Raw genomic sequence first — 72,089 nt, 5'->3', positions numbered from 1 at the left:
CACGCTAGTGCCTAGCACTTGTGATGGTGTTGTACTTATGCGAAGGCACACACGCTAGTGCCTAGTACTTGTGATGGTTCTATGTTGTGCGAAGGGCTGCGATGGGCGATGCTAGGGCACATGGCTTTCTAGCATATGCGCAAGCACCTAGCACGCCTAGCATGCTAAGCTTGCGATGAACTAGCCTAGCTTAGCACTCACATGGCTAGGCCAATGTGATGTTAAGGCTATGCTCGTACTTGTTGCTTGGGATTTTGCGACGCTCGGTTTCGACGCCCTAAGCTCGATATCCGACGTCTGTGTTCGTAAAACTTCGACGTCTCATCGAATCCTTCGGATAAATTCGTCGTCTCGGATCGGTTGTTCGATTGGGTTCAACCCGAAGGGTTAAGTTAAGATTAAGCTGTAATATTAATTGTACCTTAATATTACTGATCGGAATCGGCCTCCACCTAGGCATTCCGATCACACTTAACCTTACTGAAGAATTAGCTCTGTAATAATTCTGAACCCTCTATCAAAATAATACACTTGTTGGAAGGACACCATTCATTTCAGTTTACACTTGTCATGCTCTAAGCATGTAAGTTGAGCGACGACTCCATACCATAGCATACATGATGATTTTAATCGCAGAATTATTCCCAATATGTTCCATTGAAGTGACCTTTTAGCTCATCTAGTTTCACTGAGTCTTGCTAAACTGTTTGCTATGTAATACGGTTGAAAGTCTCTACTGGAGTCTCTCTTGTTTGACTTAGTATTTTCCAAGCTTATACTTGGTTCTAACATTTACTTAGTTTTATACATATGGGTAGAAAGCCTTATCAAGTCCTTCATGTTTAACACGGTAAATTCCTCTACTCGTTTAAACATTTCATTAAGTCTATCCAATAGATTTTAATTCCCACTATGTACTAAGTATCGCCTTTTGCTTGGTCCATTGTCGAAAATCCTTTCAAACCTAAGCATTTAGTATTTGATAGTCATTTCACAATATAGTTCACAAACTTCTTGTTGGACCATACAAGATTGACGCTTTCTCCAACTAAACTTCTTATTTATAAGAATTTATATGATTCTCCATTAGCCAAACCTTTTATTGACTTTATGAGAATACATGTTCCAATTCCTACATGCAATGCTTCAATTAATTCCACAATGGATTTCTTGAGCTTGCTTTAAAATCCAGCATTATTTAGAATTACAAAACCCTTACACTATTTCCATAGTCTCTTCCAAAATCCAATTTTAGGAAGGCGGTTTCGTATTTTGTCATATATCATATGCGCAATTTTGCTAGAATAATCACGAAAAGACTTTAGCGATCCGATTGGTGAATAGATTTTTAATAAAATCAATGCCGTGAATTAATTGTATCCTTTTCAACCAATCTAGCTTTGTATGCTTATGCATTTCACATTTGTCAGTTTTCTCCTTGAAAACTTATTTGCGATTGATGGGTTTGTCACCCTTCATGCAAATGAATCATGTTCCAAACATGATTTACAAACATGGAGTCTATTTCAGATTTTATGGCCTCTAACCATTATTCGGAATTTGGATTTGTCGTAGCGAATTTACAAGACACTAGTCCCTCACCATCCAATGGTGAATAGTATGCTTGTAAGTCTTAGGTTTATTTCTAACTTAGTATAAATTTATAGGATTCAATCCAAGCCTTTGGTGAATTCTAAACCTATACGGGGTAATAGGTTGAGCATTTACATTGTCTGTTTGATTTTGACCAATCTTATCAACTACTTCTAAAGCATTTTGATTATCAGCTTTATCAGGTTGACACTGTTGCTCGTCCTCTCGAACTTCATCGAGTTCGATTTTCCTCCCACTTGTCATTGTAGAAAGGTGTTACTTTCCAAAAAGACACCATTTAGAGCAACTAATACTATTTTCTCAATTAGGTTGTGGAGGTAATGCCCGTAGTCTCACTTGAATACTTACAAAGATACATGTATATTGTCTTTGGGTAAAAGTTCGTTGTGAAACAAACAGGTGGCTCCTTCTCGAGCTATCTTAGCCCTTATTGATCCACTTAGCTCCCACTCAGTCAATGAACTCCCACTGAGCTAAGGGCCCTACACATATACTTGAAAAGACGTTAGAAACTATTTCTATCCATAATTTAATATGGTGTCCTTTCCTAGCTTCGACACTTTTGTTTAGTGTAACATTTAATCATTTATGCAAATCTTTAAGAACATCATAGGAAGGGATGTGATCCATCATCATTCGAGTCATTTCCAAATGGAATCAAGGTCTCCATCAAGAAACAATATGTTCTTTGTGGAGCTCATTGTGAAATTTCAATTTCATAAGTTTGATGTGATCACACTTGGCTCAAGCAAATATCACTCGATCTAATCTAGCTAGACGTTGTGATATCTTGCCAAGTCGATTCTATACTTCACTGAACATTTGAGCTACTCAAAGGTCCAGTTTGCTCACATTTGATGAATGTAGCCACATTCTTTCAAATTCTTGTAAGACGTTGAAGTAATGGAATCCTCTTTAGATTTTGGAGTCAATTGTCTATGCCAAACACAATAGCTCCTTTCTTTGTTGATTTCAACAAGAAAACTTGCTTGTCTTAGAACGATTCCGAATCGATTAACTATCAAGAGTCTATCTAATAGAGCCTTGAGTATGTTCTTGTCGATGTGACATTGCTAAAGATATTTGGAACACAAATCATGTTCATGACTTGAACTTTTGAGTTTTCATGTCAGGGAACTGTTTGTTTATAATCAAGCATTCTTGACTCATGGGTTAGGTAACCATGTTATTCAAATAAAACCCGCAACTATTGCTCTTTTATTGAATGTGAGTCTTTCCGTGTGTAAACGGATCGTTTGCTGATTATGGAACATAATAACAATTATTTGTTCCAGCCTTGGTTTAAAAGGACTTTAAACAAAACAAGTGACCTTACAACTGATGTAGCATTACTTGCTTCATTCAAAGCTTGTAGGTCAATAACTTAGCTTGTCTTCAATGGTTTGAAATAAAACGATTCCAAGATCCTAAAAATCAGAAAGTGATTAAGCATGCTTTGGCTTGTCTTAACACTTAATATTTTAGGGTAAGAAATCCAATTGCTAATAGCTCTAAGCTACTTTCCATTTGATAATATAAAACGTCGCATCCAACGCATTCTTGACATTTTATCTCTTTTGCCACGACATCTAAGGACTCCTTACTGATATCATTGAGCTTAACCAAGACCAACTCGTATACCTAGTATGCCTTACGTTCCTAGGGAAGTAGTGATGCCTCGCTTTGGCGTAGCCCATCACGTACCCGCATTAGTTCGGTAAGTGCTGTTATTGGAACAACAAATTTTAGCTCAATATTTTAAGGGACCTAGGGTTTCTATGTTGGTTGACTTAAGTGAACTTAACTAATCATCGCAACATTTGAAATCCTAGACATGCATCTAACATTCAAATGTATATATAAACACAATAATATATATAAAGCATAAAATAGATGCATTTGGCAACTAGCATGACCCCTTGAATTCTTCAAATCTTCAAGGGTCTTCATCTTGGCTTGTCTTCATCGAAACGCCGTCTTGAGACATCTTTGCCAAATTAAAATTACTAGCTACTACGACTAAGATTAGTCTAAAAATTAAGGTACAAAAATACTCAACGGTACGCAGACCGTATTTAGATTTACAAAAATACGTAACGGAACGCAGTCCGTATTTTCTATCCTAGTCGAGTCCCACTAGTTGCCATTTTCACGAAACCTGTGAAACAATATATTTTCCGTTCATCCATTCACTATATGTGAATGGCCCAAGCATTTTACGACGAAAAACAAGTAATAATGCACTACACGCGAAAACTAGTAACTAACTTAGGTGGTTAATACGATTAACACGCCTAATTAAAACTAATCAAAGTTGATTTGTTCACGAAAAGTTCATAAGCTCCCACTAAATTCCGCATCCAACTTAATTAATCTAATTAATTAAGCCGTTAAATCCAAATTTTGACAAAATTAAATTTTTTGTAAGAGTCGGAAAAATCGAGGTCTAACCTCGTTTAAATTTTTAAATGAAATTAAAACGGTAAAATTTTGCAAAAGACGATAGCCCAAAAACTTAAGCAAAAAACGTCCCACTCAAACCTTGTGGGTTGCGCACCATGGCTTTTAGGCAACCCATGTGATGTGTCTGCTGTGCTGGGTGCTAGCAAGCCTCGCCCAGCGAAGCGTGCTACGCCAGCCAGCACTAGCTGCTCGCTACATATGATGCGCATGCTAGCTTGCTAGCTGGTGCATGGCAGCGCATGGCAGGCTATTTGGGGTTTGCTGTCTCGCTGCCTAGCAGCACGTACAAGCAACTCTAGCAGCCCAGCCACGCACCTAGCCCTACAGCAGCATGCAACAACACCCTTCGCCACACATTGAACAGCAGCACCTCGAGGCTTAAGCACCCCTTGTGTGCACCTAAGGCAGCCCAGCTAGCCTTGGTGACGCTTGGGTGTTTTTGCCTCGATTTGCGTGCCTATTCTCGGGATTTTAATCCCAATTTACGTGTGACATAAAATAAATTCTAAATTTATTTTAGAATGAATATAGGGCAACTTAATTAAATTCAATTTTAATGGTGCACAAGCCTAAATCATCCAAAATTACCCTTTTGAAATAATTTAAGTCTTTCTTTGATGCTTTAAAATTGAAGGGCTACACCCTAAATTAATTTGACCCAAATGTAAATTATTGATGAGTTTTGGCACAAAATAGGGAATTGGAAAATAAAACCAATCATCCAATGAAAAATTTTCCAACTGTTAACTTGTGTAAAATAATAAAATTACATCTTCCAATATGAAGATTAATCAAAATTTAATCTCAAGTACTTGAACTTTAAGGACTTTAATCAACCAAAATGAACAAATCCAAAATTAGTTCAACCATGGAATTTAAAATCAAAGTTCCAACCATTTAAACACTTAAAGATTGGATCTTTAATATACAAAGAACTTTAAATTTCACATTCACAATAAACATTAACACTTTAATGCAATTAATTTGCATGATTGTGAAATAACAAGTTTATGTGAAAAATTGAACATACCAACTTAAGCACACATTATGACTTCATAACCATGGTTAAAAACGTTTATAATTGCAGTAGATTAGGGATGCAACCATACATTTAATCTACCCTTAACATGCATAAATAAATCAAGGAAAAAAGATTTAAAATATTTCGTCAAAAACGAAAAACGCCTCGAAAAACATATTACAGGGTGGATTTTGGCTTCTGGAAATCGATTCCATCCAAAAATCACTATTTTTAGTCACTATTTTTGAGTCAAAATATGGGTTTGACAACCAAATCGAGAAAAATACGAGTTTTAAAATTAATTAAAACGAGCTTCTAATCTAATTAGAAAGCACAACCAGAAATTTAAATCCATTTTAAATCACCTTAATTAATTACAAATTGCAATAATTAAAAAAAGCGGGCTCTGATACCACTGTTAGGTTTCATAGAGTCCAACGCTACGCGGAAGAGAAACCCACCTAAGACCCGCCCCAATAATTAAAGTAATAAAGCATGCATAAACATAATTAAACAATAATTAAGAAAAGGGAAAAGAAGTAATACCCTTGAAGCGTGCTTCGCTCGCAAATCGAACTCTTACTTCGAAAGCTTGAGCGTCACAATCGTGACCGCCTCCAACGACTCGTAACCATGAACCCGACCCGAACGGTCCAAGTCCCGAAGGTTAGTCGGGACCCGACCAAAAAAAACTGGAGTTTTACGAACTTAGAGGTTTTCTCACCTTATGGGAGATGCCCATTGAGTTCTACTCAAGTGTTCTTCCCAAACACCAATACCATGGTATTTATAGGGAAATGAACCCTTGAACTCCCACTCTTGATCAATGTGGGAGATTGGAAATTTTTCCCATTTTATTTTTAATTAAAACAAAATAAAATTGCAATGCAATCAATGAGTTACAAGTGGCACATGGGGAGGAGAGGGTAGGTGAGGACCATTCCAAGAGGGGGGGGGACCATGGCCTTGGTGCCCAAAGCAATGCCCACAACCCTTAGTCCCTACTTAGCTCAAACCTATCCTTCCATGTGGCTGCTAGGGGCAGTTGGCTGCCAGCAAGCCTTGGCTGCCAAGGTAGCCTTGCTAGCGCTTGGCGCCTAGGCTGTGCTAGTAAGCCAACCAACACTCGCATGTGCACAGCCAGCACGCTACGCACAACATGCGAGCTGTTGATGTGGCATGGCATGTGCTGGGTGCTGTCTAGAAAGGCTCCTAGCCCACGCCACTACTATCCTCGCAAGAAGGCTAGCTCTCGCACACACAGCGCGCATTGCTAGCAAGGCCCAGCCCTGGGATGCTGCGTGCTTGCGAGAGGCTAGCTGCTAGAGCAAGCTACTGCCCAGCATCACGCACAGCCTTGCATGCTAAGCACGCTTCTATGCGATGCTCGGTGCGTGGCTACGATGGCTAGGCAAGCAATGTCAGCCCATGCCTTACGCCAGCGCCTAGCATGCAAGCAAGGCCTAGCCTTGCGATGCTTGGGCACATGGCGTGCTAGCACACACGCAAGGCTACGATGCTTGCGGTGGCTAGCTAGCATGCATGAGCCTAGCACGCCTAGCATGCTAGGCGTGCAATGGGTCTTGCCTAGCCTAGCACTCATATGGCTAGGCCAATGCGTGGCTATGGCTAAGTTCGTACTTGTAACTCGATTGATTTCGCGTCTCATCGAATTCTAAATTCGACTCGACTTACGACACTCGATCTCGACGCTCTAAGCTCGATAGCCGACGTCTTTGTTTGTAAAACTCCGACGACTCATCAAATCCTTCAGATTGATTCGTCGTCTCGGATCGGTTGTTGGAATAGGTTCGACCCGAAGGGTTCAATTAAGATTAAGCTGTAATATTAATTTAAAATTAATATTACTGATCGGAAGCGGCCTCCACCTACACATTCCGATCACTTGACCTTACTGAAGAATTAGCTTCCTGATAATTCTGAACCCTCTATTAGAATAATAGACTTGTTGGAAGGACACCATTCCTTTTAGAAACGCTGTCTTCGAGACATTACCACCAATTATGTAACTACTAGAAAGACTAGGACTAATTTAAATAATTTAAGTACAAAAATACTTAACGGCACGCATTCCGTATTTAGATTTACAAAAATACAAAACGGAACGTAGTCCATATTTACTATCCTAGTCGGGCCCCACTAGTTGCCATTTTATAAAACCTGCATTAGAATATCTATTCCATTCATCCATTCACTAATGTGAATGGCCCATGCATTTTATAAAAAATTCAAATAATAATTCAAAACGAGCGCAAAATAGTTACTAACTTATGTGGTTAATCCAATTAACGCGCCTAATTAAAACTAGTCGAAGTTGTTATCCGATTATATGAATTAACACAATAATATTAGCTCAAAATGATTACCGAAGCTCCCACTAAATTCCACGTCCAACTTAATTAAATTAATCCAATTAAAATTAATTATGCCGGTTAACCCAAAATTTTCCCAAAAATCTTACAAGTGCCGGGAAAAACTTAGGCCTAGCCTCTCTTTAATTAAAACGAAAAATCGCAAAATCGCAAAAATAATACCCTTTACGGCCAAGTACCTAGCATCCAAGCCACGGGCTGCCATGTGTGGGTGCTACCCTGCACAGCCACTGCTGTGCCAAGCAACGTGCTAGCGGCTAACAACATTGCTCGCGCGTTATGGTGGCCCTAGCAGCGTGCTTGCAACGCACGCAAGTGGTTGCCTCAAAGGCCATGTGTAGGGTTTCGTAGCGTCCAACGCTATGCGGAAGAGAAACCCGCCCAAGACCCACTCACTTGTGTAAAATTAAATTAGCCTTTCATCCAATGAAAAAATTCCCAACAATAACTTGTGCAAAATTGAAAAATTACATCTTCCAATATGAAGATTAATCAAAATTCAATCACAAGTTTTGAACTTTAAGGATTTTAATCAACACAAAAATGATTAAAACCAAAAATTAGTTCAACATGGAATTTAGCAATCAAAGTTCCAACCAAATGAACAATTAAAGATTGGGTTTCGTAGCGTCCAACGCTACGCGGAAGAGAAACCCGCCCAAGACCCGCTCACTAATTAAAGTAACTAAATATTTAATCACATAATTAACAACATAAAGAGTGAAAGAGAAAAGACATTCTTACCCTCGACGCGTGCTTCGCTCGATACATGAGCTCTTACTTCGAAGCTCGAGCCCCACAAGCGTGAAGGCCTCCAACGGCTCGTACCCTTGAACCGACCCGAACGATCTACGTCTCGAGGGTTAGTCGAGACTTGACCAAATAAAACTAGAGTATTACGAACTTCAAGGTTTTCTCACCATAAGGGAGATGCCTCATTAAGTTCAACTCAACTGAATTCCCAAATGCCCAACCATTGGGTATTTATAGGGAAAATCAACTTGATTTCCTATTCTCCCACAAATGTGGAAGAATTTTCATTTCCATCATAAAATAACACGCAATCAATAATCAACAAGTGGCACAAGGAGATTAGGTGAGAAGGTGAGGACCACCAAGGGAGGGGACCATCCCTCCTTTATCCCCAAAGCTATGACCAATTATTGGTCCCCTCTAATATTCAAGGTCAGCCACGCATAGCTGGCAGTCAGCCTGCCTTGGCTGCTAAGGCTACTCAGCTGGCACTAGGCACATTTGCTAGGCTGGCTAGCTAGCCCGCATGTGCATGCACGCTGCCAGTAAGCCACGCATGCAATGCGGGCTGCTGCTGTAGTGTAGCCCATGCTAGGCTCTACCTGGCAGCTGCTGCTTATGCTAGGTGCTGCCCTGCACAAAAGCATGCTAAGCCTTGGAACATAGCATGCTACAATTCCCAGCACGTGAGCATGCACTAACATAGCGCATATCATGCTTGCAACGCTAAGCGATGCTGTGATGCGTGGCTGTGTGGGAGAGGCTGCGATGCGTGAGGCTACTACGCTAGCACACATCGCTTAAGCACAACACTCATTGTGCACTGCTGCTGTGCTTGAGCTAGCGATGATGTGGCTAGGTGCATGGCTTAGCGCACTAGCACGCTAGCATGCGCTAGCTGCTAGTAAGCTTACCGCCTTGTGCACCAGCCTTGCTCGCATGCTTGCGATATGCCTAGTGATGCGCAAGGCATCATGAGCTATCCTAGCACTCGCATTTCTAGGCAAATGCGAGGTTATGGTTTAGCCCATACTTGTCGCTTGTTGATTTTTCTTGTCTCGTCGAATTCTAAATTCGACTCGACTCCCGACGCTTAGTTTCGACGCTCTAAGCTCGACATCCGACGTCTTTGTTCGTAATACTCTAATGACTCATCAATCCCTTTGGATTGACTCGTCGGTTTGGATCGGCAGTTCGATTGGGTTCGACCCGAAGGGTTCAGTCAAGATAAAGCTGTAATATTAATTTACATTAATATTACTAATTGGAAGCGGCCTCCACCCAGGAATTTCGATCACTTTACCTCACTGAAGAATAACTTCCTGATAATTCTGAACCCTCTATCAGAATAATATACTTTTTGGAAGGACACCATTCGTTTCAATCTCCCACTTGTCCTTCCAGACAAGTGTGCAAATAGTGTATAGCCTATTTCCTATGTCGCTTAATGTCTCTTCATGAACTATAAGGTAAGATTTTTCGTCATCCTAATTACGTTCAGAAGTGTTTCTCAATTTCCGAGTTTTGACTGTTAATAAGCAAAGGATTTCTAAAATCCATCTGAGCACGGCCATGCATTTTCACAGTCTCGCTCTTCGAGAGGCCTTGTAAACAACGAAGACATATTCCCTATTGTTAATAAGGGGACATTCCCAGTCTTGTAATGTAAGCTTCCCTTACAAAGAGGGCCTAGTCGCCCGAGTGTTACCGTTATAATCCCTAGTTATAGAAGACGTTTGACAACATCAAAACGAATAATACTCAAACAAGAAAACTTCACAATACTCATGGTCGAGGAAAGACGTTCCAATTGTTATAATGAGAAATGTACTTATGACGATTTTAAATCTCGTAAAGTACTCTCATAGGTCGATCCGGTGTAGTTCCAAACTAGCACCTGTGCAAATGATTTATGACTATTATGTCCTTGCAGCACAAGAAATGATGCTGTAAATCATACTACACACTAATCCCTGGTGGTCATTAATCGTCCATATGTTAAATGACCTCGATTAGGGATAGTTTTTGATTTGAATATTCAATGTTCACTTAACAGGTGTTTCTTTATCCAAGACGTGGTCTTAATATCCTGTTTTGAACATTTACAGAAGTCGAATGGACTCATTATTTGATTCTAAACCGCAATCAAATAGTTTGTGGGATTTATTAGTAAAATTTCATTCAACTATGAAACCTTTCAATGTTTCATCTTATGATAATTGGTTATTCCCCAAATGTTTTAAGAGTAACTCTCTTCTCAAAATATTTATAGAAATCATACTCATATTTAATATGCTTGATTCCTTTCATGCAATCTGGTTAATGCTGTCGTTCACTTATTGCATAGATTTAGCTACTATTACTTTGCAAATCTTAGCATCTTCATTATCGAACAATTTCATAATTACATGATAAAATTTTGAGAGTGTTATGGATCATATGTGATTAGGATTTATTGTCTAAGTGATGGCTCCCACTCATTTTCATGACTTGAGATCTTTCAACTTGACAACCTACAATCAAGGTTCGACAACGAACTTTCCATTGAACACTATCATATTATTGCCTTCCAGGCAACAATATTCTCAACATATATTTCACTAAGCATTCTGATGGTGCATTGCTCGGATTACATTCTGCACGACTCATAATGATTTGGGAGACCCTAATCACTTGTGATTATGGAAATTTACCTTAAATTTCCGCACATTATACATGGATGCGCGTCCATGTTACCATTCTCAAGCCACGACGCATTCTAGCTGGTGCTTATTCCTTATATCATAACATACATGATGGTTTTAATTGCAGAATTATTCCTAATATGTTCCATTCATGTGACCTTTTAGCTCATCCAATTTCACTGAGTCTTGCTAAACTTTTTGCTATGTGATACGGTAGAAAGTCTCTACTAGAGTCTTTCTTGTTTGACTTAGTATTAGCCTAGCTTATACTTGGTTCAAACGTTTACTTAGTTATATGGGTCGAAAACCTTATCAAGTCCTTCATGTTTAACACAGTAAATTCCTCTACTTATTTAAACATTTTATTAAGTCTATACAATAGATCTTAATTCCCAATATGTACTAAGTATCGCTTTTTGGTTGGTCCATTGTCGAAAATCCTTTCAAATCTAAGCATTTAGCATTTGATAGTCATTTCACAACAGGGTTCGTAAAATTCTTGTTGGACCATTCAAGATTGACTCTTGCTCCCACTAAACTTTTTGTCCATAAGAATTTCTATGATTCTCCATAAGCCAAACCTTTTATTGACTTTATGAGAATACATGTTCCAATTCCTACATGCAATGCTTCACTTAATCCCACAATAGATTTCTTGAGCTTGCTTTCAAATCTAGCATTATTTAGATTCTCAAAACTCTAGATTATTTCCATAGTCTCTTTCTAAAATCCCATTTTAGGAAGGCAGTTTCGTTATCTATTTTGCCACGAAAAGACTTACGCGTTCCGATTGGTGAATAGGTTTTTATTAAAATCAACAACGTGAATTAATTTTATCCTTTTCAACAAATCAAGCTTTGTATGCACTATGCATTTCACATTTGTCAGTTTTCTTCTTGAAAACTTATTTGCGATTGATGGGTCTTTCACCCTTCATGCAAATGAATCATGTTCCAAACATGATTTCCAAACATGGAGTCTATTTCGGATTTTATAGCCTCTAACCATTATTCGGAATTTGGATTTGTCGTAGCTAATATACAAGACACTATTCCCTCACCATCCAGTGGTAAATAGTATGCTTGTAAGTCTTAGATTTATTTCTAACTTAATAGAAATTTGTAGGATTCAATCCAAGCCTTTGGTGAATTCTATACCTATATGGGTAATTGCATCAAACACTAAGTTTCAAGGTGCTTTTAAAGCACTTTGATTATATTGATCTTACTCTACCACTTCTAAAGTTTTGTGAGTATTGAATTCTCATTTAAGGCCCTAGTAAAGTCCTTTGAGTAATCTTGATCAATCATTCTCATGAAGCCCTTCTAAAGTCTTCGAAGATTCATCAGTTCTAGATTGTTGCTAATCTCGATGGTCACCGAGTTCATTTTCCTCCCACTTGTTTTGGAAATGTGTTACTTTCCAGAAAGACACCATTTAGAGCCACAAATACTATGTTCTAAATTAGGTTGTGGAGGTAATGCCTGTAGTCCCACTTGAATACTTACAATGAGACATGTATATTGTCTTTGGGTAAATGTTTGTTGTTAAACAAACAGTTAGCTCCTTCTCGATCTACCTTAGCCCTCATTGAGCCACTTAGCTCCCACTAAGTACTCCAACTAAGCTAAGAGCCCTAGATATATACTTGAAAAGACGCTAGAAACTATTTCAATGCATAACTGAATATGGTGTCCTTTCTTAGTTTGGACACTTTTGTTTAGTGTAACATTAGTCATTGGTGCAAATCATTCAGAACTTAATAGGACGGGATGTGATCCATCATCATTTGAGTCATTTCCAAATGGCATCGAGGTCTCCGTCAAGATACACTATGTTATTTGTGGAGCTCATTATGAAATTTCAATTTCATAAGTTTGATATGATCACACTTGGCTCAAGCAAACATCGCTTGATCTAATCTAGATGTTTTGATATCTTGCCAAGTCGATTCTATACTTCACTAAACATTTGAGCTACTCAAGGTCCCGTTTGTTCACATTTGATGAATGTAGCCACATTCTTTCAAATTCTTTTGAAATTTTTAAGTAATGGAATCCTCTTTAGCTTTTGGAGTCAATTGTCTGTGCCAAACACAATAGCTCCTTTCTTTGTCAATTTCAACAAGTAAGACTTGCTTGTCTTAGAACGATTCCGAATCGATCAACTATCAACAGTCTATCTAATAGAGGCTTGAGTATGTTCTTGTCGATGTGACATAGCTAAAGATGTTTGGAACACAAATCATGTTCATGACTTGAACTTTTTAGTTTTCATGTCTCGGAAATAATGTTTGTCTATAATCAAGCATTCTTGACTCATGGGTTAGACAACCATGCCATTCAAATAAAACCCGCATCTATTGGTCTTCTATTGAATTTGAGTCTTTCCATGTGTAAACGGATCGTTTGCTGATTATGGAACACAATAACCATTATTCATTCTAACCTTGGCTCAAAAGGACTTTAAACAAAACAAGTGACCTTACAACTTATGTAGCACTATTTACTTCATTCTAAGCTTGTAAGTCAAAACTTAGCTTGTCTTCAACGGTTTGAGGTCACTTTCAAAGTGGAACACTCAAGCAGTATCCAATACTTGTGAAGATATTGAATTGCTAAGTTAACAATAATAACATGAATTCATGGGTAGAAAAGGAATCTTATTCCTTTCCTTTGTTCCTTGTTTCCTATATTTCTTATCATACGCCATCTCATAACTTTAAGAACCATTTCTTTAAGCACTTTGAATTTTACGCTTTGTTAGGCATGATTAAGCATCTAATGCCACGTGAAACAAAGTTACATCTTTTCCTTCCATTCGTACTTGAATAGCCACATTAATGAGTCCTACTCATTTGTGTATGAAGTGAAAAGATATGTTGGTTGTCAACTATTGACAATTTGAGTTTTTCAACTCAATATTTCCTGTTCATCAAAACTCCCTAGTATTTTGAATACATTATAACCAACCGTCCTTTCGGACTTAAGTCATAAAAGTCAATTATGAGAGATTGTATTTTAGAAATGCCTTTCCATTCTTTGAGAACCATTCTCAAAAGATTTCTTTTACTAATCATTGAAAACAATATAATTTGATTTAGAATTCTACAAATATAAGTGTAAAGTATAACCATTTACCAAGTTCATTACATAATAAGTTTGAAAGTCAAATCATACATGCAAACTTTCAATCTTATTACGCGTCTTATCCACGCATTGAAATTTGTCCCTTTAAGGCGAGAATAAAACGATTACAAGATCTTAAAAATCAGAAAGTGATTAAGCATGCTTTGGCTTGTCTTAACACTTAATATTTTAGGGTAAGCAATCCAATTGCTAATAGCTCCAAGCTACTCTTGGTTCGATAAAACGTCGCATCTAATGCTTCCTTGACATTTTATCTCCATTGCCACGACATCTAAGGACTCCTTACTGATATCGTTGATCTTAACCAAGACAACTTTTATACCTAGTATACCTGACGTTCCTAGGGAAGTAGTGATGCCTCGCTTTGGCGTAGCCCATCACATACGCGCATTAGTTCGGTAAGTGTTGTTCTTGGAATGACATATTTTAGCTCAATATTTTAGGGACCTAGAGTTTCTATGTTGGTTGATTTAAGTGAACTCAATTAATCATCGCAACATTTGAAATCCTAAACATGCACCTAACATATCATTCACATATATAAGAACAATTATATATATAGAAAACATGAAATAAGATGCATTTGACAACTAGCATGACCCCTTGAAATCTTCAAATCTTCAAAACTCTTCATCTTGGCTCGTCTTCATAGAAACGCCGTCTTCAGACATCTCTGCCAAAATATAATTACTAGCTACTACGACTAAGATTAATCTAAATATTAATGTACAAAAATACGCAACGGTACACAAATCGTATTTAGATTTACAAAAATACATAACGGATCGCAGTCCGTATTTACTATCCTGTTCGGGCCCCACTAGTTTCCATTTTCACGAAACTTGTGAAACAATATATCTTCCATTCATCATTCACTATATGTGAATCGCCCATGCATTTTACAACGAAAACACAAGTAACCATGCACAACACGCGTAAACTAGTAACTAACTTAGGTGGTTAATCTGATAAACGCGCCTAATTAAAACTAGTCAAAGTTGTTAAACATTTTATTTGATTAAGACACAATTAGTTCATGTAATTAATGAAGCTCCCACAAAATTCTGCTTTCAACTTAATTAATCCAATTAATTGTGCCGGTTAACCTAAATTTTGTCACAATTTAATTTTTTTTTGCAAGTGCCGGAAAAACCGAGGCCTAGCCTCGTTAAAATAATTAAATAAAATTAAAACATAAAAATTTTGCAAAACATGCATCCCACACATCGAAAAATCAGCCTACTCTAAAACAAGGGCCTAGCATCCTAGCCATGGACTAGGCTTGCTATGCACCAAGGCTATGGCTGGGGCTGCTTGGGCGCTGGCAGCATGCCTAGCAAGGCACTGCTGCGCCTGCTAGCACAAGCATGCATCACAACATGCTGTGCATGCTAGCATGCGTGCTGGCAGGTGTGGTTGGGCCTACTTGGGGCTCACTGCCTTGCTGCCCAGCAGCATTGCGAGCATCCTAGCAGCGACGCACCACAAGCCACAAGCATATCCCTTGCGCACTCCTAGCCCTACCACACAGTCGCAACGCTTCGAGTTGGGAGCACCACCATGCGCACCAAGGCAGCCACATGTGGGTTTCGTGAGCAGCCCGGCTAGCCTTGGCGGCGTTTGGGTGATTTTACCTCGATTTGCGTGCTATTTTTTAGGGAATTTAATCCCGATATATGTGTGACATAAAATTAATTCAAAATTTATCTTAGAATCAATTTAAAGCAAAACAAAAATAAAGCAAGTCCAACTTAATTAAATTCAATTTTAGTAGTGCACAAGCCTAAATTATTCAAGAACCATTCTTTAAATCAATTTAGGTCTATTTCGATGCTACCAAATTGAAGGGCTACACTCATAATTAATTTAACCAAACATAAATTAATAATGAGATTTGATAAAAATTAAGGAGGTTGGAAAAATAAACCCTTTCATCCAATGAAAAAACTCCTAACAATAACTTGTGTAAAATTGAAAAATTACATCTTCCAATATGAAGATTAATCAAAATTGAATCACAAGTTTTGAACTTTAAGGATTTTAATCAACACAAAAATGATTAAATCCAAAAATTAGTTCAACATGGAATTTAGCAATCAAAGTTCCAACCAAATGAACAATTAAAGATAGGGTTTCGGAGCGTCCAACGCTACGCAGAAGAGAAACCCGCCCAAGACCCGCTCAATAATTAAAGTAACTAAATATTTAATCACATAATTAAAAACATAAAGAGTGAAGGAGAAAAGACATTCTTACCCTCGACGCGTGCTTCGCTCGATACATGAGCTCTTACATCGAAGCTAGAGCCCCACAAGTGTGAAGGCCTCCAATGGCTCGTACCCTCGAACCGACCCGAACAATTTACATCCCGAGGGTTAGTCGAGACTTGACCAAATAAAACTAGACTATTACAAACTTAGAGGTTTTCTCACGTTAAGGGAGATTCCTCATTGAGTTCAACTCAAGTGAATTCCCAAATGCCCAACCATTGGGTATTTATAGGGAAAATCAACTAGATTTCCGATTCACCCACAAATGTGGGAGAATTTGCATTTCCATCATAAAATGACATGCAATCAATAATCAACAAGTGGAAGAAGGAGGTTAGGTGAGAAGGTGAGGACCACCAAGGGAGGGGACCATCCCTCCTTTCTCCCTAAGGCTATGACCAAGTACTAGTCCCCTCCAATATTCAAGGTCAGCCACGATGGCTTCCAAGGCAGCCTAGCTGGCGCCTGGCACCTTGGCTGGGCTAGCTAGCTAGCCTGCATGCACATGCACGCAGCCAACAAGCCACACATGCAATACGGGCTGCTGCTGCAGTGTAGCCCATGCTAGGCGCTGCCTGGCAGCTGCTGCTTATGCTAGGCGCTGCCCAGCACACAAGCATGCCAAGCCTCGGCACATAACATGCTATGATGCCCAGCACGTGAGCATGCACTAAGCGATGCCCAGCACACATAGCGCATATCACGCTTGCAACGCTGGGATGCGTGGCTGTGTGCAAGAGGCTTCGATGCGTGAGGCTACTACGCTAGCACACATCGCCATAGCACAACACGCATAGCGCACTGCTGCTGTTCTTGAGCCAGCAATGATGCGGCTAGGTGCATGGCTTAGCACACTAGCACGCTAGCATGCTCTAGCTGCTAGTATGCTTACGGCCTTGTGCACCAGCCTTGTAAGCATGCTTGCGATATGCCTAGTGATGCGCAAGGCATCGTGAGCTATCCTAGCACTCGCATTGCTAGGAAAATGTGAGGTTATGGTTTAGCTCATAGTTGTCGCTTGTTGATTTTTTGTCGTCTCGTCGAATTCTAAATTTGACTCGACTCGCGATGCTCGGTTTCGACGCTCTAAACTCGATATCCGACGTCTTTGTTCGTAATACTCTAATGACTCATCAGTTCCTTCGGATTGACTCGTCGGTTCGGATCGACAGTTCGATTGGGTTCGACCCAAAGGGTTCATTCAAGATAAAGCTATAATATTAATTTACATTAATATTACTGATTAGAAGCGGCCTCCACCCAGACATTCCGATCACTTGACCTCACTGAAGAATTAGCTTCCTGATAATTCTGAACCCTCTATCAGAATAATACACTTGTTGGAAGGACACCATTCCTTTCACCATGCTGCCACCTTCGCACCAACCTGTTGCACCAAGGCTCGCACACACTGTTTCACAAGCACACCGCACACTCTCGGCATCCAAATGTGGGCTACGCATGCAGCCCAGCTGGTCGAGAGATATGCTCGAGGCTTTGTGCCTCGATTTGCGTACTTTGTGCCACAAAATTTTCTTTCAATTTTTGTGTGACCTAAAAATTTATTATAAATTATTTTTAGAATCAATATTGAGCAATATGAAAATAAAACAAGTACAACTTAAATAAATTCAATTTTAGTGCACAAACCAAAATTAATTCAACAACCATTCTTTAAATTATTTTTGGCTCAACTTGATGCTTCATAAATTGAGGGCTATTTCACAATTAATTTAACCAACATAAATTAATAATGAGATTTGACAAAAAGGAGTAGGAAAAATAAACATAATCATATAATGAAAAATTTCTTTAACATTAACTTGAGTAAATATAGAAAATTACATTCTTCCAACATGAAGAGTAATCAAATTTCACTCACAAGTTTGAACATTTAAGACTTTAATCAACTCAAAAATGATTAAAACCAAAAATTAGATCATTATGGAATTTAGAAAGTTAAGAACCAACCAAATAAACAATTACAGATTGAATCTTTAACATTTTAGGGGCTTCAAAATATGTTTTCACCATAAACATTCACATTCCATGAAATTATTTTGCAAAAATGTGAAATTGCAAGTTTATGTGAAAAATGAGCTCACTAAATTAAGCACCAATTATGACTTCATAAACATGCTTAATAAGGGTAATAACTGCAGAAGATTAATGGTATAATAAAAAACATAATCCAACAATTGCATGCCATAATTAATCAAGGTTTAAAGATTTAAAAATTTTCGTCAAAAACAAAAAAAACCCCTTGAAAAACACATTTCCGGGTGGATTTTGGCCTCTGGGATGCATTTTTAATTACTTTGTGGATAAGAATGATTTAGAACATCGATTCCACCAAAAAATTCACTACTTTTGAGTCCAAATCGGAGTTCATTAGCAAAAATTAGCATAAATACAAGATTAAACTAATTAAAATCGAGCTTATAATATAATTAGAAAGCAAAACCAGAAATTTAAATCCATTTAAATCACCTTAATTAATTATTAGATGTAAAAATTAAATACAACCTGGCTCTGATACCATTATTGAGTTTTGCGGTGTCCAACACCGTGCGGAAACAAAACCTGATAACCAGATCGCATGCATAATAATTACAACATAAACAACGGCATACAAAACAAACAAAAACATGAGAGAAGAGAGAGGGAGAGAAGAGAGAGAATGCTCACCCTTGTAGCGTGCTTCGCTCAACCTGGAGCTCGGACTTGAAGCTTAAAGTTACGCAAGTGCGCGAACCTCCGACGGCTAACACCCACGCTATCGAACCGCACCGTTCCCTACCCCGAAGCTTAGTCGGGGCTAGACCAAAAATAACGTAGAGTTATTATAACAAAGGTTTTCTCTTCTTTGAGATCGCTTAAACTTCACCAACTCACGTGTCTTTCGCAAATGCCAAGTGATTGGTATTTATAAGGAATAGAGCCCATTCAAATCCCATCATCTTTCAAGGTGGGATAGCTGGTAAAAAGGCAAAATAAAATTTAATGTAATTCCAAATTAAATTAAATAGACATGAAACAATAATCAAATGCCAAGTGTCATCACACAAAGAGGGAGTAGGTGGGAGGACCACCTTGGCCTTGGAGAGCAAGGCAAGGCTTGCCCTCCCCACCTACTTAGTCAGCTCAAGTAGCTGCCCAGCCTTGGGAATCAAGGCAAGCCTTGCTTGCAGCCTTGCGCCCCAAGGCAAGGCATGCTAGCCCATGGCCGAAAGGCTACGGATGCCATCGCAAGCCCACGCACATACGTAGGCCAACAGAAGCACCCGCAAGCAAGCAGCAACAGCACAACAGGCCTAGCAGCGCCCCGTGCGAGCACGACTTACTTGTTGGCCTGCTGGGCAGCCTACCTAGGGGTATATTATGGCGCGCAGGCCTACGAGATGCCAACCAGTAAACGAGCCTAGCTGGGCCTTGTGGGGTACGATGGTTTGGCGCCTTGAAGCTTGCGGACCCTAGCCACTTGCCTCTGATCCGAGGCTTGGCTAGAGCTCGTGCTATCCTCGTAATTTTAGCACGATATATATTATTTGATTATTTTTCTCGTCTTCGTCGATTCGTAAAATCGACTCGACACACGACGCTCTAAGCTCGTAATCCAACGTCGTTGTTCGAAAACTCTATTGACTCATTTGATCCTTCGGATTAATTCGTCGCTTCGGTTTGGTTACACGATTGGGTGTGACCCAAAGGGTTCAGTCAAGATTAAGCTGTATTATTAATTATTCATTCATATTACTGATCAGAAGCGGCCTCTAGCTAGGCATTCCGATCACTTGACCTCACTAAATAATTAGCTTTCTACTTATTTCTAAACCCTCTATCCGGATAACCTTTCATTCTATCCGCACGAGTCCCAGACGTTTTTGTGGCTGGTCCATCATCTCAGCTCGGTGGTGGGACGTACGAGGTTGGCTCGTCGTCGTGGTAGCCGGTATCTACTCCTTTTGATGGTGGGAGTTTTCAACAGAACGGACCTGATGGGGGTACTCAGTGGACAGGTCCTACGCTCGTAACCCCCACGACTAGTGGTGCTGATTCTGGTCAGGGATTGACCCCTCGGTCTGCTGTTTTTTATGACGCGATGGGTATTCCTCGAGGTCTGCGTCCTCCAGCGTCGTAGCCGTTTCTGCATTTATTTTCTTTTGATTATCTAGGACTTTGCTTATGTTTTGTTCATTTATTTTACTCTTATTAGACTCATGTATATACTAGACTTTATTTATTATTAGATTTTTACAAATTACATTATTTATGTGCATGTGTGTGTCATTTGTGACAACCTTTTGCGCAAAAATTCCGTCATTTTTATTATACTTGGAGGGTATTTGGCTTTCTCCCCCAAAAAGAAAAAGAAAAATAAAGAAAAATGAGGCAAAATGAGTTTAGAATTAATTAACTTAAGATTCTCTTAAAAAGGAAATTCCCAAATCAATTAGGATTTAATTAAAAGGTTGAATTATTGTAGGAAAGGGTGAAATAATTGGATAAGATGGGAAAAGGTGAAAAGAGTTGGACAAAATCCGGAAAAATCAAAGTACAAATCCGAGTCAGAATTAAATCAATGGATAAAACATGACGTGTTTTCCATCGCTAATGCTGGATTCCATCGCGGCGCGATGGCTTTGCCGCGGCGCGATTGATCTGGGAAATTCCAGTCCACATAGAATTCGATTTCTACTCCAATTTTGCTTATAAAATGCCCCCGAATACGCAATATTCTGCATAATTCGAGTCATTAGCTTTCTAAATTCTTCTAGTTTCCACAAATTAGTAGTCATGTCTAGAAGTTTTTGTGAAACTACCCGTTAGTGGTGTCGGTCTTTGAAGCTAAGGAGAGGAAAGAGCTTGACTTTCTCAATATGGGTGGTTTATTCATGCCGCCCTAGAATATTGGGACCCCAACATTCACTGCTTTAGGCTAGGGAATGAAGAGATTAGCCCCTTGCTGGAAGAATTTAGTGCTATTTTTTGTTTTCCCTCTTTAGACCTTGTAGTAATTCCCACAGTGTGTGAATATTACTACAAAGATTTTGAGCGTTATTATAATCTTAGGGAAACTGATTTAAAATCTATAGTTCATGGAAACGAAGTTGATTTAAGAAAATTTGCATTTTTTCATTAATAGACCTAAGTCATATTTGTTTCATATATATAGAAGAAGAGCTTCTCTATTGCATGTTTAGCCAATTTCTGCTTACTAACGGTAGTATCTATATGGGTCAAGCTATATTAGCGTCTGTTATGGAACAAATTAATGCTAGGAGAAATCCAATGCCTTTAACTATTGGAGAAACAATGTTAAGCTTAGATGAATTGAAAAAGGATCCCAAAGCACCTTCGAGGATCACCAATATTATTGTAGGTTGAAAATTAATAATTACAGAAATCAAAAATATCAAAATTTGTAAGGTAATAACAATTTATTTCTACTCTTGCAGATTTGGCTAATGGAAAGACTTGGACTAATTAGTCCTCCTAATAACATTGAGAAGTACACTCCCAATTGCCTTGTGAAAAGGAAGAAGCAATTCTCCTTAAAGATGGGGCACCAAGAATGGAGTAGAATCTTTGAAACTCGCGACTTTTTCATCAATTAGGTCATTTCTTGGTGGAAAATTGAGAAGATGGTTGGAGTTAATATTCAACCTTCCTATCGTATCCCAAGCTTGTCCAAGTTGAATTTTTATTACTCCTCTAGAGTAATGAGGCAGTATGGTCTTGCTCAAACCATCCCTTTTGGTGATCATCGTTGACCTTATGATTACCCTATATCAAAGAATGCTGAAAGGTTTGACGATTATTGGTGCACTAGACTGTTGTGGAATGTTGTTTCAATAGAATTCCTTCTCCATTGTCTAGAGAATTTAAAAAATGGTTACTTGTAATTGGGCGAAATCACAAGCTCTAAGGGTGTAGAGAAGAATAATATAAAAGACTGCTTGGGTGACAAAAAGATTCCTCTTAAAGACCGTCTGGGTTCAAAAGTTGAATTCAAGGCACCAATCATGCTTAAGAAGAAGGGTGTTGTAGAGGGTAAAGGAAAGAGGAAGGCTAATCCTATAAAAAAAAAAGGCTTGGGTTGAGAAGAAGGTGGGTGTTTTTGCTAAGGGGGAAACTTCTTCTTCTAATATCTCGGTTCGATCATCTAAAGGTTCCCTACTAGTAAAGGAGCTAGTGGATGAAGAGGATTCGGACACGAACTGGAAACAACTTGAGTAATGACATGGCGCGATGGTCCTATCGCGGCGTGATGGAGTCTACCTTGTTGCGATGCTCGATTTTTTACAACTCTGTGTTGCGTTCAAAGGTGGGATATTGATTTTTTAAAGTGGCCACACCCTACGGAAGGGTTACCTACATACCCTTGTTTAGGAATCAGGAAAAACGTAGCTCTCTTGAGTATTAAACTCGATTGTATCATGGGTAAAACTTCTTGAGTTGGTCAAGGTTTGTCATGTTTGAGAATTCATTACCATCCATGTCTGTTAGCTTAGCTGCGCCTCTCGATAGGATAGTTTTGACGATGTATGATGCAGAATAATTAGGCCTAAACTTGCCACTTTGGTCTAGAACGTTCTTTCTAAGCGCTTTTAACACCAAGTCTCCTTACTTGATGTTTCTGGTCTTAACCTTTATGTTAAAGTGTCTAGCCATGTGAGTTTGATAACATTGGGCATAATGTAAGGCTTCTAGTCGTTTTTCAACGAGTAGAATTAGCTCTTCATATCGTGCCCTTGTCCAAAGAGCAAAGTGGAGTTTGTCAGTCCAATCCTTGTAGTTTTCCATCATCATTTCGATGAATGTTTTTAAATTCTTATTGGCTGCTTTGACTGCACCATTTGCTTGAGGCCTATATGGAGAGGAGTGGTGTTGAATTCCATACTTTTTAAGTAGGTCTTAACACTCCCCTTGAAAGTGAGTTCCATTGTCACTTATCATTTCATGTGGGACTCTGTATCTACGTATGATGTTCCTTTCAATAAAGAGTGCCACATGTTTTGAGTGAGTTTTGCGAAGGATGCTGCTTCAACCCATTTGGTGAAATAATCAATAGCGGAAAGAATGTATTCATGACCTCTCGTTCCAGGGTGAGTGATCTTCCCAATGATATCTTCCCCAAGTTGTGAATGGCCATGGAGATGTGTAAGTGTAAAGGAATGATGGTGTAACATGTTACAAATTGGCATATATTTGACATTTTTCACATCATTTTACATATGATGGCAATCTTTTTGCATGGTAGTCCAGTATTAGCCCTGGCGCATGATTTTCTGGACTAGCATTTTACCATTCATGTGTGTTTCACATGCTCCTTCGTGTTTGATTCTCATCGCTCTTTGAGCTTCCTTTTTCCCTACACATTGGAGAGCTCTCACTTTAGGTACTATTTTATAGAGTTCATCATTTATGAGCTAATACTGTGAAGCTAAGAGTCTTAAAGCACACTTTGCTCTTTTGTCAACATTAGGTAGATATTCCCCTTTGGTGATATAATTGATGATGTCTGTATACCAAGGTTCTTCTTCTTCTTCTTCTTCTTCTTCTTCTTCTTCTTCTTCTTCTTTCTTCTTCTTTTTTTTTTTTTTTTTTTTTTTTTTTTTTTTTTTTTTTTTTTTCTTCTTCTTCTTCTTCTTCTTCTTCTTCTTCTTCTTCTTCTTCTTCTTCTTCTTCTTCTTCTTCTTCTTCTTCTTCTTCTTCTTCTTCTTCTTCTTCTTCTTCTTCTTCTTCTTCTTCTTCTTCTTCTTCTTTTTTTTTTTTTTTTTTTTTTTTTTTTTTTTTTTTTTTTTTTTTTTTTTTTTTTCTTCTTCTTCTTCTTCTTTTCTTCTTCTTCTTCTTCTTCTTCTTCTTCTTCTTCTTCTTCTTCTTCTTCTTCTTCTTCCTGAATTACTTCTTCATCCTCGACAGCTTGGATATAGGGAGACTTATGCCTTTTCTCAATGGTTATAGGCATTTGCTCAATTTCCTTAGGAATCTAAACCATTGAGGCTAGTCTTGCCAAGGCATCAGCAAATTGGTTTTATTCTCTTAGTAGATATGTGTATTCAACCTTTTCGAGTTCATCAATGAGAGTCTCCAAAAAGGTTTGATATAGAGCTAGGCTTTCACTCCTCACCTTCCATCTTTTAGAAATTTTGTTGATGATAAGGGACAAATCTCCGAATATCCGAAGTTTCTTGGCTCCCAATGCCAAGGTTGTTTCGAGGCCTACCACACATGCTTCATATTCCGCAGCATAGCAGGTAACGTCGAAGTGAAGATTGATTGAGATTGGGACATGTTCTTCCTTAGATGATAATAATAAGACTCCTACGCCGCACCCTTTCTGGTTGGATGCACCGTCAAAGTATAATGTCCAAGTATCATCCTCAGTGACCATCAACTCTTCATCTGGAAAGTCGTTCTCTTGCGCTTGTGTTGATTCCTCAATTGGAAAGTCTGCTAAGAATTCAGAGATCGTGAATCCTTTGATAGCCTTTTGGGGCATGAATCTTAGGTCGAATTGAGCTAAGTTCACTATCCATCTAGATATCCTTCCATTAAGTGGGGATTTCTTAAAGAGATACTTAAGGGGATCCATTCGAGATACCACATAAATTGTATGGACGCGCATGTAATGTCTTAACTTGATTGTGACCCACACAAGTGCGAGGCACAACTTTTCAAGTGGTATGTAGCGAACTTTGAACTCAAGCATCTTCTTACTTAAGTAGTAAATGGCATTTTCCTTTCCTTCCACTTTTTGTGCGAGCATAGCCCTGTTGTATCCTTAGTGACTGTCAAGTATAGGCGAAGAGGAATTCCTGGTAATGCTGGGGCTAATACAGGAGGGTTTGCAATAGGCTTTGATCTTATCAAAGGTTTCTTGACATTCATCGTCCCATATTACTGGTACATTTATCTTGAGTTTCTTGATAATTTGTTCACATATCATGGTGAACTTTGATATGAACCTACTTATATATTGCAACCGGCCAATAAATCCTCGAAATTGCTTCTCGGTTTTGGGCGGTGGCATGGACATGATAGCCTTGATTTTAGTGGAATCTATCTCAATTCCTCTAAAGCTAATGACATAGCCTAGAAGCTTTCCTGAGGTAACCCTAAATGCACACTTGGTATGATTTAGCCTCATGTTATATTTTCGAAGCCTTTCAAAGAATTTTCTTAAAGCTACTTGGTGTCCAGGGCGATCTCTTGATTTCACGATCATATCTTCCACATACACCTCGACTTCTTTACGCATCATATCACGGAGTAAGGCAGTTGCTGCTCTTTGGTACATGGCACCCGCGTTCTTTAACTCGAATGGGATTACCATATAGCAGTAAGTGCCCCATGGTGTTATGAAAGTTGATTTCTCCATGTCTTCTTCTGCCATGAGAATCTGGATAAAACCTGCGTACCCATCCATAAATGAGAGAAGTGCGTGATTGGCTGTGTTATCTACTAAGATGTCAATGTATGGTAAAGGGAAGTCGTCCTTTGGACTTGCCTTATTGAGATCCCTTTAGTCGACACACATTCTTACTCTACCATCCTTCTGTGGAACTGGTACCACGTTGGCAACCCATTTTGGATATTTGAATACCTTGATAAAACCAGCAGTTATTTGTTTTTAAACTTCTTTTATTTAAGTGATACGTCGGGTTTCATTGACGCAACTTTTGTTTTACAGGTTTCATTCTCGGAATTAGTGGTACAGTGGGTTGAGAAATTTCTCTGTTTATTCCTGGCATGTCTTCATATGACCAAGCAAAGACATCGATAAATTCTTTAACTAGAATTATTAATTAAGTTATTTCCTCTTGATTTAGAGTCAAGTGAATTTTCACTTCTCATTTAATGGTAGGATCCCTTGAGATGTTAATTATTTAAATCTCCTCAATTATTGTCGTTTTATCCTCAAGTGTTTTCATTACTTTAATTATTTCTTTGTCATTTTCATTATTAGCAAAGCAATGTTTGTCATCTTAGGTAGGGGAATAGCACGAGGAGTAAGAGGAAGAAGTGAAAGGAATGGTGTCCTTCCAACAAGTGTATTATTCCGATAGAGGGTTCAGAATTATTGAATAGCTAATTCTTTAGTAAGGTCAAGTGATTGGAATGCCTAGGTTGAGGCCGCTTCCGATCAGTAATGTTAATGTACAATTAATATTACATCTTAATCTTGACTGAACCCATCCGGTCGCACATAATCGAACAACCGATCCGAGACGACGAATCAATCTAAAGGATTTGATGATTCGTCAGATATTTACGAACAAAGACGTCGGATATCGAGCTTAGAGTGTCGAGACCGAGCGTCGCAAGTCGAGTCGAATTTGGAATTCGACGAGACGTGAAATCAATCAAGTTACAAGTACGAGCCTAGCCATAGCCTCGCATTAGCCTAGCCATGTAAGTGCTAGGCTATGTAAGACCCATCACAATGCTAGGCGTGCTAGACCCATACATGTTAGCTAGCCACCGCAAGCATCGCATCCTTGTGTGTGTGCTAGTACGCCATGCGCCCAAGCATCGCAAGGCTAGGCCTTGCTAGCATGCTAGGAGCTGGCGCAATGCATAGGCTAGCACTGCTCTACCTAGCCATCGCAGCCACGCACCATCGCATAACAACATGCTAGGCGAGCTATGCTATGCGTGATGCTAGGCAGTGGCACGCACCAGCCCAAGCCATCGCTAGCCGCAAGCATGGCATAAGCTAGCAGCGTGTTATGCTATGGATGCTTGCTAGCCAAGTTAGGCTAGGCATCGCTGCACAGCATGCGTGTTGGGCATCGCATGGTACTAGCCCTATGCCTCGCACATCGCAAGCACCACGCACCAGCCAGCAGCGTGCTGGGCTGTGCATGTCGTGCGTGTGCTTCACATAGCAGCGCCTAGCAAGTTCCTCGCAATGCCTCACAGCAACGCCTAGCATGCGTGGCTCGCTAGCAGCACGCATGCTCCGACTGGCTGCGCATGCCGGCTGGCTGTGCTTGTGGGGTGCTGGCTGGCTGGTTAGGCTGCCCAGCCTTGGTGCTATGCACCAGCTAGCAGCCTTGGCAGCCAAGGCAGGCTGCCAGCCAACCATTTGGCAAGGAGGACCAATCTTGCTAGTGGGGACCAAAGGTTGGCTTATGCCTTGGGGAGCAAGGTGGGTTGTCCCCTCCCTTGGTGGTCCTCACCTTCTCCCTCCCCTCCTCTTGCCACTTGTAACTTGGTTATTGAATTGCAATTTTATTTTTGTTTTAATTAAAATAAAATGGGAAAAATTGCAAATCTCCCACATTGATTGAGAATGGGAATTCAAGGTTCATTTCCCTATAATTACCAAGGTTTTGGGATTTGGGAAGAACACTGAGTGGAACTAAAAGACATCTCCCTAGAAAAGTGAGAAAACCTTAAGTTCGTAAAACTCTAGTTTTTTATTGGTTGGGTCCCGACTAACCTTTAGGACTTGGATCGTTCGGGTCGGGTTCATGGGTACGAGCTGTCGGAGACCTTCGCATTTGCGGGGTTCAAATAAGAGCTTGGGATTCGAGCAAAGCACACGCCAAGGGTAAGAATGTCTTTTCTTCTCTTTATTAATTGTTGTTTAATTAGTGATTGCATGCTTAGTCGCTTTAATTAGTGTGCGGGTCTTGGGTGGGTTTCCCTTCCGCGTAGAGTAGGACTCTACGAAACCCTACAGCGTTATCGGAGCCGCGCTCACTTTAATTATTGTGACTAATAAATAATTAAGGTGATTTAAAATGGATTTAAATTTCTGGTTGTGCTTTCTAATTGGATTAGAAGCTCGTTTTAATTAGTTTTAATCTCGTATTTTTTACTAATTTGGCTGACGAACCCAGATTTCGACTCAAAAATAGTGATTTTTGGGTGGAATCGATGTTCGTAATCGTTTCTGAATCTTGTAGGGATGTCCAGAAGCCAAATCCACCCAAAAATATGTTTTTCGAGGGGTTTTTTGTTTTTGACGAAAAATTTTATATCTTTTAACCTTGATTATTTATTGCATGTTGAAGGTAGATTAAATGTATTGTTGCATCCCTAATCTACTGCAATTATAAACCTCATTAAGCATGTTTATGAAGTCATAATTGGTGCTTAATTTGGTGTGTTTACTTTTTACATAAACTTGTATTTTTCACATTATTACAAATAAATTGCTTTAAGTGTGAATGTGTATGGTGAACTTGTAATTTTGAAGCCCTAAAATTTCAAAGATTCAATCTTAAATTGTTTATTTCGTTGGAACTTTGATTGCTAAATTCCATGTTGAAATAATTTTTGGATTTAATCATTTTTTTGTTGATTAAAGTCCTTAATGTTTAAAACTTGTGATTGAATTTTGATTAATCTTCATATTGGAAGATGTAATTTTTTCAATATTTCATTGGATGAAAGGTTTTATTTTTCCAACTCCCTATTTTGTCAAAACTCATCATTAATTTGGATTTTGGTTAAATTAATTATGGGTGTAGCCCTTCAATTTTAAAGCATCAAGAAAGACCTAAATTGTTTCAAAGGTAATTTTGGATGATTTAGGCTTGTGCACCATTAAAATTGAATTTAATTAAGTTGGACATGTTTTATTATCATTTTTCCCTAAATTGATTCTAAAATAAATTTAGAGTTAATTTTATGTCACACGTACAACGGGATTAAAATCCCGAGAAAAGGGACGCAAATCGAGGCAACAACACCCAAGCACCACCAAGGCTAGTCGGGCTACCCACGCAGCCAACATGTGGCTGCTTAGGTGCGAACAAGGGTGCTTTGTCTAGAGGTGCTGCTGCTGTGTGGCAAGGCTTGTTGCGCGCTGATGCTGGAAGCGTGGCCAAGGATTCTGGAGGATGCTTGGACATGCTGCTAGGCAGCAAGGCACCAAGCCCCAGCCAGCCAGCCACTCGCTGCCAGCGCCAGTGAGCATGCTAGCATGCGTAGCGTTCTGCTGGTTCTAGCTAGCATGGCATGCTATGCTGGGCGAGCATGCTAGCACCAAGCATAATCAGGCGCAACAACAAGGGTTGCATAGCAGCCATGGTGCGCAGCCCACGAGTTTTAGGGGTGGGCCATTTTTTGCTTAAACTTGGGCCATCTCTTTTGCAAAATTTTTCCGTTCAATTTATTTAATTATTTTAATGAGGCTAGGCCTCGGTTTTTCCGGCTCTTGCAAAATTTTAATTTTGACAAAAATTTGGGTTAACCGGCTTAATAAATTGGATTAATTAAGTTGGATGTAGAATTAGTGGGAGCTTTGTTAATTGCATGAACTAATTGCGTCTTAATCACATAAAATGTTAAACAACTTTGACTTGTTTTAATTAGGCGCGTTAATTAGATTAACCACCTAAGTTAGTTACTAGTTCGCGCACGTTATGCATTGTTACATGTTTTTCGTTGTAAAATGTATGGGCCATACACATATAGTGAATGGATGAATGGAATATATATTGTTTCATAGGTTTCGTGAAAATGGCAACTAGTGGGGCCCGATTAGGATAGTAAATACGGACTTTGATCCGTTATGTATTTTTGTAAATCTAAATACGGTCTGCGTACCGTTGCGTATTTTTGTACCTTAATATTTAAATTAATCCTAGTCGTAGTAGCTAGTAATTTTATTTTGGCGAAGATGTCTCAAGACGGCGTTTCTATGAAGACGAGCCAAGATGAAGGCTCTTGAAGATCTAAAGATTTCAAGGGGTCATGCTAGTTGCCAAATTTATCTTATTTCATGTTTGCTATATATAATTGTTCTTATATATATGTGAATGATATGTTACGTGCATGATTAGGTTTTCAAATGTTGCGATGATTAATTGAGTTCACTTATATCAACCAACATAGAAACCCTAGGTCCCTAAAATAATGAGCTAAAATATGCCATTCCAAGAACAAAACTTACCGAACTAATGCGTGTATGTGATGGGCTATGCCAAAGCGAGGCATCACTACTTCCCTAGGAACGTAAGTTATACTAGGTATACAAGTTGTCTTGGTTAAGCTCAACGAGTCCTTAGATTTCGTGGCAATGGAGATAAAATGTCATGGAAGCATTAGATGTGACGTTTTTATCGAACAAAGAGTAGCTTGGAGCTATTAGCAATTGGATTTCTTACCCTAAAATATTAAGTTTTAAGACAAGCCAAAGCATGCTTAATCACCTTTTGATTTTTGGGATCTTGGAATCATTTTATTCTCGCCTAAAAGGGACTAATGTTAGTGCGTGGATAAAATGCTCAGTAAGATTGAAAATTTGCATGAACGCTTTAAATTTCAAACATATTGGTTTATGAATGGTTTTTCATTTCAAATGCTTTGAATTGTAGAAACATGTCTGCAAGTAACTCAAACAACAACTCTCTGTGTCTGGAACTCCCCGACAAGTTGGCTTTTAACCTTAACTTGGTCAACTTCAAGGAGTGGGAGGAGGAACTCAGGTAAACTCTTCGAATTGTTCCTTAGAGTACACTCTTGATACTCCCATTCCAATCTTCTTCTCTAAGGGAATCATGAGCGATGAGGCTCATGAGAAATGGTCTTCGGATTGCAAGAAAGTCACACACCTAATAGCTAATTCCATCCCGGAAGATTGGAAGGAAAAGCTCTTCTTCTATTTTCCGGATATTTTCCTCAAATCTTTGGAGGATGTTGTCAACATAAGAGTCACCAAGAGTGACAATGGCAACTATGATGGGCTCGTGTTTGATTTGACTAGGTCACTCTCAAACATGAAGATAAATCCACCGGATGTGGGTTGTCTTGCAAACGAAAGGCATCGGCTTTGGTAAAGGGTCTACAATAGAAATTGAGACCTGGGATGCCCCTCCGACCTCATGCGCTTGGAATGACTAGGCTCTTCAAACGCATGCAACTTCTCGGAATCTCATTGGAGGATAAGATGGTGGGGCATATATTGCTTGCTTCCCTCCACTTGGGCTATAATGCACTTAGAGTACATATAGCTGCGGGAAAGGAGACACGCTCCTTAAAGGAGGTGGTGCAGCTACTCAGCCGAGCCACCGCCTATGGAGTGACCGAGAGGCCCTTGAGAGCAAGGAGGAGGGAGTTCAAGAACAAGGAAAGGATGCGGTGCTTCTATTGTGGTGGGAAAGGCCTCTACAAGAGAGAATGCAAGCTCTTCCGAAAGGAGGAGGAGGCGGGGAATGTGGCATCTGCCTCTGGTATCTTCATTAACACTTGTGTTTAAAGCTATTCATAGGTATTGGATACCATGTATAACTCAATTTATGTTTCCTTTTCAGGAACCAAGTGAGAAGGCATCACAAGTGAGGGCATTGGATACCATGTGCATCAACAAGCGGAAGACAAAGATGATCTTTTGGTCATGCTTGTAGGCACATTTATTTTGTTTATGATTTGTAATTGAACAATGGTTGTTTTCTTATGCTTTTGAACATACTTTTGATCTATGGTGTTGGACACCAAGTTATTTTGATCACAAGACTTAAATCAATGGTTGGTTTGTTAAAATGTCTTGTTTATATGTTCTATAAATTTTCATATGTTTAGTCAAATTTATGATACTGCCAAAAGGGCTAAGACCATCGATTCGAATCAAACCTACTTGTGGCAATGTCGTCTTCGCCACATTAACGTCAAACGCATCAAGAAACTTCTTCAAGAAGGTGTTCTTGACTCATTCGACTTCGATTCGTTTGAAAATTGCGAAGGATGTCTATTACGAAAGATGATAAAGCAGCCATTCTCCAAGTTGGGAGAATGAGCAAGTGACTTATTAGGTCTAATACATACGGACGTAAGTGGACCAATGAGTACACCCGCAAGGAAAGGTTATCAATATTTCATTACCTTCACCTACAACTATAGTAGATATAATTATGTCTACCTTATGTCGAATATATCTGAATCCTTTGAGAAATTCAAAGAATTTAAGAGTGAAGTTAAAAATCAACTTGGCAAGAAAATAAAAGCACTTCGATCGGATTGAGGTGTCGAGTATTTGAGCCATGAATTCGACAATCACTTAAAAGAAAATTGTATTCTTTCAAAGTTGACACCTTCCGAAACTCCACAATGGAACGGAGTATCCGAACGGAGGAATCGAACCTTGTTAGACATGGTTCGATTAATGATAGGTCTTAGTGAACTTCCTATCTCTTTCTAGGGACGCACTTCTAACTGCGGCACTAACACTGAACCGTGCTCCGTTAAAAGCTGTCGAAAAAACTCCATATGAATTATGGACGAAGAACCCTCCGAGGTTGTCTTTTCTTAAGATTTGGGGTTGCGAAGCATATGTCAAGAGATTAATTTCTGATAAACTTCATCGAAAATTAGACAAATGTTTCTTTGTGGGCTACCCAAAAGAAACCAAGCGGTATTACTTCTAAAATAAATCCGAGAACAAAGTGTTTGTTGCTCGTGATGGTGTCTTTTTGGAGAAGGAACACCTTTCCAAAATGACAATTGGTAGGAAAATCGAACTCGACGAAGTTCGAGAGGACGAGCAACAATGTCAACCTGATAAAACTGACAATCTAAGTGCTTTGGAAGCAGCTGGGAAGATTGGTCAAAATCAAACAGACAATGTAAATGCTCAACCTATTACCCTTCGTAGGTCGCAACGGCAAAGATCTCAACCAGACAGATACCTTGGTATTGTCTTAACCGATGATCAAGACATCCTAGTTATGGATGGAAATGAGCCAGCGACATACAAGCAAGCTATGACGAGCCCCGACTCTGCTAAATGGCAAGAGGCCATGAAATCCGAGATGGACTCCACGTCTGAAAATCAAGTCTGGGACTTGGTGAATTTTACCGAGGGTTACACGCTCATTGGTTGCAAATGGATCTTCAAATTGAAGACAGACAAGGATGGAAATGTATCCGAACGGAGGAATCGAACCTTGTTAGACATGGTTCGATTAATGATAGGTCTTAGTGAACTTTCTGTCTCTTTCTAGGGACACGCACTTCTAACTGGGGCACTAACACTGAACCGTGCTCCGTTAAAAGCTGTCGAAAAGACTCCATATGAATTATGGACGAAGAAACCTCCGAGGTTGTCTTTTCTTAATATTTGGGGTTGCGAAGCATATGTCAAGAGATTAATTTCTGACAAACTTCATCGAAAATTAGACAAATATTTCTTTGTGGGCTACCCAAAAGAAACCAAGGGGTATTACTTTTAAAATAAATCCGAGAACAAAGTGTTTGTTGCTCGTGATGGTGTCTTTTTGGAGAAGGAACGCCTTTCCAAAATGACAAGTGGGAGGAAAATCAAACTTGACGAAGTTCGAGAGGTAGAGCAACAAAGTCAACATGACAAAACTGACAATCAAAGTGCTTTAGAAGCAGCTGTTGGCATTAGTCAGAGTCAAACCGGACAGATACCTTGGTATTGTCTTAACCAAAGATCATGACATCCTAGTTATGGATGGAGATGAGCCAGCGACAAACAAACAAGCTATGATGAGCCTCGACTCTGCTAAATGGCAAGAGGACATGAAATCCGGGATGGACTCCATGTCTGAAAATCAAGTCTGGGACTTGGTCAATCTGCTTGAAGGTTATACACCTATCGGTTGCAAATGGATTTTCAAATTAAAAACAGACAAAGATGGAAATGTATCTATATACAAAGCTAGACTGGTGGCAAAAGGTTACAGGCAAATTCACGGAGTTGATTATGATGAAACCTTTTCACCAGTTGCAATGCTTAAGTCCGTCCGGATAATCCTAGCAATTGCTGCATATTACGATTCTGAAATATGGCAAATGGATGTCAAAACCGCCTTCCTTAATGGGATTTTGGAAGAAACTGTGTATATGACATAGCCCGAAGGTTTTGTTTATCCAAGCAATGTTGGGAAGTTATACAAGCTTAAGAAGTCCATTTATGGAGTAAAGCAGGTAAGCAGAAGTTGGAATCTGCGATTCGATGAAGCCATTATTAAGTTTGGTTTTATCAAGAACCTAGACGAGTCTTGTGTCTACAAGAAGGTTAGTGGGAGTGACATCGCATTCCTAGTCTTATATGTGGATGACATATTACACATTGGAAACAGTATTAGAGTCCGTAAAGGGCTGGCTGGAAAAGTGTTTTTAAATGAAGGACTTGGGAGAGGCACAATACATATTGGGAAACAAGATCTGTAGGTATAGATCTAAGAGGATGATTGGATTGAGCCAAAGTACTTATGTAGATAAGGTACTAGCACGATTCAACATGGAAGGGGCCAAGAGAGGGCACCTACCCATGTCTCATGGCATAACTCTCAACAAGAAACGGTGTCCACGGACCCCTGATGAGCGAGAGAGAATGAGTCAGATTCCATATGCTTCGCTTATTATATCGATCATGTACGCCATGATATGTACTAGGTCGGATGTATCATGTGCCTTGAGTGCTACGAGTCGATACGAGTTAGGCCTAGGAGAGGCGCATTAGACTGCGGCCAAGAATATCCTAAAGTACCTGAAAAGGAACAAGGATAAATTCCTAGTTTATGGTGGCTGTAATGAGTTGGTTGTTAAAGGTTATACTGTCGCGAGCTTCTAGAATGACAGAGATGACTCCAAGTCGCAGTCGGGGTACATATTCTGCCGTAATGGAGGGGCATTTAGTTGGAAGAGTGCTAAGCAGAGCACCACTGCAGATTCTACAACTGAAGTCGAATACTTGGCAGCTTCGGAAGCAGCTAAAGAGGAAGTTTGGATTCGTAAGTTCATTGGTGAACTTGGTGTTATACCCTCAATCAAGGGTCTAATATACCTCTATTATGACAACAATGGAGCTGTTACTCAGGCCAGGGAGCCAAGGGAACATCAGAAGATCAAACAAGTCAAGCAGCGATTTCACATGATAAGGGAATGGAAATCCGAACGTGAAATCAGAATTTGTATAATTGGAACAGACGACAATGTAGCTGATCCTCTGACTAAACCTTTGTCTCAAGTGAAGCACAACAAGCACGTTGAGGCAATGGGAATCAAGCGCATTGGAGATTGGCTTTGATTTCCCTATATAGATGTTTTAATTAAACTCGATGTCTTAATGTAAAACACTATGTTGAACCATTCAATTTTGGAGCAATTAAATTTTCTGCAAATTTGTGATTACTCCATATTTATTAAATTGTGGTTTAGAATTAAATAATGAGTCCATTCGATTTTGAGAATATTCAAAACAGGGTATCAAGACCATGTCTTGGATAAAGAAACACTTATTAAGTGAACATTGAATATTTTAATAAAAAATTATCCCTAATCGAGGTCATTTAAATGATGGACGATTAATAACCACTTGAGATTAGTATGTAGTATGATTTATAGCATTGTTTCTTGTGCTACAAGGACTTGATAGTCATAAATCAGCTGCAAGTATATTTCTCATTATAGATGTCGGAACCTTTTTCCTCGACATGAGTATTACAAGTTCTCTTGTTTGAGTACTAGTCGTTTTGATGTTGTCAAACGTCTGCTGTAAATGGGGATTATAACGGCAACACTCAGGCGTCTAGGTCCTCTTAGTAAGGGAAGCTTACAATACAAGACTGGGAAGGTCCCCCTATAAACAATAAGGAATATGTCTTTGTTGTTTGCAAGGCCTCTCGATGAGCGAGACTATGAAAATGCATGGTCGTGCTCAGACGAATTTTAGAAATCATTTGTTTATTGATAGTCAAACTTGGGAATCGAGAAACACTTCTGGACGTAATAAGGATAACGAAGAATCTTACCTTATAGTTCATGAAGAGACATTAAGCGACATAGGAAACGGGTTATACACAATTTGCACACTTGTCCGGAAGGACAAGTGGGAGATTGAAAGGAATGGTGTCCCTACAACAAGTGTATTATTCCGATAGAGGTTTTAAAATTATTGGATAGCTAATTCTTCAGTAAGGTCAAGTGATCGGAATGCCTAAGTGGACGCCGCTTCCGATCAGTAATGTTAATGTATAATTAATATTACAGCTTCATCTTGACTGAACCCTTCGGGTCGAACCCAATCGAAAAATCGATCTGAGACGACGAATCAATCTGAAGGATTTGATGAGTCGACAAAGTTTTACGAACAAAGACGTCGGATATCGAGCTTAGAGCGTCGAGACCGAGCGTCGCATGTCGAGTCAAATTTGGAATTCGACGAGACGTGAAATCAATCAAGTTACAAGTACGAGCCAAGACGTAGCCTCGCATTGGCCTAGCCATGTGAGTGCTAAGTTAGGTAAGACCCATCACAATGTTAGTGGCAAGCCTCTCATGCTTGGCGTGCTACTCCCATGCATGCTAGCTAGCCACCACAAGCATCGCAGCCTTGCGTGTGTCCTAGCACGCCATGCGCCCAAGCATCGCAAAGGTTGGCCTTGCTAGCATGCTAGGCGCTAGCGCAAGGCATGGGCTAGCACTGCTCGCCTAGCCATCGCAGCCACGCACCATCACATAGCAGCATGCTAGGCGTGTTGTGCAATGCGTGGTGCCAGGTAGTGGCAGGCACCAGCCCCAGCCATCACTAGCCGCAAGCATGGCATACGCTGGGCTGCTGCTAGGCGCTGCTACGTGCGAGTACTGGGCTGCTGTTATGCGATGTCTAGCACACATATTCCATAGCACAAGCACGCATAGCATGCTGCTATGTGCGTGTGCTATGCGCTGCCTGCTTGTGATAGCTAGGCCCAGCAAGCACTTGCGTGCTGCTGGCCTTGCGGTGCTTACGTGCTATGCTTAGCCATGCCCAGCATGCTGCGATGGCTGGTGCTGCTATGCTAGAAAGCATGCCCAGCCATGCTAGCACATCCATAGCACACACACACGCATGGCACGCATCTTGCGATGCTTGGGCCATGCGATCTGTGGGTGCTAGGTGATGCTAGGCACGCATGACACGCATGGGTTAGTGACCTCGCCTAGCCTATCATTCGCATGGCTAGGCCAATGCGGGGCTACGACTTGGCTTGTACTTGTCTCTTTTTTAATCTACATCTCGTCGAATTCTAAACTCGACTCGACTTGCGACGCTCGGTCTCAACGCTCTATGCTCGATATCCGACGTCTTTGTTCGTAATACTCTAATGACTCATCTAATCCTTCGGATTGATTCGTCGATTTGAATCGGTTATTTAATTGGGGTGCGACCTGGAGGGTTTAGTCAAGATTAAGCCGTAATATTAATTTTGCATTAATATTACTGATGGGAATTGGCCTCCACCTAGGCATTCCAATTACTTGAACTCACTGATAAATTAGCTGTCTAATAATTCCAAACCCTCTATCGGAATAATACACTTGTTGGAAGGACACCATTCCTTTCAATCTCCCACTTGTCCTTCCGAACAAGTGTGCAATTAGTGTATAGCCCTTTTCCTATGTCACTTAATTTCTCTTCGTGAACTATAAGGTGAAAGGACTGGTGTCCTTCCAACAAGTGTATTATTCTGATAGAGGGTCAGAATTATCAGGTAGCTAACTCTTTAGTGAGATCAAGTGATCGGAATGCCTGGGTGGAGGCTACTTCCGATCTGTAATATTAATGAACAATTAATATTACAGAATTGTCTTGACTCAACACTTCGGGTCGAACCCAAACGAACTGCCGATCCGAACCAACAAATGAATCCGAAGGATTAGATGAGTCACTAGAGTATTACGAACGCAGACGTCGAATATTGAGCGTAGGGTGTCAAGACCGAGCGTCGTAAAATCAACAAGAAACAAGTACGAGCAAAGCCGTAGCATCAAATTGGCCTAGCCATGTGGCTGCTAGGCTAGCTCTAGCTAGCACAGCACTATCGCAGCACCCTAGGTGTGCGTGCGTGCGTGCAATGCTAGCACAACACCATCGCAGCACCATACGTGCTTGCGTGTGTGCGTGCATTGCTAGCACTAGGCGCTTGCATGTGTGCATGCATCGCTAGCGCTAGGCGCTGGCATGTGCCCGTGCATCGCTAGCACTAGGCACACATCATGCCTCGTGTTGTTAGGTGCTTGCGTGTGTGCTTTCGCATGGTAGCACCAAGCAGTAGCAGCGAGCTAGGTGCTTGCGTGTGTGCGTTCCTTCGCATGGCATATCACCATTGCAGCATGCTTGCTTGTGTATGTGCGTGCCTTCACATGGCAGCACCAAGCAGTAGCAGCAAGACGAGTCCTCGCCCAGCACTGTTATGCGCCCAGCAGCATGCGTGGCTCGTTTGTAGCACGCATGTGCTGGGGCGTGCTGGCAGGGGCTGGCTGGCTGTGCTAGTTCGCCAGCAAGGCAGGCTGCCAGCCCAGCCTTGTGGTTGATGCCGGTTTAGGAGCAGTGGGGACCAATGCTTGAAGCAAAGCCTTGGGAAGCAAGGCAATGGTCCCCCCCTTTGGTTATGGTCCTCACCTAACCTCTCCTCTCCTCATGCCACTTTTTTATTGTTGATTGCATTGTTTTATAATTTATTTTTGATTTAAATAAATTAGTAGAAAATTCAACTATCCCTCATTGATTATGAATGGGAGTGCAAGTTGCATTTCCCTATAAATACCCCATGTTTGGGCACTTGGAAATCAACTTGAGTGGAACTCAAAAAGGCATCTCTTAATATTGAGAAAACCTTTAAGTACGTAAGACTCTAGTTTTTTACTTGGTCAAGTCTCGACTAACCCTCGAGGCAAAGATCGTTCGGGTCGGGTCGTGGGTAAGAGCCGTTGGAGGGCGTCACGCTTGTGAGGCTTTAAGCTTCGACGTAAGAGCTCAGTTTACGAGCGAAGCACGCTTCAAGGTTATTACTTCTTTCTCCCTCTTCTTAATTGTGGTTTAAATATGTTTATGCATGCTTTATTGCTTTAATTATTGGGGCGGGTCTTGGGCGGGTTTCTCTTACGCGTAGCATTGGACGCTACGAAACCCAACAGCGGTATCGGAGCCGCTCTCTTTTTAATTATTGCAATTTGTAATTAATTAAGGTGATTGAAAATGGATTTAAATTTCTGGTTGTGTTTTCTAATTGGATTAAAAGCTTGTTTTAATTAATTTTAAAACTCGTTTTTTTCTTATTTTGGCTGATGAACCCAGATTTCGACTCAAAAATAGTGATTTTTGGGTGGAATCGATGTTCTAAATCGTTTCTGACCCTTTAAGTATTGTCTAGAAGCCAAAATCCTCCCTGAAATATGTTTTTCGAGGGGTTTTTCTTTTTTAATGAATTTTTTTTAAAATATTTATGCCTTGATTAATTTAAGCATGTCAAGGGTAGATTAAATGCGTTGTTGCATCCCTAATCTACATCAATTTTAAACCCTTTTAAGCATGGTTATGAAGTCATAATGTGTGCTTAAATTGGTATGTTCAATTTCTCACATGAACTTTTTATTTCATAATCATGCAAATCAATTGCATTAAAGTGTGAATGTTTATTGTGAATGTGAAATTTTAAAGTTCCTTATATATTAAAGATCCAATCTTTCAGTGTTTAAATGGTTGGAACTTTGATTCTAAATTCCATGATTGAACTAATGTTGGATTTAATCATTTTGTGTTGATTAATGTCCTTAAATTTCCAGTACTTGTGATTAAATCTTGATTAATCTTCATATTGGAAAATGTAATTTTGTTATTATACACAAGTTAAAAGTTTTAGTTTCCAACTCCCTATTTTTTCAAAACTCATCATTAATTTACATTTGGGTTAAATTAATTATGGGTGTAGACCTTCAATTTTAAAGCATCAAGAAAGACCTAAATTATTTCAACAGGTAATTTTGGATGATTTAGGCTTGTGCCCCATTAAAATTAAACTTAATTATATTGGACTTATTGTAATTTCATTTTGCCCTAAATTGATTCTAAAATAAATTTAGGATTCATTTTATGTCACACGTAAATCGGGATTAAAATCCCGAAAAATGGCATGCAAATCGAGGCAAAAACACCTAAGGGTCACCAAGGCTAACCGGGCTGCCTATGGGGCGCACAAAGGGAAATGCCTTAAAGTGCTACTGTGTGTGGCGAGGGGCTGCTGTTGTGTGCTGCCTAGTGCTAGGTGCATGGCTGGGCTGCTGGAATTGCTTGTGCGTGCTGCTGGGCAGCGAGGCAGCAAGCCCTAGCCAGCCTGTCATACGCTGCCAGGCGCCAACTAGCATGCGCAGTATGCGTAGCGAGCTGCTGGTGCTGGCTGGCGTAGCATGCTACGCTGGGCGTGGATGCTGGCATCCAGCACAGCAGGCGCAACACATGGGCTGCCTAGCAGCCATGGTGCGCAACCCTCGTGTTTTGAGGGTGTGCCATTTTGCTTAAATTTTGGGCTATCGCTTTTGCAAAAATTTTCCGTTTTAATTTTAATTATTTATTTTAACGAGGTTAGACCTTGATTTTTCGGCTTTTGCAAAATTTTAATTTTGACAAAATTTGGGTTAATCGGCTTAATTTATTAGATTAATTAAGTTGGATGCGGAATTTAGTGGGATCTTGAGTAATTTCGTGAACTAATTTCGCCTTAATAAACATAATATGTTAAACAACTTTGACTAGTTTTAATTAGGCGTGTTAATCGGATTAACCACCTAAGTTAGTTACTAGTTTTTTAGTGTTGTGCAATTTTACTTGTTTTTGTCGTAAATTGCATGGGCCATTCACATATAGTAAATGGGTGAATGAAAGCTTGTTTCATAGGTTTCGTGAAAATGGCAACTAGTGGGGCCCGATTAGGATAGAAAATACGGACTGCGTTCCGTTACGTATTTTTGTAAATCTAAATATGGTCAGCGTACCATTGAGTATTTTTGTACCTTAATATTTAGATTAATCCTAGTCGTAGTAGCTAGTAATTTTATTTTGGCGAAAATGTCTCAAGACGGTGTTTCCATGCTAGTTGCCAAATGCATCTATTTTTATGCTTTATATATATCGTTGTGCTTATATATATATTCTTTGCTAAAATATGCTTGTACGTGATGGGCTACGCCAAAGCGAGGCATCACTACTTCCCTAGGAACGTAAGGTATACTAGGTAACAAGTTAATCTTGGTTAAGCTCAACGATATCAGTAAGGAGTCCTTAGATGTCGTGGAAAAAGAGATAAGACGTCAAGGAAGCATTAGATGCAACGTTTTATCAAACTAAGAGTAGCTTAGAGCTATTAGCAATTGGATTGCTTACCCTACAATATTAAGTGTTAAGACAAGCCAAAGCATGTTTAATCACTTTCTGATTTTTAGGATTTTGGAATCATTTTATTCTCACCAAAAGGGACAAATTATTAATGCGTGGATAAAATGCTCAATATGATTGAAAATTTGCATGAACGCTTTTAAATTTCAAACTTATTAGTTTATGAATGGTTTTTCATTTCAAATTCTTTCAATTGTAGAATCATGTCTGCAAGTAACTCAAACAACAATTCTTTGTACCCGGAACTCCCCGACAAGTTGGCCTTTTGCGTTAACTTGGTTAACTTCAAGGAGTGGGAGGAGGAACTCAGGAAAACTCTTCAAAATTGTTCCTTGGAGTACACTCTTGATACTCCCATTCCAAGCTTCTTCTCTAAGGGGATCATGACCGATGAAGCTCATGAAGAATGGTCTTCCAATTGCAAGAAAGTCTCACGACTTATAGCTAATTCCATCCCGGAAGATTGGAAGGAAAAGCTCTCCTTCTATTTTCCAGACATGTTCCTCAAAGGACTTGACGACGTTGTTAATATAAGAGTCACCAAGAGTGACAATGGCAACTATGATGGACTCGTGTTTGACTTGACTAGGTCACTCTCGAACATGAGGATAAAGCCACCGAAAAAGGGTTGTTTTGCTAAGGAAAGATACCGGCTTTGGTCAAGGGTATGTAATACAAATTGAGACCCGGTATGCCTATTCGACCTCATGTGCTTAGAATGACTAGGCTCTTCAAGCACATGGATCTTCTCGGAATTCCATTGGAAGATGAGATGGCGGGTCATGTCTTGCTTACTTCTCTCTACTCGGGCTATGATGCTCTCAGGGCACATATAGCTGCGAAAGAGGAGACTCACTCTTTAAGAGTTGTGGTAGAGAGGCTTCTCCGAGCCACCTCTCATGGAGCAAGAAAAAGTCCCTTGAAGAAGAAGGTCAAAGCGAAGATGCGATGCTTCTATTGTAGTGAACAATGCCACTACAAGAAGGAATGCAAGCTCTTCCAAGAGGAGGAAGAAAGGAATGTGGCATCTGTCTCAGGTATCTTCCTTAACACTTTTATAAAGCTATTCATAGGTATTGGATACCAAATATGACTCACTTTACGTTGCTTTTTTCAAGAACTAAGTGAGAGGGCTTCACAAGTGGATGTGCAACTACGAGCGGACACAAAGATGGTCTTTTGGTCGTGCTTGTAGGCACATTTATTTTGTCTATGATTTGTAATTAAAGAATGGTTGTTTTCATCATGCTTTTGAACATACTATGATCTGTGGTGTTGGACACCAAGTTATTTTGATCGTAAAACTTTGACAATAGTTGTTTCTAAATGTTTTGTTTATATATAAATTACATGTTTTACATATGATCAAACAAATATTGATACCGCTGAAAAAACTAAGACCATTCATAGTAGATATGGTTATGTCTACCTTATGTCGAATAAATCTGAAACCTTGAGAAATTCAAAGAATTTCAAAGTGAAGTTGAGAATCAACTTGGCAAGAACATTAAAGCACTTTGATCGGATCGAGGTGGCAAATATTTGAGCCATGAATTCGACGATCACCTGAAAGAAAATGGTATTCTTTTAGATTTGACACCTCCTGGAACTCCTTAATTGAACGGAGTATCCGAAAGGAGAAATCAAACCTTTCTAGACATGGTTCCATCAATGATGGGTCTTAGTGAACTTGGGATTGCGAATGAATTATGGACTAAGAAACCTCCAAGGTTGTCTTTTCTTAAGATTTGGGATTGCGAAGCATATGTCAAGCGATTAATTTCTTACAAGCTTCACCCAAAATCAGACAAGTGTTTCTTTCTAGGCTACCCAAAAGAAACCAAGTGGTATTACTTCTACAATATATCCGATAACAAAGTGTTTGTTGCTCGTGATGGTGTCTTTTTGGAGAAGGAACACCTTTCCAAAATGACAAGTGGGAGGAAAATCGAACTCCACGAAGTTTGAGAGGATGAGCAACAGTGTAAACCTGATAAAACTGACAATCGAAATGCTTTAGAAGCAATTGATAAGATTGGTCAGAATCAAACAGATAATGTAAATGCTCAGCCTATTACCCTTCGTAGGTCGCAACGAGCAAGATCTCAACCCGACAGATACCTTGGTATTGTCTTAACCGAAGATCAGGACATCCTAGTCATGGATGGAGATGAGCCAGCGACATACAAACAAGCTATGACGAGCCCCGACTCTGCTAAATTGTAAGAGGCCATGAAATCTGAGATGGACTCCATGTCTGAAAATCAAGTCTGAGACTTGGTAAATTTGCCCAAAGGTTACACACCCATCGGTTGCAAATGGATTTTCAAATTGAAAACAGACAAAGTTTGAAATGTATCAATATACAAAGCTAGACTGGTGGCAAAAGGTTACATGCAAATCCAAGGGATTGATTATGATGAAACGTTTTCGCCAGTCGCAATGCTTAAGTCTGTCCAGACATCCTAGCGATTAATGCATATTATGATTACAAAATATGGCAAATGGACGTCAAAACCTCCTTCCTTAATGGGATTTTGGAAGAAACTGTGTATATGACACAACCGAAAGGTTTTATTGATCCAAGCAACGCTTGAAAGGTATGCAAGCTTAAAAAGTCCATTTATGGACTAAAGCAGGCAGGCAGAAGTTGGAATCTGCAATTTGATGAAGCCATTAGTAAGTTTGGATTTATTAAGAATTCAGATGAGTCTTCTGTTTACAAGAAGGTCAGTTGGAGTGACATCGCATTCCTAGTCTTACATGTCAATGACATGTTGCTCATTGGAAACAGCACAAAATTATTAGAGTCCGTAAAGGGTTGGCTGGGAAAGTTCTTTTCAATAAAGGACTTAGGAGAGGAATAGTACATAATGTGCAACAAGATCTATAGGGATAGATCTAAGAGGATTATTAGATTGAGCTAGAGTACTTACATTGATAAAGTACTAGCACGATTCAGCATGGAGAATGCCAAGAGAGGGCACCTACCCGTGTCCCATGGCGTAACTCTTAGCAAGAAACAGTGTCCACATACATCTGTTGAGCGGGAGAGAATGAATCAGATACCATTATGCTTCGCTAATTGGATCGATCATGTATGCCATGATATGTACTAGGCCTGATGTATCGTACGTCTTAAGTGCTACGAGCCGATACCAATCAGACCTAGGAGAGGCGCATTGGACTACGGCCAAGAATATCCTTAAGTACCTGAAAAGGAATAAGGATAAATTCCTAGTCTATGGTGGCCACAAAGATTTGGTTGTTGAAGGTTACACCGACGCTAGCTTCCAGACTGACAGAGACGACTTCAAGTCACAGTCAGGGTATATAATTTGCCTAAATGGAGGAGCGTTTAGTTGGTAGAGTGCCAAGCAAAGCACCACTGCAGATTCTACCACGAAAGTCGAATACTTGGCACCTTCGGAAGCAGCCAAGGAGGCAGTTTTGATTCGTAAGTTCGTTAGTGAACTTGGTGTTCAACCAGAGGGTCTAATAGACCTTTATTATGACAACAATGGAGCTATTGCTCAGGCTAGAGGGCCAAGAGAGCACCAGAAGGTCAAACATGTCCAAAGGCGATTTAACATGATAAGGGAATGGAAATCCGAAGGTGAAATCAGAATTTGTATGATTAGAACGGATGATATTGTGGCCGATCCTTTGACTAAACCTCTGCCTCAAGTGAAGCACAACAAGCACGTCGAGGCAATGGGAATCAAGCATGTTGGAGTTTCACTAGTAGAAAAAATCAAATATGCACCCCCCTTTTAGCACCGAATCTTGAAAACCGGTGCCAAAAGAAATGGGCGGGATTGGAATATAGGGTGTTGGCACCGGTTCCAACCAAAACTGGTGCCAACTCATTTAATTAGCACCGGTTCAAACCGGTGCCAACCTTTAAATTAAAAAAAAAACAAAGAAAGCAATAGAGTTGGCACCGGTTCGCCTTAAACCGGTGCCAACTATAGTAATTAACACCGGTTTGAACCGGTGCCATTTAAAATAAAGCCCGGTTTAAGGCGCGTCTTCTTCTTCAATTCTTTTCCTTTCTCTTTCTTCTTCGTTCTCATCTGATCTGCCTCTATCTTTCCTCCATTGTAGCGTAATCGAATTTCTCCATTAAAGGGGCTTTTGAGCTTTCCTAACACTACATCTCTCTCTTTCGATGTCCTTCTCCATAACCGTCCCTTTCCCTTTCCTTTCTTCTCTCTTTCGATCTCCTTCTCCTTCTCCTTCCCTCATTCTACAATATTAGAGGTTTGGGTTTCTGGGTTCGTCTATTTGATCAATTCGATGTGCGTGCGTCTTCAACTACAACAAATTCGAATCAATTTCGAACCAAAAATCAGAAATTCGAGGTTTGGGTTTCTGGGTTTTTTAGCTTTGCGTTATATTGTAGCAGTTCTGAGCTTTCTCCTACATTGAAACAACTTTTAAGGTAATGTTTTTTAATCAATGAAGTTTTTTAATCAATGAATATCAATTTCTCTAATTATTTGTGTTAGTTCTAATTTCCTTAATTTCTGGTGAGAAAATGCTGAAAAAGTTGTAATAACTTAATTTGGGTCTTTTTTGTTTTTGTTTTGTGGGTTGTTTATGGTAGGCAAAAAGAGCTTTCTTCTCACTTGCTAAGGTTGCTTTCTATTGCTGATATCAAAGCTCATATTAAGTAGAAATATTCACTTGTATTTAGATACTATAATAAAGTGTTAAGAGCTAGTCACAAGGAGGAGATCTGTGGAAGTAGACTGATGACAGATATTGAATGTTTTGATATCCTTCTTGATTGTTGGATACATTTTTGAATGAAGTTGTATGAAAGAAGTAGAATATATGTAGAGAAGCAATGGACATGCTTGCTGCCTTGCAGGTTGTGTAAGTAGTCTTAATTGATTACTTGCCTGAAATAAAAAAATAGTATTATTGTGTTGATGCCAGTCAATGACAGATTACTACTCTGGCTTGAAACTAGAGTATTTCATTGAAGGTGTATAAATTATTATTTGTATGTCTCTTTGTTCTGCTATCAGATATTAAGATTTGGATATTAATGTTGTTGACTTGTTAGCTCATCTTTAAGCAGCTCTCAGTTCTCAGTTTCTTATACTCTTACACTACACAGAATTCACCTTTCCTAGTTTGTTATGTACAGTATGCAGATAGAAAATGTGTTCAGCGCTGGTGCAATGAGAAAGGAGACATAACATTGCCACCAGGCATGCTAAAAGTATTCTTATTTATACATTTCATCTGACAAATGGCTGTGAATTGGAGTATTTCGTAATTCATGCTGATTGTTTTGGTTGTGGCAATTGCTCCTATAACCTTTAACCTTAAGAGTAAAAGTACAGAGTACTATGTTTAGGAGATCTTTTAGGCCATTGTGGTCTTCTTAATTTAGTTCAGCATCTAAATTCAGGTTTGTTTGTTTTAATTCAATGTTCATTTATTTTTTATTAATTTGCTATCATTTAAATTCAATTTCATTTTTAGAGCATTATATGGGTATTTTTGTGCTGCTTATGTGAAGAATTATGGTGTTATTTTCTAGTTTATTGTTGCAATTTTTGCTTGAATTTGATGTTCTATAGAAGATCAATTTTTTTGCCTGGCATATTGGTATTTTTTTTTGCACAGCATCATAAACCCCCGTTATCCCCCCTTACATTTTTTTGGCTTGTAGCTACCCATTTGTACTGATTATATCTCTTCACAGACTGCATCAACTTTGGAGGCAGCTGTCTGTGATGCATCCATGTTTGGAATTTTTGGGCGTTCACTTGGTTTATGATCTTAAGGAACTCTTAAATGTTACTCTGAATTGATAACGATGGTGAAAAGGTTTTAGGAGAAACTTTAGACATTCAAACGGTTGTGGCTGAAAGCTCTATACTAGGCTGTTTAAGCAAGTTGCATTAGCTCCTGATAGAAAAACTGAAGAACACCTTATAAATAAATTAAATACTAAAATGAAAACATGGTATGATTATCTTGCTGAACGTAAAATGTTTATCCATAGACTCATCGTTCAACTTGACTAGTAGCTTCATTTATCTGTAGATCTGCTTACTTTTTCGTGTCCTATGCTCATGTTGTTTCTTCAAGAAAGGACTTTTAATTCAGTGGTTTGGTAGTCAAGTGAGCTACAAAAGCCTTTTGTACCTATATTTGATCACCATGTGCTCACTAATTGCAGAAATGCAACAGAGCCTGGAAGGTTTTTAAAGTTGAACATAGTAAGGTGCGAGAGAAGTTTTTTGCTACATACGGGAAGCGCTGCCAGAATGTGTAGGGTTTTGTAGTGACCCGACACTACGCGGAAGGAAACCCACCCAGACCCGCCCCATAATTAAAACAATTAACAAGCATATTAAACTTAATCAAACAAGATTAAGAACAAGAATTATACCTTTGTCGCGTGCTTCACTCCCAAAGAGCTCTTACTTCAAAATCCCGAAAACACGAGATCTCCCACGGATCGTACCCTCGACCCAACCCGAGCGTCCTAAGTCTTGAAGGTTAGTCAAGACCCGGACAAAATAACTGTGAGTTTTACGAATCAAAGGTTTACTCTTACTTAGAGTTGCCTATTTAATTCCACTCAAGGTTGTATTCTCAAAATCCCAACCAAGTGGGTATTTATAGAGAATGGGGACTTGAAACCCATTTTCATGATCAATGTGGGATCATGTGTAATCGCAATAATTTATTTAATTCCAAAATAACTAATTAGGCAAAAGCAATCACAAGGCAACAAGTTGCAAGAGGAGAGAATGGGTTAGGTGAGGACCATATCCCATGGAGGGACCATTGCCTTGCTCCTCAAGGGAAGCCTAGAGGCTTTGGTCCCCACCTCTCCTAAACCGCCACTCACAAGGCAGCTAGGCTGGCTGCCACCTGGTACTGCTAGCACACCCAGCCAGCAAGCACCATGCTGACTAGCAGCTCCCTCGCATGCATGGTGTTGGTGCGTGCTGGCGCTGGTGCTGGTGTATGCCAGTGCTAGGCGATGGTGCGTGCTGGCGCTAATGTTGGCCCTAGCGTCCCACGCACCACACGCATCATCGCTGCATCCTTCGCATATGCTCGCACACCCAGCCAGCTAGCACCACTCGCCCATGCTCGCACAGCTACGCGCATCCAGGCCAGCACGCACTAGCGCTGTGCTTGGTGCGTGGCCTGCGATGGTGCCTATCACACACGCAAGGCCAGTGCTGCCTGACAGCTTGCTGCGCTATGGTGCACACGCACACGCACACACGCATGCGCCTAGCACTACGATGGTGTTGTGCGTGGTGCTAGGGGGCTGCGATAGTGCCCATGCTTATGCACACACACATGGGTGCTGTGCTTGGTGCGATAGGGCTGCGATAATCCCTTGCATTATGCTAGGGCTGCGATGAGCTAGCCTAGCCTAGCTACGGCTACGCTCATACTTGTTGCTTGTGATTTTGCGACGCTTGGTCTCGACGCCCTAGGCTCGATATCCGACGTTTGTATTCGTAAAACTCTACTGACTCATTAAATCCTTTCTGATTAATTCGTCGTCTCGGATCGGTGATTCGATTGGGTTCGACCCGAAGGGTTCAGTTAAGATTAAGCTGTAACATCAATTGTACATTGATATTACTGATCGGAAGCGGCGTCCACCTAGGCATTCCGATCACTTGATCTTACAGAAGAATTAGCTCTGTAATAATCCTGAACCCTTTATCGGAAGAATACACTTGTTGGATGGACACCATTCCTTTCAATCTCCCACTTGTCCATCCGGACAAGTGTGGATACAGTGTATAGCTCATTTCCTATGTCACTTAATGTTTCGTCGTGAACTATAAGGTAAGATTCTTTGTCATCCTTATTACGTTCAGAAGTGTTTCTCGATCTCCGAGTTCGACTGTCAATAAGCAGATGATTTCTAAAATCTATCTGAGCACGGCCATGCATTTTCACAGTCTCGCTCTTCGAGCGGCCTTGTAAACAACAAAACATTTTCCCTATTGTTAGTAGGGGGACTATCCCAGTCTTGTATTGTAAGTTCTTCTTACTAAGAAGACATAGTCTCCTGAGTGTTCCCGTTATGATCCCCAGTTACGGCAGAAGTTTAGAAACATCAAAGAGTCTAGTACTCAAACAAGAAAACTTCATAGTACTCATGGTCGGAGGAAACAAGTTTCGATAGTCATAATGAGAAATGTACTTGTGACAAAATTTAAATTTTCATAAAGTACTCTCATAGGTCTTATCCAGTATAGTTCCAAACTGTGCCTGTTCAAATGATTTATGACCGTCACGTCCTCGCAGCACAAGAAACGGTGCTGTAAATCATACTACACACTAATCTATGGCGGTCATCAATCGTCCATCTGTTAGATGACGTCGATTAAGGATAATTTTCGATTTAAACATTCAATGTTCACTTAACAGTTTTTTCTTTATCCAAGACATGGTCTTGATACCCTGTTTTGAATATTTCCGTAAATCGAATGGACTCATTATTTAATTCTAAACCACAATTAAATACTAATGGAGTGAATGATAATTTTGCACAAAATTAACTACTCCATTAATGAATGGTTTTAATACAGTGTCTTACATTAAATATCCTATTTAATTAAAACACATGTACAGGGAATTTCAAAGCCAGTCTCTAACATGCTTGATTCCCATCGCCTCAATGTGCTTGTTGTGTTTCACTTGAGGCAGCGGTTTAGTCAAAGGATTACAAATTCTGATTTCACCTTCGGATTTCCATTCCCTTATCATGTGAAATCGCCTTTGCACGTGTTTGACCTTCTGGTGCTCTCTCCGCTCCCTGGCCTGAGCGATAGCTCCATTGTTATCACAATAGAGGTCTATAGGCCCCTTGATTTAGGGTACAACACCAAGTTTGCTAATGAATTTGCGAATCCAAACAGCTTCCTTGGCAGCTTCTGAAGCGGCCACGTATTCGGCTTCAGTTGTAGAGTCTGTAGTGGTGCTCTGGTTGGCACTCTTCCAGCTAAACGCTCCTCCATTCAGACAGAATATGTACCCCGACTGTGACTTGAAGTTGTCTCTGTCAGTCTGGAAGCTAGCGTCGGTGTAACCTTCAACAACCAGTTCTTTGTGATCTCCATACACCAAGAATTTATCCTTGTTCCTTTTCAGGTACTTAAGGATGTTCTTGGCCGCAGTCCAATGCGCCTCTCCTGGGTTCGATTGGTATTGACTCGTTGCACTCAGGGCATACGATACATCTGGCCTTGTACATATCATGGCATACATGATCGATCCGATTAGCGAAGCATATGGGATCTGATTCATTCTTTCTTGCTCAACAGGTGTCTGTGGACACTGTTTCTTGCTAAGAGTTATGCCATGGGACATGGGTAAATGCCCTCTCTTGGCATTCTCAATGTGGAATCGAGCCAGTACCATATCAATGTAAGTACTCTGGCTTAATCCAATCATCCTCTTAGATCTATCCATGTAGATCTGGATGCCTAATATGTACTATGCCTCTCCTAAGTCCTTCATTGAAAAGCACTTTCCCAACCAGCCCTTTACGGACTCCACAATTTTGTGCTGTTTCCAACGAGAAGTATGTCATCGACATATAGGACAAGGAATGCAATATCACTCCCACTGACCTTCTTGTATACACAAGATTCATCTGGATTCTTGATAAAAGCAAACTTGCTAATCGCAGATTCAAACTTCTGCTGGCTTTCTTTAGTCCATAAATGGACTTCTTTTGCTTGCAAACCTTTCCAGCGTTGCCTGGATTGACAAAACCTTCTGGTTGTGTCATATACACAGTTTCTTCCAAAATTCCATTAATGAAGGCGATTTTGACTTCCATTTTCCATATTTCATAATCGTAATATGCATCAATCGCTAGGATGATCCAGACGGATTTTAGCATTGCAACTAGCGAAAACGTTTCGTCATAGTCAATCCCGTGGACTTGTCTATAACCTTTTGCCACCAGTCTAGCTTTGTATATTGATACATTTCCATCCTTGTCTGTCCTCACTTTGAAGATCCATTTGCAACCAATGGGTGTATAACCCTCGGGCAAATTCACCAAGTCCCAGACTTGATTTTCAAACATGGAGTCCATCTCGGATTTCATGGCCTCTTGCCACTTTGCAGAGTCGGGGCTTGTCATATCTTGCTTGTATGTCGCCGGCTCATCACCATCAATGACCAGGATGTCTTGATCATCGGTTAAGACGATACCGAGGTATCTGTCTAGTTGAGATCTTTGTTGTTGCGACCTACGAAGGGTAATCGGTTGAGCATTTACATTGTCTGTTTGATTCTGACCAATCTTCTCAGCTGCTTCCAAAGCACTTAGATTGTCAGTTTTATCAAGTTGACATTGTTGCTCGTTCTCTCGAACTTCGTCGAGTTCGATTTTCCTCCCACTTGTCATTTTGGGAAGGTGTTCCTTCTCCAAAAAGACACCATCATGAGCAACAAAAACTTTGTTCTCGGATTTATTGTAGAAGTAATACCCTTTGGTTTCTTTTGGATATCCCACAAAGAAACACTTATCCGATTTGGGGTGAAGTTTGTCCAAAATTAATCGCTTGACATATGCTTCGCATCCCCAAATCTTGAGAAAAGACAACCTAGGAGGTTTCTTAGTCCATAATTCATATGGAGTCGTTTCAAAAGCTTTTGAGGGAGCTTGGTTCAGTGTTAGTGTCGCGGTTTGTAGCGCATGTCCCTAGAAATAGATAGGAAGTTCACTAAGACCCATCATTGATCGAACCATGTCTAACAAGGTTCGATTCCTCCGTTCGGACACTCCGTTCCATTGAGGAGTTCTGGGAGGTGTCAACTCTGAAAGAATACCATTTTCTTTCTAGTGATCGTCGAATTCATGGCTCAAATATTCGCCACCTCGATCCGATCGAAGTGCTTTAATTTTCTTGCCAAGTTGATTTTCAACTTCTTTCTGAAATTCTTTGAATTTCTCAAAGGATTCAGATTTATTTGACATTAAGTAGATGTAGTCATATCTATTATAATCGTCGCTGAAGGTGATGAAATATCGGTAACCTTGTCTTGCGGGTGTGCTCATTATTCCTTATACATCCGTGTGTATTAGACCTAATAAGTCACTTGCCCTTCCTCCCAACTTGGAGAATGGATGTTTTATCATCTTGCCTAATAAGCATCCTTCGCAATTTTCAAACGACTCTAAGTCGAATAAGTCAAGAACACCTTCTTGAAGAAGTTTCTTGATGCGCTTGATGTTAATATGGCCAAGACGACAATGCCACAAGTAGGTTTGATTCGACTCGATGGTCTTAGCCCTTTTGGCAGTATTCTCGATGTTATAAACTTGTTTGTCTAGTGAAAGCACATAAAGACAATATAAAACATTATCAAAATAAATAAAACAACTATTGTTTTTGATTCGAAATTCGAATCCATTGGCGTCCAATGCCGATATTGAAATAATGTTTTTGGTCACTCTAGGAACATGATAGCAGTTTTCAAGTTCTAGAACAAGCCTTGAGGGCAAAGACAAACAGAGAGTTCCAACAGAGACGGCACACATCCTTGCTCCATTGCCGACCCGAAGCTCGACCTCTCCCTTCTCTAGCCTCCTATTTATCCTTAGTCCCTGAGCATTGGAACAAAGGTGTGAGCTACATCCGGTATCTAATACCCATGATGTTTTGCTAGCGAAGTTTAAGTCTATAACAAAAATACCTGATGAAGAAGCAACATTGTCGTTCTTCTTATCTTCCTTGAATTTGAGGCAGTCCCGTTTCCAATGTCCCTTCTACTTGCAGTAGAAACATTCGGAATCAGATTTAGAAGAGGCTGCCTTTTTGTCCTTGCTGCCCTTGGCATATTTTGACTTAGGCGGGAACTTCTTCTTTTTCCCATTAAAGCTCTTCTTTTTGCCCGGACGTTTGAATGGCTTGCCCTTCCTCGCCATGAGCATGTCATGCTTGCCCTCATCCTTGAGGGTTTGCTCGGCTTGCTTCAACATACAATGAAGCTCGGTGAGGGTTTTCTTTATACTATGCATATTATAGCTCATCTTGAACTTATCATAGCCTTATTGAAGGGAGTGGAGAATGATGTCAATTTCCATTTCGGTTGAATACCCAACATCAAGCCTTTCCATGTTCTCAAATAATCCAATCATTTTGAGAACATGCGGGCTAACTGGCTCTCCTTTCTTGAGCTTGCTGTCAAGGATCTGCGTGTGGGTTTCGAACCTTTCAGTTCAGGCATGCTCTTGGAACATATTCTGAAACTCAGAAATGATCTCAAAAGTTGTCTCCTTTTCAAAGAAAGTCTTTTGAAGGTCCAGAGACATGGTGGCCAACATGATGCATTTGACATCCCGATTAGCACTTTGCCATCGGTTAAGGGCAGCCTAAGTGACCTCCTCATTGGGAGCGACGGGCATTTCCTCATCAAGGACATATTCCTTTTGCTCCTACAATAGTACAATGCAAAGATTTCTTTGCCAATCAAGAAAGTTTGGCCCGCTCAACTTCTCCTTGTCGAGAATTGAGCGCAAAGAGAATTGGTTGTTGTTTGAGTTACTTGCAGACATGATTCTACAATTGAAATAATTTGAAGTGAAAAACCATTCATAAATCAATAAGTTGAAATTTAAAACGTTTTACGCATATATTCAATCTTATTGAGCATTTTATCCACGCATTTAAAATTATCCCTTATGGGCGAGAATAAAATGATTCTGAGATCCCAAAGATCAAGAAATGGTTAGGAATGCTTTGGCTTGTCTTAATCATTAAATATCTTAAGGTAAGCAATCCAATTGCTAATAGCTCCAAGCTACTCTCGGTTTGATAAAATGTCGCATCTAATGCATTCTTGACATTTTATCTCTTCCGCCACGACATTTAAGGACTCCTTACTGATATCGTTTAGTTTAACCAAGACAACTTGTATAACTAGTATACCTTACGTTCCTAGGGAAGTAGTGATGCCTCGCTTTGGCGTAATCCATCAAGTACGCGCATTAGTTCGGTAAGTGTTGTTCTTGGAATGGCAAATTTTAGCTCAATATTATTAAGGGACCTAAGATTTCTATGTTGGTTGATTTAAGTGAACTTAACTAATCGTCGCAACATAATAGAAATCCTAGACATGCATCTATCAATCATATATAATAACAATATATAATTATAAGGCATAAAATAGATGCATTTGGCAACTAGCATGACCCCTTGAAATCTTCAATTTCCATGGGTCTTCATCTTGACTCGTCTTCATCGATACGTCGTCTTTAGACATCTTGGCCAAAATGAAATAAAAGAAGCTAGCTAGAACGACTAAGATTAATCTAATAGTACAAAAATACTTAACGGTTCGCAGACCGTATTTAGATTTACAAAAATATATAACGGCGCAGTCCGTATTTTCTATCCTAGTCGGGCCCCACTAGTTGCCATTATCAAAGACCTGTTTTGAAAACAATCTTCCATTCACCCATTCACTATTTGTGAATGGCCCATGCAAATTTTACGAAATACATAATTAAACACGCAAAACTAGTAACTAACTTAGGTGGTTAATCCAATTAACGCACCTAATTAAAACTAGTCAAAGTTGTTTAATCCATTATTTCTAAACGCAAAGCGCTAACGCACATAATTAACCTCCCACTAAATTTCGCATCCGTACTTAATTAATCCGATTAATTAAGTCGGCATAACCAATAATTTGTCAAAATTTTGCAAAATCGAAAATCGAGGTTTTTAGCCTTGTTAAAATAATTAATTCAAATTATTAAAACGGCAAAATTTTCGCAAAACGCATAGCTCAAAAACAAGCAAAATACCCCACACAAGCATTAGGTGGATGCGCACCATGGCTGATAGGGAGCTCATGTGCTGCGCTTGATGTGCTGTGTGCCAGCATCCACGCCCAGCATGGCATGTTGCGCCAGCCAGCACTAGCAGCTTGCTACGCATGCTGCGCATGATAGCTTGCTAGCTGGTGCCTGCCAGCGTGTAGGGTTTCGTAGTGACCTGACACTACGCGGAAGGAAACCCACCAAGACCCGCCCCTTAATTAAAACAATTAACAAGCATATTAAACATAATTAAACGAGATTAAGAACAAGAATTATACCTTTGTCGCGTGCTTCGCTCCCAAAGAGCTCTTACTTCAAAATCCCGAAAACACGAGATCTCCCACGGATCGTACCATCGACCCGACCCGAGCGTCGTAAGTCTTGAAGGTTAGTCACGACCCGGACAAAATAACTATGAGTTTTACGAATCAAAGGTTTACTCTTACTTATAGTTGCCTTTTTTATTCCACTCAAGGTTGTATTCTCAAAATCCCAACCAAGTAGGTATTTATAGAGTATGGGGACTTGAAACCCCTTTTCATGATCAATGTGGGATCATGTGCAATTGCAATAATTTATTTTATTCCAAAATAACTAATTAGGCAAAAGCAATCACAAGGCAACAAGTGGCAAGAGGAGAGAATGGGTTAGGTGAGGACCATATCCCATGGGGGGACCATTGTCTTGCTCCCCAAGGGAAGCCTAGAGGCTTTGGTCCCCGCCTCTCCTAAACCGCCACTCACAAGGCAGCTGGGTTGGCTGCCACCTGGTACTGCCAGCACACCCAGCAAGCTAGCACCATGCTGCCTAGCAGCTTCCTCGCATGCATGGTGCTGGTGCGTGCTGGCGCTGGTGCTGGTGCGTGCCAGTGCTAGGCGCTGGTGCTGGTACGTGTAAGTGCTAGGCGCTGGTGCATGCTGGCGCTGGTGCTGGCCCTCGCATCCCACGCACCACACGCATCATCGCTGCACCCTTCGCACATGCTCGCACACCCAGCCAGCTAGCACCACTCACCCATGCTCGCACAGCTACGCGCATCCAGGCCAGCACGCACTAGCGCTTTGTTGGTGCGTGGCCTGCGATGGTGCCTAGCACACACGCAAGGCCAGTGCTGCCTGCCAGCTTGCTGCGCTATGGTGCATACGCACACGCACACACGCATGTGCCTAGCACTGCGATGGTGTTGTGTGTGGTGCTAGGGGGCTGCGATAGTGCCCATGCTTATACCTACACACATGGATGCTGTGCTTGGTGCGATAGGGCTGCGATGGTGCCTAGCATTATGCTAGGGCTGCGATAGGGCCTAGGCATGATGCTAGGGCCGCGATAGTGCCTAGCACTCCATGGTGCGCCTAGCACACACATGGTGCGCCTAGGCTTGCGATGAGCTAGTCTAGCCTAGCTACGGCTACGCTCATACTTGTTGCTTGTGATTTTGCGACGCTCGGTCTCGACCCCCTAGGCTCGATATCCGACGTATGTATTCGTAAAACTCTGCTGACTCATTAAATCCTTTCGGATTAATTCGTCGTCTCGTATCGGTGATTCAATTGGGTTCAACCCGAAGGGTTCAGTTAAGATTGAGCTGTAACATCAATTGTACATTGATATTACTGATCGGAAGTGGCCTCCACCTTGGCATTCTGATCACTTGATCTTACTGAAGAATCAGCTCTGTAATAATTCTGAACCCTCTATCGAAAGAATACACTTGTTGGAAAGACATTATTCCTTTCAGAATGTTGGCAGGTAAATATGATATTTGTTTACTTTAACCTCCCTAATTTATCTTTCTTTTTTCGTGAATCCTTGGTTGATGGGGCTTGCTTTTATTTATTTTTGATGGGTCTTGGATGTATCTTCATTTGTTTAGAAATGGTTTTGTTTCAATGTTTCATATATAGTTTTAGCCTTGTATTTGATTGCTGGCTGGTTCTTTTGGTTCAGGGTGTTGTTTTAGGCTGGATTAGGTTTGTGTTGCTGGCTGGTGCCTGGTCTTGATGGTGCTGGCCTAGTTTGTTGTTGCTGGCCAAGTTTCTGTCTGGTGGTGTAGTGCTGTTTTATTTTCTGGTTGTTGGTGCTATTTCTTTTGCTTGCTGCTGGTTCTGCTTGCCTTTGTGTTTGCTGCTTGCTGTTGTTGTTGTTATTGGCAACTTGTGCCCCTGTGTGTTGTTTCAGTCCTGCTAGCTGCATCTTGGTCTCTGGTTTACTGTGTAGGGTTTCGTACTGACCCACACTATGCGGCCGCCAGGACCCGCCCCCATAATAAATGCAATTAACAAGCAAAACATAATTAAAAGCATAATAAAGGATAAAAGATTATACCTTTGACGCGTGCTTCGCTCAATTATAGGCTCTTACTTGGACCCCGGAAATACGAGGTCTCCGACAGGATCGTACCCTCGACCCTGACCCGAGCTTCCTAAGCCTCGAAGGTTAGTCGAGGTCCGGACAAATAAAAACTAAGAGTTTTATGAATTTAAGGTTTACTCAAATCAAGAGTTGCCTTTTTAATTCCACACAAGTGTGTTCATTCCCAATACCCATGCCTTTGTATTTATAGGGAAATAGACCCTTGATTTCCAATCTCCCATCAATGTGGGAGAGTTTGTAAATTCAATAATTTATTTAAGTCCAAATTAAATAAATAATTGAACCAATCACTAATCGACAAGTGGCGCAATTAGGGGCTAATGAGTCATGCCCAAGGTTAGATGGGGGGGACCATTGCCTTGCTCCCCAACGCTTTTCTTGGTCCCCACAACCACACACAAACCGGCTTCAAGGAGGGCTTTGCTGGCTGCCAGCTAGCATCAGCCAGCAGCCTTGCATCCCCAGCCAAGCAGTGCGTGCTGGTGCTGGGCGATGCTTGGCGCTGGTGCTGCGTGCTAGTGTTGTGCGCTGCTAGCATGCTATGCTGGCACTGGCCTAGCACTCCCGCGCAATCCCTCGCACACGCACGCAACTACGCACAGCCATGCCAGCCAACCCGTCACGCACGCAAGGCCTAGCATTATGCGTGGTGCTAGGGCTGCGATGGCGCCTAGGCATGATGCTATTGCTGCGATGACGCCTAGGCACCCTTGCCACGCATAGTGCGCCTAGCACACCATGGTGCACCTAGGCTCATGTGTAGCCAGCCTAGCCTAGCAGTCCACATGGCTAGGCCAGTGCGATGCTACGGCTACGCTCATACTTGTCGCTTGTGATTTTGCGACGCTCGGTCTCGACGCCCTAAGATCGATATCCGACGTCTTTATTCGTAAAACTCCGTCGACTAATTAAATCCTTCGGATTAATTCGTCGTCTCGGATCGGTTGTTCGATTAGGTTTGACCCGAAGGGTTAAGTTAAGATTAAGCTGTAATATTAATTATACCTTAATATTATTGATTGGAAGCGGCCTCCACCTAGGCATTCCGATCACTTGACCTTACTGAAGAATTAGCTCTGTAATAATTCTAAACCCTCTATCAGAATAATACACTTGTTGGAAGGACACCATTCCTTTCAATCTCCCATTTGTCCTTCCGGACAAGTGTGCATATAGTGTATAGCCCATTTCCTATGTCGCTTAATGTCTCTTAGTGAACTATAAGGTAAGATTCATCGTCATCCTTATTATGTTCAGAAGTGTTTCTCGATCTCCGAGTTCGACTGTCAATAAGTATATGATTTCTAAAATTCATCTGAGCACGACCATGCATTTTCACAGTCTCGCTTATCGAGCGCCCTTGTAAACAACGAAGACATATTCCCTATTGTTTATAGGGGGACATTCCCAGTCTTACATTGTAAGTTTCTCTTACTAAGAGGACCTAATCTCCCGAGTGTTCCCGTTATGATCCCTAGTTACGGCAGACGTTAGGCAACATGAAAGAGACTAGTACTCAAACAAGAAAACTTCACAACACTCATGGTCGAGGAAACGAGTTCCGATAGCTATAATGAGAAATGTACTTCTGACAATTTTGATTCGCTTAAAGTACTCTAATAGGTCGATCCAGTGCAGTTCCAAACTGGAACCTGTGCAAATGATTTATGACCATCATGTCCTTGCAGCACAAGAAATGGTGCTATAAATCATACGACACACTAATCTCTGGTGGTCATCAATCGTCCATCAGTTAGATGACCTCGATTAGGGATAATTTTTGATTTGAATATTCAATGTTCACTTAACAGGTGTTTCTTTATCCAAGACATGGTCTTGATACCCTGTTGTGAATATTTCCATAAATCGTATGGACTTATTATTTAATTCTAAACCACAATTAAATAGCAATGGAGTGAAAAATTATTTTGCACAAAAATAAATTACTCCATTAATGAATGGTTTCAATACAGTGTCTTACATTAAAACAACAAGTTTAATTAAAACACATGTATAGAGAATTTTTAAAGCTAGTCTCCTACGTGCTTGATTCCCATTGCCTCAATGTGCTTGTTGTGTTTAACTTGAGGAAGAGGTTTAGTCAAAGGATTGGCCACATTATCATCCCTGCCGATCTTGCAAATTCTGATTTCACCTTCGAATTTCCATTCTCTTATCATGTGAAATCGCCTTTGGACATGTTTGACCTTCTGGTGCTCTCTTGGCTCTCTAGCCTGAGCGATAGCTCCATTGTTTTCACAATAAAGATCTATCGAACCCTTGATGGAGGGTACAACACCAAGTTCACTGCTGAACTTGCGAATCCAAACAGCCTCCTAAGTAGCTTCTGAAGCAGCAAAGTATTCGGCTTCAGTTGTAGAGTCTGCATTTGTGCTCTGCTTGGCACTCTTCCAGCTAAATGCTCCTCAATTTAGGCAAAATATGTACCCTGACTGTGACTTGAAGTCGTCTCTGTCAGTCTGGAAGCTAGCGTCGGTGTAACCTTCAACAAGCAGGTCTTTATGGCCACCATAAACCAAGAATTTATCCTTGTTCCTTTTTAGGTACTTTAGGATAGTCTTGGCTGCAGTCCAATGCGCCTCTCCTGGGTTTGATTGGTATCGGCTCGTAGCACTCAAGGCATACGAGACATCTGGCCTGGTACATATCATGGCATACATGATCGACCCAATTAGCGAAGCATATGAAATCTGATCCATTCTCTCTCGCTCAACAGGTGTATGTGGACATTGTTTCTTGCTGGGAGTTACGCCATGGGACATGGGTAGATGCCCTCTCTTGGCATTCTCCATGTTAAATCGTGCCAGTACTTAATCAATGTAAGTAATCTAGCTCAATCCAATCATCTTCTTAGATCTATCCCTATAGATCTTGATGCCCAATATGTACTGTGCCTCTCCTAAGTCCTTCATTAGAAAGTACTTTCCCAACCAGTCCTTTACGGACTCAAGTAATTTTGTGCTGTTTCTAATGAGCAGTATGTCATCGACATATAGGACTAGGAATGCGATGTCACTCCCACTGAACTTCTTATATACACAAGATTCATCTGGATTCTTGATAAAACCAAACTTGCTGATGGCTTCATCAAATCGCAGATTCCAACTCCTGCTGGCTTGCTTTAGTCCATAAATGGACTTCTTCAGCTTGCAAACCTTTCCAGCGTTGCACGGATCGACAAAACCTTTTGGCTGTGTCATGTACACAGTTTCTTCCAAAATCCCATTTAGGAAGGCGGTTTTGACATCCGGTGAAAAGGTTTCATTATAGTCAATCTTGTGGATTTTTCTATAACCATTTGCCACCAGTCTAGCCTTGTATATAGATACATTTCCATCCTTGGTTGTCTTCAATTTGAATATCCATTTGCAACCAATGGGTGTGTAACCCTCAGGCAAATTCACCAAGTCCTAGACTTGATTTTCAGACATGGAGTCCATTTCGGATTTCATGGCCTCTTGCCATTTAGCAGAGTCGGGGCTTGTCATAGCTTGCTTGTATGTCGCTGGCTAATCTCCATCCATAACTAGGATGTCTTGATCATCGGTTAAGACAATACCAAGGTATCTGTCTGGTTGAGATCTTTGCTGTAACGACCTACGAAGGGTAATAGGTTGAGCATTTACATTGTCTGTTTGATTCTGACCAATCTTCTCAGCTGCTTCGAAAGCACTTAGATTGTCAGTTTTATCAGGTTGACATTGTTGCTCGTTCTCTCGAACTTTTTCGAGTTCGATTTTCCTCCCACTTGTCATTTTGGAAAGGTGTTCCTTCTCCAAAAAGACACCATCATGATCAACAAACACTTTGTTCTCGGATTTATTGTAGAAGTAATACCCTTTGGTTTATTTTGGATATCCCACAAAGAAACACTTATCCGATTTAGGGTGAAGTTTGTCCAAAATTAATCGCTTGACATATGCTTCGCATCCCCAAATCTTGAGAAAAGACAACCTAGGAGGTTTCTTAGTCCATAATTCATATGGAGTCGTTTCAAAAGCTTTTGAGGGAGCTTGGTTCAGTGTTAGTGTCGCGGTTTGTAGCGCATGTCCCTAGAAATAGATAGGAAGTTCACTAAGACCCATCATTGATCGAACCATGTCTAACAAGGTTCGATTCCTCCGTTCGGACACTCCGTTCCATTGAGGAGTTCTGGGAGGTGTCAACTCTGAAAGAATACCATTTTCTTTCTAGTGATCGTCGAATTCATGGCTCAAATATTCGCCACCTCGATCCGATTGAAGTGCTTTAATTTTCTTGCCACGTTGATTTTCAACTTCTTTCTGAAATTCTTTGAATTTTTCAAAGGATTGAGATTTATTCGACATTAAGTAGATATAGCCATATCTACAAAAATCGTCGGTGAAGGTGATGAAATATCGGTAACCTTGTCTTGCAGGTGTACTCATTGGTCCACATACATCCGTGTGTATTAGACCTAATAAGTCACTTGCCCTTTCTCCCAACTTAAAGAATGGTTGTTTTATCATCTTGCCTAATAGACATCCTTCACAATTTTCAAACGACTCCAAGTCGAATGAGTCAAGAACACCTTCTTGTAGGAGTTTCTTGATGCGTTTGACGTTAATATGGCCAAGACGACAATGCCACAAGTAGATTTGATTCAACTCGATGGTCTTAGCCTTTTTGGCGGTATCATCAATGTTATAGACTTTTTTGTCAAGAAAAAGCACATAAAACCATTTTCTGAATATGCTTTACCATATAAAACATTATCGAAATAAAATGAACAACTATTGTTCTTAATTCGAAATTCAAAACCTTTGGCGTCCAATGCCGATATTGAAATAATGTTTTTGGTAACTCTAGGAGCATGATAACAATTGTCAAGTTCTAAAATAAGCCCATAGGGCAATGACAAACTGAGAGTTCCAACAGAGACGACAGTCATTCTTGCTCCATTGCCGACCCGAAGCTTGACTTCTCCCTTCTCTAGCCTCCCATTTATCCTTAGTCCCTGAGCATTGGAACAAAGGTGTGAGCCACATCCGGTATCTAATACCCATGATATTTTTCTAGCGAAGTTTAAGTCTATAACAAAAATACCTAATGAAGATGCAACGGAGCCGTTCTTGTTATCTTCCTTGAATTTGAGGCAGTCCCATTTCCAATGTCCCTTCTTCTTGCTGTAGAAATATTCGGAATCGGATTTGGAAGAGGCTGCCTTTTTGTCCTTGCTGCCCTTGGCAGTGTTTGACTTAGGCGGAAAATTTCTCTTTTTCCCTTTAAAGCTCTTCTTCTTGCCCGGACCTTTGAATGGCTTGCCCTTCCCAACCATGAGCATGTCATGCTTGCCCTCATCCTTGAGGATTTGCTCGGCTTGCTTCAACATACCATGAAGCTCAGTGAAGGTTTTCTCCATGCTATGCATATTATAGTTCATCTTGAAATGATCATAGCCTTTGTGAAGCGAGTGAATAATGATGTCTATTGCCATCTCGGTTGAATACTCAGCATCAAGCCTTTCCATGTTCTCAAATAATCCAATCATTTTGAGGATATGCGGGCTGAATGGCTCTCCTTTCTTGAGCTTGCTCTCAAGGATCTGCCCGTGGGTTACGAACCTTTCAGTTCGGGCCTGCTCTTGAAACATATTCTGAAGCTCAGGAATGATCTCAAAAGCCGTCTCCTTTTCAAAGAAAGTCTTTTGAAGGTCCGGAGACATAGTGGCCAACATGATGCATTTGACATCCCGATTGACACTTTGCCATCGGTTAAGGGCAGCCTGAGTGACCTCCTCATTGGGAGCGTCGGGCATTTCCTCATCAAGGACATATTCCTTTTGCTCTTGCATTAGTATAATGCGCAAATTTCTTTGCCAATCAAGAACGTTTGGCCCGCTCAACTTCTCCTTATCGAGAATTGAGCGTAAAGAGAATTGGTTGTTGTTTGAGTTACTTGTAGAAATTGTTCTACAATTGAAAGGATTTGAAATGAAAAACCATTCATAATCCAATAAGTTGAAATTTAAAAGCGTTCATGCACATTTTCAATCTTTTGAGCATTTTATCCACGCATTAATAAATTGTCCCTTTTAGGCGAGAATAAAATGATTCCGAGATCTCAAAGATCAAGAAATGGTTAAGCATGCTTTGGCTTGTCTTAATCATTAAATATCTTAAGGTAAGCAATCCAATTCCTAATATCTCCAAGCTACTCTCGGTTTGATAAAATGTCGCATCTAATGCCTCCTTAACATTTCATCTCTTTTGCCACGACATCTAAGGACTCCTTACTGATATCGTTGAGCTTAACCAAGACAACTCGTATACCTAGTACACCTTACGTTCCTAGGGAAGTAGTGATGCCACGCTTTGGCGTAGCCCATCACATACGCGCATTAGTTCGGTAAGTGTTGTTCTTGGAACGGCAAATTTTAGCTCAATATTTTAAGGGACCTAGGGTTTCTATGTTGGTTTGATTTAAATGAACTTAACTAATCGTCGCAACATATGAAATCCTAGACATGCATCTAACATTCATATATAACAATAATATAAATAAAGCATAAATTGATGCATTTGGCAATTAGCATGACCCCTTGAAATCTTCAATTTCCATGGGTCTTCATCTTGGCTCGTCTTCATCGAAACGCCTTCTTGAGACATCTTGGTGAAAAAAAATAACTAGCTAGTACGACTAAGATTAATCTAAAGTACAAAAATTCTTAACGGTTCGCAGACTGTATTTATATTTACAAAAATACATAACGGAACGCAGTCCGTATTTTCTATCCTAATCGAGCCCTACTAGTTTCCTTTTCAATAACCTGTTTTGAAAACAATCTTTCATTCACCCATTCACTTTTTGTGAATGGCTCATGCATTTTACGAAATACATAATTAAACACGCCAAACTAGTAACTAACTCAGGTGGTTAATCCGATTAACGCGCCTAATCAAAACTAGTCAAAGTTGTTTAATCCATTATTTATAAAAGCAAATTGCTCAAGTAATTAACTAAGCTCCCACTAAATTCCGCATCCATAGTTAATTAATCCGATTAATTAAGTCGGCATAACCCATAATTTGTCAAAATCAAAATTTTGCAAAAGCCGGAAAAATCGAGGTCTAACCTCGTTTAAATAATCACATAAATTATTTAAAACGGAAAAATTTTGCAAAATACATATCCCGTGTATCCAAAAACATCCCACACAAAACCGAGTGCCTAGCATCATGGCTACGGCTGTGCTGTGCTTGGGCGCAGGCAGCCTGCCTAGCAAGGCAATGCTGCGCCTGCTAGCACCAGCACGCATCATGCTTCCATGCTAGCATGCACGCATGTGTGCTGGTAGGTGTGGCTGGCCTGCTGTGGCTTGCTGCCTAGCAACACTTGCGAGCAGTGCCCAGCAGCCACACACCACACACAGCAGCACGCTTGGTGCACTATGCTTGCTCCCCACACAGCAGCAACACAGCGAGTTGGGAGCACCACCATGCGCACCAAGGCAGCCACATGTGGGCTGCGAGAGCAGCCCGGCTAGCCTTAGTGGTGCTTGGGTGTCTTTTTCCTCGATTTGTGCGCTTTTGACTCAGGATTTTAATCCCAATATTCGTGTGAGATAAAATTAATTCTAAATTTATTTTAGAATCAATTTAGAGCAAAGTGAAAATATAACAAGTCTAACTTAAATAAATTCAATTTTAATAGTGCACAAGCCTAAATTATTCAAGAACTATTCCTTGAATCAATTTTAGGTCTAACTTGATGCAACAAAATTGAAGGGCTACATCCATAATTAATTTAACCAAAATGCAAATTAATAATGGTTTTGACAAATGGGAGTTGGAAAAATATATTAACCATCTAATGATAAAAATTTTCCAACTTTCATACTTGTGTAAAATAACAAGATTACATCTTCCAATATGAAGATTATTCAAAATTTTACTTACAAGTATTTGAACTTCATGGATTTTAATCAACCAAAATGAAAAATCTAAACTTTGTTCAATATAATATGGAATTTATGGTTAGAGTTCCAATCATTTAAATCATTAAAGATTAGAACTTTAACATACTTAGGAACTTAAAATTAGACATTCACATCAAACAATCACACATTAATGCAATTTATTTGCATAATTGTGAAAAATCAAGTTTGTGTGAAAAATAGCATATCAACTCAAGCACTAATTAAAACTCCATAATTATGCTCAAGGATAATTAAAATAGCAGTAGATTAGGGATGCAATAATGCATTTAATCTAACCTTGTAATGCTTGCATTAATCAAGGCTTAAAAAAAATTTAAAATTTTCGTTGAAAAACGAAAAAACCCCAAAAACATGGTTTCTGGTTCAAATTTGGCTTCTGGACAGTCCTCAAATAGGGTTGATTCTGTTTTAAAATGTCGATTCCACCCAAAAATCACTATTTTTGAGCCAAAATCTGGGTTCGATAGCCAAATCGATTAAAATACGAGTTTTAAAAATAATTAAAACAAGCTTCTAATCAAAATAGAAAAGCAAAACCAGAATTTAAATCTTACTTTAAAACACCTTAATTAATCAATAATTGCAAAAATTAAAAGGAGCGTGACTCCGATTCCGCTGTAGGGTTTCGTAGTGACGCACACTACGCAGAATGAAACTCGCCAAGACCCGCCCCCATAATAAATACAATTAACAAGCAAAATATAATTAAAAGCATAATAAAGGATAAAAGATTATACCTTTGACGCGTGCTTCGCTCAACTATGAGCTCCTACTTGAACCCCGAAAATAAGAGGTCTCCAACGAGATCGTACCCTCGAACCCGACCCGAGCGTCCTAAGCCTCGAAGGTTAGTCAAGGCCCGGACAAATAAAAACTAAGAGTTTTACGGATTTAAGGTTTACTCAAATCAAGAGTTGCCTTTTTAATTCCAATCAAGTGTGTTCATTGTCACTACCCATGCCTTGGTATTTATAGGGAAATGGACCGTTGATTTTAAATCTCCTATCAAATTTGGGAGAGTTGGTAATTCAATAATTTATTTAATTCCAAATTAAATAAATAATTGAATCAATCACTAATCGACAAGTGGCGCAATTAGGGGCTAATGAGTCATGCCCAAGGTTAGGTGTGGGGGACCATTGCCTTGCTCCTCAAGGCTTTACTTCGTCCCCACAACCACACACAAACCGCCTTCAAGGAAGGCTGTGCTGGCTGCCAGCTAGCGCTGCTAGCTAGCACCAGTTAGCAGCCTTGCATCCCCAGCCAGGAAGTGCGTGCTGGTGCTAGGCAATGCTTAGCGCTGGTGCTGCTTGCTAGTGCTGTGCGCTGCTAACATGCTATGCTGGCGCTGGCCCAGCACTCCCACACAATCACTTGCACACTCATGCAGCTACGCACAGCCTTGCCAGCCAGCCCGTCACGCACGCAAGGCCTAGCATGCGTGCTGCTAGCGAGCCACGCATACTAGGCTTGGTGCTGGGTGATGCTGCACACACACACGCACACACGCACGTGCTTAGCACTGCGATGGTGTTGTGCGTGGTGCTAGGGCTGCGATGGCGCCTAGGCATGATGCTAGTGCTGCGATGGCGCCTAGGCACCCTTGCCACGCATGGTGCGCCTAACACAACATGGTGCACCTAGGCTCATGTTGAGCAAGCCTAGCCTAGCAGTCCACAAGGCTAGGGGCAGTGCGATGCTACGGCTATGCTCATACTTGTTGCTTGTGATTTTGTGACCCTCGGTTTCGACGCCCTAGGCTCTATATTCGACGTCTGTATTCGTAAAACTCCTTCGACTCATTAAATCCTTCGGATTAATTCGTCGTCTCGGATCGGTTGTTCGATTGGGTTCGACCCGAAGGGTTCAATTAAGATTAAGCTGAAATATTAATTATACCTTAATATTACTGATCGGAAGCGGCCTCTACCTAGGCATTCCGATCACATGACCTTACTGAAGAATTAGCTCTGTAATAATTCTGATCCCTCTATCAGAATAATACACTTGTTGGAATGACACCATTCCTTTCATGATAAATGTGAGGCTGCTGGGTGCAGGCTGTTGTTTTTGCTGCTTTTCCTTGCCAGTTGTTGCTGTAATGCTCTGTTAGTTACCGCGTTGATTTCTGCTTAGTGCTATACATGTCAGGTTCCTTTGCACCAGATGCATAGATGGATGCGGTCAAGTCTTATTTTTTTTATATTAGTGTTCGGCTGTTTACCTATTTTGCCGGCATATAGTTTTAATATTCTTGCATATTGATGCGACAGAGCTGCTGTTTTCCTATTTTGTTTTGAAAGTTAACAGAAAAATGAAAATATGTAACTTTATATATATGTTAATGTTTATTTATCAATTTAAGTGAAAAAAATGCAAAAAAAAAAAAAATTATTTTTTATTTATTTTTTTGGGGTATTATTGGCACCGGTTTTGACCAGAACCAGTGGCAAAAGGTTTTAAAGAAAAAAAATTTGACACTTTTTGAACCGGTTCAAAGCAATAACCGGTGCCTTAAGTGGGGTTTTTTTTCACCGGTTCTTGCTTTGAACCGGTGCCAATGGTATTGAAAAAAAAAAAAAAACGCACCATAATAGTTGGCACCGGTTAACCGGTGCCAAATGCTTTAGTTGGCATCGGTTTTGAACCGGTGCCAAATTTTCATGGTTTTGGCATCCCTCAAATACCCAACGATTCAAAACCGATGCCAAAGGGGGGGTTTGAACATGTGCCCTTTTTATCTTTTTCGTCTAGTGATTGGCTTTGAATTCCCTGTACATGTGTTTTAATTAAACTAGATGTCTTAATGTAAAACACTATGTAGAAACCATTCATTTATGAAGTAATTAATTTTTCATGCAAAATTACTATTCACTCCATTGTTATTTAATTGTGGTTTAAAATTAAATAATGAGTCCATTCGATTTCTGAGAATATTCAAAACAGGTTATCAAGACCATGTCTTGGATAAAAAAACACTTGTTAAGTGAACATTGAATATTTAAATCGAAAATTATCCATAATCGAGGTTATTTAACTGATAGACAATTAATGACCACTGGAGATTAGTGTGTAGTATGATTTACAACACCGTTTCTTGTGCTGCAAGTACATAGTAGTCATAAATCATTTGCACAGGTGCTAGTTGGGAACTGCACCGGATCGACATATGAGAGTACTTTAAGAGATTTAAAAACGTCATAAGTACATTTCTCATTATAGCTATCGGAACCTATTTCCTCGACCATGAGTATTGTGAAGATCTCTTGTTTGAGTACTAGTCTCTTCGATGTTGTCAAATGTCTGCCGTAAGTGGGGATTATAACGGGAACACTCGGGAGATTAGGTCCTCTTAGTAAGGGAGGCTTACAGTACAAGACTGGGAATGTCCCCCTATTAATAATAGGGAATATGTCTTTGTTGTTTACAAGGCCGCTCGAAGAGTGAGACTCTGAAAATGCATGGCCGTGCTCAGATGGATTTTAGAAATCATCTTCTTATTGACAGTCGAACTCGGAGATCGAGAAACACTTCGGGACGTGATAAGGATGACGAAGATTCTTACGTTATAGTTCATAAAGAGACATTAAGCGTCATAGGAAATGGGATATACACTGTATGCACACTTGTCCGGAAGGACAAGTGGGAGATTAAAAGGAATAGTATCCTTCCAACAAGTGTATTATTCTGATAGAGGGTTCAGAATTATCAGGAAGCTAATTCTTCAGTGAGATCAAGTGGTCGGAATGCCTGGGTGGAAGCCGCTTGCGGTCTGTAATATTAGTGAACAATTAATATATACAACATTGTCTTGACGGAACCCTTCAGGTCGAACCCAAACGAAATGCCGATCCGAACCGACGAATCAATCCGAAGGATTTGATGAGTCACTAGAGTATTATGAACACAGACATCGGATATCGAGCTTAGGGCGTCGAGACCGAGCGTCGCAAAATCAACAAGCAAACGAGCAAAGCCGTAGCATTACATTGGCCTAGCCATATGATGCTAGGCTAGCTCGAGCTAGAAAAACACCATCGCAGATCCCTGGGTGTGCGTGCGTGCGTGCAATGCTAGCACAACACCATCGCAGCACCATGTGTGCTTGCGTGTGTGCGTGCTTTCGCATGGCAGCACCATCGCAGCACCATACGTGCTTGCGTGTGTGCGTGCATCGCTAGCACTAGGCGCTGGCATGTGTGCATGAATCGCTAGCACTAGGCGCTTGCATGTGTGTGTGCATAGCTAGCACTAGGCACACAGCATGCCTAGCTTTGCTAGGTACTTGCGTGCGTTCCTTCGCATGGAAGCACCAAGCAGCAGCAGCGAGCTTTGTGCTTGCGTGTGTGCGTGCCTTCACATGGCATAGCACCATCGCAGCATGCTTGCTTGCGTGTGTGCATGCCTTCGCACGGCAACACCAAGCAGCAGCAGCGAGATGAGGCCTCTTGAAGAAAGTATGGCAGCTTGTAATTCAGAAGCAGGGACAGGAAACTAACAATGTCAGGGCGAATGTGTCAGTGAATAATAGGTTTGACTGTTTGAATGATGAGAACCTTGGAAATGATGTGGGACAGAAGGATCAGATGAGACAGGATGGGACAGCAGTAGGTTATGCAGTATTGCTGAAGGAAGAGTGTTGTTTGGGGGGATGGAGGAAGGGGAGTGCTCTTACTCTTTACATGGATAATATAGGATTTTGGAATGTAAGGGGTCTAAATATGGCCAATAAAAGGTGTGATGTGTCCTGGTTTTTGAACCATCACAACATAGGCTTATTTGGACTCTTGGAAACCAAGGTAAATTCTAAGAAGTTTGGTAGAATTTTTCAGAGCTTTGGTGATTCCTGGTCTGTAACTGCTAATTACTTAAAGAGTGACAAAGGTAGGATTTGGGTTATGTGGTTACCTGCTGTGTTTCAGGTTAAGGTAGTCAGAGTTGAGATACAACTTGTACATATTGAAGTCATTCACACGGCTTCTGGTAGGAAATTCCTTATGACTATGGTCTATAGTCTCAATGATCCTAGGGATAGAGTGGAGCTATGGAGGCAGATCACTAAAATAGCTAGTATTTCTAATGATCCTTAGATTCTTGGGGGTGATATTAACAATATTTTAAATTTGGAGGATAGGATTGGTTCTCCTTGCACCCTTGATGAGGTTGAGAGCATTAGAGACTGCCTGAGGGATAATGAGCTCACTGATTTCAAGGTAGGTGGGCTCTTTTACACATGGAATAATAAACAAGAGGGGGGTGGATCGAATTTGTACAAAGATAGATAGAGTGATAGTTAATAATGAATGCCTAAGTAAGTTTGATAAGAGTTATGCTAATTTCTTGCCTGAAGGTGTCATGGACCATTGCCCTTGCTGCATAAATTTTCTGGGTATGACAGAGAAGGCTGTGAAGCCTTTCAAGTTTTTTAATCATTAGGTTGATGGCTCGGGTTTTTTGGATCTTGTACAATAAGAATGGAATAGGGACATTAGAGGTACAACCATGTTCAGAACAGTCAAGAAGCTACAAGATGTTAAACAGGCTCTTAAGTCTCAGGATTTTACTTCTTTGTCTACTATTGAAACTGCTGACACTGTGGCTGCTATCAAATTGATGAATATTCGGAAGAGTTTGGATAGAGATCCTTGTAATGAGGTGTTAATCTCAAAGGAAAGACAGGCTAAGAGAGTTTATCAGGAGGCTTATAAAACCAAGTATAACTTCTTAAGGCAAAAAGCTATGTTGCACTGGTCAAAAGATGGTGATCTTAATACTGAGTTTTCCCATGCTTACATAAAGAAGAGAAGGATGAACAACATGATTTGCAGTATTGTTTCGAATGAGGGCCATGTTATTCAGGACCCTAAAGGGATTAGCAGTGAGTTTATTAATTACTATCATAGTCTGCTTCGCACTGCTAAATAGGCTAAAAGGCTTATTCACCCAGGGGTTATTAATGAGGGTAAAATCTTATTTGTTGATCAACAGGAGATGCTTATTAGCCTTTTTCTGAGAATGACATTAAGAATTCTTTGTGGAGCATTGAGGATTATAAAGCCCCAGGTCCAGATGGCTTCTCGAGCAAATTTTTCAAGGTAGCCTGGAATATTGTAAAAAAGGATTTATGTGAGGCTGTTTTGTCTTTTTTCGAGCATGGGTGCCTTTTGAAGCAGGTAATTCATACAGTATTGACTCTTGTTCCTAAAGTGGAGGATGCTATGGCTGTGTTCCAGTATGCACCAATAGCATGTTGCAATGTGCTATATAAAATCATTTACAAGCTCCTTCGCTCAAAGCTGAAGTTGGTGCTTCTTGAGTTGATTAGTGAAAATCAAGGGGCTTTTTTGGGGGGTAGGTCAATTCTTGATAATATTTTGGTATGTCAAGATATGCTAAGG

The 72,089-nt window shown here is 40.3% G+C and overlaps 1 long non-coding RNA gene across 1 annotated transcript; it reads left to right on the top strand.

The window, feature by feature from the left end:
- Window positions 1–45,457: 45,457 nt before the first annotated feature.
- LOC110737522 lies at window positions 45,458–46,994 on the top strand. The gene is made up of 2 exons (XR_002514421.1): window positions 45,458–45,932; window positions 46,647–46,994. It is a non-coding gene; the product is annotated as an uncharacterized LOC110737522 (long non-coding RNA).
- The last annotated feature ends 25,095 nt before the right edge of the window (window positions 46,995–72,089 follow it).

Source organism: Chenopodium quinoa, unplaced genomic scaffold (genome assembly GCF_001683475.1).
Source record: "Chenopodium quinoa cultivar QQ74 unplaced genomic scaffold, ASM168347v1, whole genome shotgun sequence".
In the NCBI taxonomy this organism is placed as follows: domain Eukaryota; kingdom Viridiplantae; phylum Streptophyta; class Magnoliopsida; order Caryophyllales; family Amaranthaceae; genus Chenopodium; species Chenopodium quinoa.
The sequence above is the reverse complement of the archived record's forward strand: the minus strand, read 5'-3'. Positions and strand labels throughout refer to the sequence as shown.